The sequence below is a fragment of the Geotrypetes seraphini genome, chromosome 2 (genome assembly GCF_902459505.1).
Source record: "Geotrypetes seraphini chromosome 2, aGeoSer1.1, whole genome shotgun sequence".
Classification (NCBI taxonomy): Eukaryota; Metazoa; Chordata; class Amphibia; order Gymnophiona; family Dermophiidae; genus Geotrypetes; species Geotrypetes seraphini.
This window is the reverse complement of record NC_047085.1, coordinates 228,373,360-228,444,808: the sequence shown is the minus strand read 5'-3', so window position 1 is coordinate 228,444,808 and position 71,449 is coordinate 228,373,360. Positions and strand designations below refer to the sequence as shown.

General features: G+C 44.4%; 2 protein-coding genes across 4 annotated transcripts; one reads left to right on the top strand and one right to left on the bottom strand.

Moving 5' to 3' along the window:
- Positions 1-14,909: 14,909 nt before the first annotated feature.
- On the bottom strand, positions 14,910-42,765 carry CENPM (centromere protein M). 3 transcript variants are annotated; one of them, XM_033935117.1, is made up of 7 exons: positions 42,539-42,765; positions 32,216-32,295; positions 28,896-28,994; positions 25,551-25,630; positions 24,012-24,103; positions 15,828-16,004; positions 14,910-15,478 (listed from the first exon to the last, which is right to left on the bottom strand). In XM_033935117.1, exons 1-7 carry the CDS (start codon positions 42,593-42,595, stop codon positions 15,341-15,343), a joined length of 723 nt encoding a protein of 240 aa, XP_033791008.1. In that variant the 5' UTR covers positions 42,596-42,765; the 3' UTR covers positions 14,910-15,340. The 3 variants fall into 3 exon arrangements, with proteins under 3 accessions (XP_033791008.1, XP_033791009.1, XP_033791010.1); XM_033935119.1 differs by lacking the exon at positions 15,828-16,004 and adding an exon at positions 22,239-22,301 and having other exon boundaries at positions 15,348-15,478; positions 42,539-42,763; XM_033935118.1 differs by lacking the exon at positions 15,828-16,004 and having other exon boundaries at positions 42,539-42,762.
- Positions 42,766-43,011: 246 nt separating this feature from the next.
- NDUFA6 (NADH:ubiquinone oxidoreductase subunit A6) lies at positions 43,012-70,328 on the top strand. Its single transcript, XM_033935120.1, has 3 exons — positions 43,012-43,264; positions 60,995-61,110; positions 70,135-70,328. Exons 1-3 carry the CDS (start codon positions 43,111-43,113, stop codon positions 70,264-70,266), a joined length of 402 nt encoding a protein of 133 aa, XP_033791011.1. The 5' UTR covers positions 43,012-43,110; the 3' UTR covers positions 70,267-70,328.
- The last annotated feature ends 1,121 nt before the right edge of the window (positions 70,329-71,449 follow it).

Sequence of the window (71,449 nt, the reverse complement as noted above, 5' to 3'; positions counted from 1 at the left end):
TCACTAAATTGAAAATAAAATCATTTTTCCTACCTTTGCTATTTGGTGATTTCATGAGTCTCTGGTTGCACTTTCTTCTTCTGACTGTGCATCCAATCTTTCTTCCTTTCTTTCAGCCTCCTGTATGTTTCCTCTCCTCCAGACCTCATTCTCTCCCCCAACTTTTTCTTTCTGTCTCCCTGTTCCCCCTTCTTTCTGTCTCCGTGCCCTCCCCCAAGCCACTCGGTTTGCTGCCACCGCAATCGGGGAACAGCCCCCAAGCCACCGCCGTCCCAAGCTTTCCCTGCAGAAGTGTTGCGCTGACCAGCATTCCGCTCCCTGACATCAATTCTGATGTAGGAGAGGAAGTTCCGGGCCAACAAGGCATTTCTCCTCATTCCATCCAGCCTGAGCCCCATCTCTCCTTGATCCAGCATTTCCCTTCTGTGTCTGTCAGAATTACCATTCCACCTATTTTCCAGCATCACCCTTCTTTGTGTCCATCTCACCTATATCCCTATCTCACCACTTTTTCAGAATCTTCATTTGTCTCTGTCCTTATCTTTACGCCATGTTCACCATTTGCCCTTTCAATGTCTTTATCTCACCCCCCCCCCCACTTTTTCAGCATTACTTCTATGTCTCTATTTCACCTCCTCTTCATGTCCCCTCTGTATCTCTATCCTTATTGAGTAGGTCCTGCTTACCCTTTCTCTTCTTTGTGTCACTATCTCCATTTTCAGCTTTCCCCCCCTTTTCCTTTGTTACTGCACCCTGTAGCTAGAATCTTTCCACCCTCCCTCCACTCCGGCCCAGCCCAGTATGAAAGATTTCCTTTTGTTTCCCTCCCCTCTCTCTTTCTCTCTCTCTTCTCCTCCCTCACCCACGAGTCCTGCATCTGGCCCTCTCCCTTCTACCTGCACCTGGCAACACCCCCCTGCTCCGCGGCAACTCGTCAGCAGCAGTGATCAAGACAAGCTGCCGACATCGAGGCCTTCCCTCTACGAGTCCCGCCTTTGTGGAAAAAGGAAGTTGAAACAAGCGGGACTCGCAGAGGGTAGGCCCCGACGTCAGAAGCTGCTGCTGAGTTGCCGAAGAGAGCCGCGGAGCAGGGGATGTGGCCGGAAGCAGGTAGAAGGGAGAGGGAGATAGGAAGGCTGTAGAAGCTCCGGAGCATGACACCGACCCCGGCCAGGATGATTTCTTTTTCAGGCGTGCACCTTACAAGTCCAGCGTCGCGGGGGAAATAGCCATGCTGAGCAGTGAGCTCAGCACTACACAGATGAAAGCCTTGCTTGCTGATTGGTCCGGCGGGGCGGGGCCGCCGGACCAATCAGCAAGCAAGGCTTTCATCTGTGTATGTGCTGAGCTCACTCAGCATGGCTATTTCCCGCCGCGACGCCGGACTTAAGCTGCATGCCTGCGTGACACACTACCGGAGCCGCAGCAAAGGTGGAAAAGAGCCGCATGCGGCTCTGGAGCCGCAGGTTGCCGACCCCCGGTATAGACCAAACATTGAGGTGGGCTTATGAATACTTTTATGATTTAACTGCCCATAGATAACCAAAAATTGAGTATTTAAGGGAGCCGGACAAGCTAGGGTAAAATACTGAAAAAGGCACAGTATTGGAATATTAGGAAACTTATTAAACACTCATCATATACTTATACAATGGGGTACTGCTATTACTGAAAACCAGGAAGTAATCAGGTTACAGCCAATTCACTTCCATTTCGATGCAGACATGCCGAAAGTCTTCAAAAAAAATGCTGAGAAGCATCACAGTTGGAAATCAAAGACTGGGCGGGATGCCTGTTGTCTGAGGAAAGCCCACCATAATGCTCAGAATGAGGCCACAGGGGAAATGGCCATTGAGGCGGACATCAACGAGACCTCACAGTGTGAAAGGAGGGTGGACCTGAAAAGAAAGATGACGTGACACAACACATTACCACTGTGGGCTCTACACAGACGAGGGACTGCTGACTTAGCTCGAGAAATGCATAAACCGGCAACACTGCTACTGCCCTCCCTCTAGAGCAGGGGTGTCAAAGTCCCTCCTTGGGGGCTGCAATCCAGTCAGGTTTTCAGGATTTCCCCAATGAATATGTATGAGATCTATTTGCATGCACTGCTTTCATTGTATGCTAATAGATCTCATGCATATCATTGAGGAGATCCTGAAAACCTGACTGGATTGCGGCCCCCTGCTCTAGAGCTAAAGCATACCCACTTCCCCCTCCCTCCAAACTCTCACCACAACTATATTCACAGTTTGAACTGCATCCAGCCTTCCTACCTTATATAGTGCAAAACTGTACCTCTCCCGACATCAGAGCTGCACTTCTTCACAGGGCAGTGGGCCCTGCATGCTGCACAAGGCTGACAAAGCCTTCTGGGTCGGCTATGTGCGGCGTACTGGGAGCGCTGCACAGCGGAGCAAGATGGAGAGCAGGAAAAGAAGATGAGCCCATTGGCTCAAGCTGCTTCCAACCCCGCAGGATCCCTGAGACGGCATCCCCTCGGGATCTCCATGACCTGAAGGGGGAACCCGCAGGTCCCGCGGGATTCCCGTCATCCCTGTTCAAGTGCAGATCTCTACTAGAAACAGAAGAAAGCCAGGAAAGCAGACAAGTAACTGAAACCAGCATAAAAGAACATGAAATCGTCTAGAAAACAAAGGTTGATTAAATGTTTTATTTGGAAGGTATTAAAATGTTGCATGTTGTGTTGTGTGTTATTGCGTGCATTGCATATTGTGTTATTGCACGCAGCACATGTTGCGTGGTTGTTGCTGTGTGGTGTGGCACATGATGTGTTGCATGTTGCGTTGCCGTGGTGTTGCACGTGTGGTGTGCGTTGCGTTGTGTGATATAGGAGTTGCATGTTATTGCGTGTTGCATGTTGTACATATGTTGCTTTGCAGTATTGCAGTGCATGCTGAGCATGTTGCATTGCACCTTGTGTATTACTGCGTGATGTGCATGACACGTTGCATTGCACATTATTGTGTGTTGTGCGTGTTGCTGCATGTGTTGTGTTGCTGTGTGTGTTGCATATGTTTGCACGTTATTGCATGGCACATTGCGTGTTGCTGAGCATGTTGCGCTGCACATTACGTGTTCCATCCCTTATTGCATGCTGCGTCACATGTTGCGTTAGTTATTGCTAGTTGCGTTGCGCTCCGTCATATGTTGCGCTTGTTGCGTTATTGCGCATCCCATTGCATGTGTGGTACGTGCTGCTGTATCATTGTGAGTTACCGTGTCATGGGTGGAATGCGCTGTTAGCGTGTGGTGGGTGCTGTGACAGTCTGAGGCTGCCACAGGAAGTCTTGCCAGCAACAAAACATGGTGTTACATTGCACAGCGGCATGTTGTATCCTGTGCATTATACCAATGAGAGAAAGCATGAGATACTGTTACAGAAACCATGTATACTGTATATAGCTGGCTATGCTAGTATTCTATAGGAGAAAAATAGATGCCTGTTTTCCTTTATAGAACAGGCTCCCCAGGTGCACATTGCTGTAATATTTGAACATGGTATTTTGATAGAGATTTGAATACTGGTCAACTGGAATAAAAAGTTTGAAGATCCGATAAATTGCAGGCAGCACATGTTAAACTTTTATTTAAGATGTAATATTAAAGAACTTGGTGAAATGTGTAACATTTAGTATTGTGTACAATGAACACAGATAGCAAAGGTAGTCCACTGGTTATGGATGAATATTTAATACTCAAACTGGAGATGAAAATAAGGATTTTATGACCTAAGGAGCATGATAAGCTATTTATGGATGAGTCTTATTCAGATTTGTGCATGAAGCCCCTCAATTATCCAGTATTAGACACATCTATAGAAATCTAAGATTCAAATGGCTTTAGTACATGGTAACTGAGTCCTCTGTAACAGTGTAAATTGCACCACTTGTTCAGTTATAAACACTAGCTGTAAACCAGGGGTGTCCAATGTCGGTCCTCGAGGGCCGCAATCCAGTCGGGTTTTCAGGATTTCCCCATTGAATATGCATGAGATCTATTTGCATGCACTGCTTTCATTGTATGCTAGTAGATCTCATACATATTCATTGGGGAAATCCTGAAAACCCGACTGGATTGCGGCCCTCGAGGACCGACATTGGACACCCCTGCTGTAAACAAATACAATATGGAAATATTTGGGGAACAAATGGACCATCCTACAGTATATATAGTATTTTGTTTTAAGTATGCTATGTAATCAATGAAATCATGAAACACAAAAATGTCTCAAGCAGGCATAGAGGCTTTACACTTGCTGTTGGTAAAGCATAGAATTTTTTCCCTCACGTTAAGAGTCACATTATCTGAAATACTCAGATTAGAAAAGAATGCATTCTTACCCTTCATTCATTGAACAGCAGGGTATATGAACAAATATGATTCAAATAGTAACAAAAGGGGAGGAGGAGCCTAACTAAGATAGCGTCCTGACTGAGCTTGGCGGGATGCTATCAGTCTTTTTTACTACTTTCCGATGCACGTTTTTGGCGAGAAACAACCTAGAGGAGAAATGGAAGAGAAGTTCAAGGTGAGAGTCGTAAAGCTTTTTAGCCTCTCAAGGCAGTCAGTCTCTTTCCGGAAGAGCGGAGAACGCCAATGCAGCCACTCCTCTGGCTGTGAGCATTCAGCAAAGTACGTAAGAGAAGTGAAACAACAATGTGTGAGCATGTATACTGCTTGACTGCTCATGCAATTTTTAGTCTTCAGCGATTCACAGTTCCAGTGTCCCCTCCTGAAGAATCTCAAGTTGGGGAGGGGCGAGGGAAGCATGAGACAGCATTAGCATCTTTATCACAAGGTTTTAAGACCACAGCGGTTGTGGGATGGATCCCAGCAACTCCACCGCACAAAGATAAGATTTAAATCTGTTTGCAATGGATTGAGATGGTGAACAGCTGTGATGGTCTCGTGTACAACCTGCTCTGTGTTTATTCACTAAAGTTTGGTTGTTGGGTCTGAGGTTTTCACACACATTTGAATGTATTTGTAATTTTATAAAATTTCATTTGAAGATTATGGTGATAAGTGAGGTTGTAAGAAAGTGAAGATCACCTAATTGAAGAATAATTTTTCATTTTTTGCTTTGAGTGATCATATATTTGAAATGCAATAAAGGAAAAATTAAAAAAAAAAAAAATACAAACCCAGTAACAAAAGATTACCTTTGCTAATCTTCTTGTAAATCCAGACTCTGTTCCTGGACTAGTGGGTTATTTTCCCATACTCAACAGAGCTTGTAGGAAACATCACACAGTCTTGAGCCCCTACCCTCTTACCTCAGGACTGCCCCCAAGAATTCAGTTGGTGACAAAGCAGCCAGGAACATCGCTAGAGGACAAAGGCAAAAGAGGGATTTAGTGAAACTCCCCAACAAATACGTCTAATCTGCTAATAAGAAATTTAGAACAGAAACAATTTAAATATGCTAGAAAACATTAGGAATACAATCCAAAAGAACAAAGCAAACAACTCCAGGACAAATACAAGCAACGGAAAAATGGGGAAGGAACCGTACACATCAACCTGAGATAAAATTGAGTTTATTAAATACAGTCATCTCAGGTTGATGTGTACGGTTCCTTCAGGAAACATTAGGAACCTGAACAAAAAACAGTATTATAAGGAGACATAGCCTGCACTAGAGACCCCCCCTCCCCAAACTAAGTACTAAACCCATTCTGATGGCACTCTTATAAAGGTTGGTCAGAAAACAGAAATCCAGCTTACCAGTACTTGCAAAGGCAGACAATCAGCAAATCACAGGGAGGGTTCCAGGAATAGAGTGTGGATTTACAAGAAAGAAGATTAGCAAAGGTAAGAACCTAATCTTTCATTCCTGGACTAGTGGTACATAATAGAGCAGTTCCATAGACAGGGTGGGACCGATGAACCTGCTGTCAAAACAGAGGAACCAAAAGCAGCATCCTGCTTGTCGCCACAATGATCCTGTAAAACTAGGTAAACATATGCAAGTACGACACGTAGCAATCCTGCAAATCTCCAATGAAATCGCCTGAACTAAGAGGGGTGGGGCTCAAGTCTCTGTGTGATAAAGGTTTCTACAAGCTCTGGACAGTATGGGAAAATAATCCAGTAGTCCAGGAATAGAGTGGAATTGTACAAGAACATGTAAGCAACCTCAAAAAGTCATTTTATACTTTCAAATTAACTAGATTTTCTTCTAGATTTTGCTCTTTTTTTTTTCCAAAGTCTTTATTCATTTTTCATCTTACATCAAGTATACAATATTACATCATTTGAACTTATACACATCACTTGAATTTCTTTCAATTATTATCTTAAATATATGTAATTTATTCCCTCCCCAACCACCCTTCCCACAAATATTTAATCATAAATTTCATATAAATATTACATTCTTATCTAATGATTAAACCTTAAATAGAATTTTATACCACCCACCCCTTCCCCATATTATAAATGTACTTTCAGTGGAAAGTGGCATCTGGTTTAGCCTACATGACATTGTCTTTAGAATCACCATCAGAATTATTCACAGCATGGCACAACCTAGGGGGACAGATTGTTCCAGCCATAGGTAGTCGGCAACGCAGATGTTTGGGAAGGCTAAAGTGGAGTGGAGCAAATTTAAATCCTTGGAGTGGCAACATCTGTTGCGTGCTGGCCATGCAACATCTGTCTCCCTCCCCCAACCAAACATTACCCCTCTATCTTTCTCCCTTCTAAAGCCATCCAGGATTTCTTGGCCCCCCCATCCAATGTTGCCCCATTGTCAGTCTCTTTCTTCACCCTCATCCAACATTGCTTCCGTCTTGCCCCTCACCATCTAGTGTTACCCACATCTTTCCCCTCCTTCATTGTGTCACATTTGTCTCTTCCCTCACTATCCAGCATTGCTTATGCTCCCTTCACCTCTCTATCCATCTTCAGCCCTGTGTGTCTCCCTATCCCATCATCCCACATTTCTTTCCTCCTCTACCTCTTTTTCCTACCCACCTGGTCACTCACTCACTCACTCATGAGCTTCCCTACCTTGCCTCAACAAGAAAAAGTAATTGTGAGCTTCCCCACCCTACTGCCCATTCACTCCTTTGCTTACCTGCTTGCTCGACCCACTATCTCAACTCAGCGATGACTGCAAATAAAAGTACCATGTGCAGAGCTGTAAACACAGCTGTTGGCTTTGCCAGTCCCACCCCCTATGATATAACTTCCTATTTGGGGAGGACTGGTGGATGCAGCAGCGATGCACACAGCTCTATGGCCCCACAAGCTGTTTATTTATAGTCACTAAGTCAGTGAGTTGAAGCAGGTAAGCAAACTGAGCAAATGGGCAAGGAAGCTTTCAATCTCTTATTTTGATCCTGACTCTGACTTAGATGCAGTGATCTGGCAAGCAAATAAGTGTCAACAGCGAGGAGGAGAAGGGGAAGGTCGCGATTGGGTTGGGGAGGCTAAGCCTCCCCAAGCCTATTATAGGAGGCACCTATGGTTTCAGCTCATCTAGCAGTGGGAACTTCTACCTTAATTTTCAAATGTTCTCTCTAAAATAATTCAGTGATTTTTCACATTTCTTTAAAGAAGTCAGATTTACAAGAATCTTTTTTTTTTTTTTTAACAGTCCAAAAGAGTTTATTCTTTTATTTTTTTTATATCTTCCATCAAAAATGCTTTTTTTTTTTTTATTTTATAATCTTTATTCATTTTCTTTTGTTACAACAAGTGTTTCATATAAACTTATTAGAAACTTAAATATATACACTTGATAAACATACTTATTATCATCAAGTTTAACATTTTTTAGAAAATTAATTTTATACAAAATTTATAATATTATGCAGTAAATCTAAATTTATATAATTTCTTTTGAATGTAGTAATCCCCCCTCCCTCCCTCCCATTCAATCAATAATATTTATAAACAACTTTATTGTAAATTCATTCAACATTGATATAGTGTGTAAAAATCAAAAATAAAATCCCACCCCATTCCCCTCTAATCAATTTTTATCTTGGGAAAAGTTAATCATTCATTACAAAAATCTGTTAATGGTCTCCATATCTTTTGAAATTTATTAATATATCCTTTTTGTGTTGCTATGGTAAGCTCCATTTTATATATATGACAAACAGAATTCCACCAGAAAGTGTAATTTAACCTGTCATGTCTTTTCCAATTAAATGTTATTTGTTGTATTGCTATTCCAGTTAAAATAAACAAAAGTTTGTTATTACTTGATGTTATTTGACTTTTTGTTCTCATTGTTGTTCCAAATAATATAGTATCATATGTCAAGGCTACTGGGTTTTCCAACATCCTATTAATTTGAGGCCAAATTGATTTCCAGAATGTTAAGATGAATGGACAAAAGAATAAAAGATGGTCTAATGTCCCAATTTCAACATGACAGTGCCAGCATCTATTAGATTTAGAGCTATCAATTCTATGTAAACGTGTAGGGGTCCATAAAGCTCTATGTAAAAGAAAAAACCAAGTTTGTCTCATAGATGCTGACACCGTACATTATAACCTCCAAGACCAAAGTCGTGGCCATTGAGATGCACTAATTTGGTGCTTTATCTCAATGCTCCAAATGTCTCTAAGACCATTTTTTGGTTTTTTATTTATATATCCGGATATTAATTTATACCACTGTGCAGCTTCATGTCCTATTGAATTTATCTGGAAACACAAGAATTCTAAGCTGTGATAATTAGTGAGATTTTTCCATTCAGGGAACCCTACCTGAATGGATTGCTTCAATTGCAACCATCTAAAATATTGTGTTTTATTAAGATCAAATTTATGTTGCAATTGTGAAAACTCCAGCATTTTACCATTTTTTATTATGTCGTCTAAAATACGAATACCTGCTATCATCCAGTTTTTCCAGATTATTTTGAAACCGCCTATTTTGATCTTGGGGTTTAACCAAATCGTTTGAGTTGTTGATTTACTAATTGGAATAGGAGTTAGATTACTTATATATCTTAAAGTTTTCCATGTATCCATGAATATTTTATGTTCTTTGTATAGCCTTGGCATTCTGATACTAACTACATGACTAAGACGTAATGGAAACATAAGTCTCCATTCTAGCCAGAACCAATCTGGAATATTTACAGTGGGCTCTGGGAGGATCCAATACATACCTTGACGTAAAATATAGGCTTGATGATACCTATAGAAGTTGGGAAAATTTACCCCTCCCTCCGCAATTGGTCTTTGCAATGACACTAATGCAATTCTAGGGTTTTTTCCAAGCCAAATAAATTTTGTTAATATCTTATTTAATTTTTTATAAAAAGAATTTTGGAAGAAAACTGGTATCATTCCCATTTGGTAACAGACTACAGGCAAAATCATCATTTTAACAGTTTGTACTCTTCCCCACCAAGATAAGTGTAAAGGGTTCCATTGCTCACACATCTCTGTCACTTTTTGTAATAAATTTTTTTCATTAATTTTCATTGTATCTTCCAAATTTTTTGTAATCCAAATTCCAAGGTATTTAATAGCATCTTCCTTCCAAACAAAAGAGAATGAATTAAATAAACTTTTTGTACAATGTATATTTAATGGAAGTATTTCTGATTTATTCCAGTTTATTTTATATCCTGAAAATTTTCCGAATTTTTCTATTAGTTCAAGTAAATATGGAATGGTAGATTCTGGATTCCTTAAATATAATAATAAATCATCAGCATAAGCTGATATTTTGTATTCTTTATCTGAATGAGTTATACCTTGTATCTCCTTCACTTGTTGGATTGCTAATATTAAGGGTTCTAAAACTATATCAAACAGTAAAGGAGATAAAGGACAACCTTGTCTGACTCCTCTTTGTAGATTAAATTTTTCTGAAAACGTATTATTAATGTATAATCTAGCAGAAGGGGAGCTATATAATGTTTGTATCATTTGTGTGAATCCAGGACCTATACCAAACCATTCCATTGCTTGATACATAAATGTCCATTCTATTCTATCAAAAGCCTTTTCTGCATCTAAAGAAACTGCAAAAGTGGGCTCGTTCATTTTCTTTGTTAAGTATAACATATGGAATGCTAATCTAGTGTTATGAGATGAATGTCTTTGAGCAACAAATCCTGTTTGAGACATACTTATAATATGTGGGAGAGCTTTAGCCAATCTTAACGCAAGGATTTTTGCTAATAATTTTCCATCTACATTTATTAAAGAAATTGATCTATAGTTCGATACCAAAGTGGGATCTTTATTTGGCTTTGGCAAAACTATTGTTAATGATTCTGCCATAGTGCCATTTGTACAACCTTTATTAAGTTGATATTGAAAAAGATTTAATAAATAGGGTAATAAAGAGTTTTGAAATGTTTTATAAAATTCCACTGTATAACCATCACCATCTGGAGCGGATCCAACTCTAAGGGATTTCAAAGCTGTTTCTAATTCTTTTAGTGATATTGGTTCTTCCATACTTCGTTTTATATGTTCAGGAACTTTTGGACCCTCTAATAGTTTCAAGAATTCTAAACCTTCCTTTTCTTTATTTAAATAAGTCTCGGAAGAATAAAGAGATTTATAGAATTTTAGAAATTGTTTTAAGATTGGTTCAATTTGTGTAAGTGTTTCACCATTTTCATCTTTTATAGCAATTATTTTTGTTTTCTTTTTTTTCACTTTTAGATAATTTGCCAGTATTCTTCCCGACTTATTTGAGTTTCCATAATACAATGCCTGCTGAGAAAATAAATCTTTCCTTATCATTTTTGATGATATTTCATTGTATTTACCTTTGAGTTTTAACAATTCTTGTTGTATAGAATATTCCCATTTTCCTATTAATTTTAATTCTAAATTTTTAATTTCTTTTTCTAAATTAGAGTATTGTTTTCTATTTTGTTTGTTAAGATAAGCCGAATAAGAAATAATTTGTCCTCTTATTGATGCTTTAAATGCATCCCATAATATTTCTCTAGAGATCTCATCTTTATCATTTATTTGAAAAAAATCTTTCATTTTTATTTGAAAATTTTCACAGAATATTGGATCAGCAAGCAATGTATTATCAAATTTCCATATTGTTCTATTTGTATTTTGATCTGTGATTTTAATTTCAATCCATACCCCACCATGATCTGATAAAATAATTGGATCAATGGCAGCTTTTGTCACTTGATGTGCTAGATGTTTTGATATAAATATATAATCTATTCTTGAAAAGGAATTGTGAACATGAGAACAGAATGAAAATTCCCGTCCATTAAAATGAAGTATTCGCCAAATATCTATTAAATCACAAGTTTGTATTAAATTATCTAATCCCATTGATTTCATATATCTACTTGGGTTTTTGTCCAATAGAGGATCCATAACAGCATTAAAATCCCCAGCTACTATTAGATTTGAAGTAGCCAGTGGTAATATCATTTGTTGAAGAGTTTTAAAAAATTCATTTTGGTTCGAATTAGGGGCGTATATATTAAACAACGTCATGGTAGTATTTCCCATATTCATTTCCACAATTATCCATCTTCCATTAATATCTGCTGCCTTTAATTTGAATGTAGCAGTACATTTTTTATTTACCAGAATAGCAACACCTGCTTTTTTCTTTGTAGCTGGTGAGAAAAAACAATGTTTGACCCAACCTCCTTGTAGTTTACTAGATTCAATATTTGAGAGGTGGGTCTCTTGTATAAAGCATAAATCCGCATCTTGCCTTTTTAAAAATAATAGTGCTTTTTTCTTTTTTATCATATGATTTAGACCATTAACGTTTAGGGATATTATTTTAAGATCCATTTATGCATTTTTGATATATTTTCCTTAAACTTATATGAATTGTTTTCCTTAATTTTTTTTTCCCAGTATTTAAAATATTTTAGAATATCCCCTTTTTCTTCTTTATCCCATTCTCCATTATATTTCCCCCTTCCCTTCCCTCCCTTCCCTCCCCATTTTAATATGACCACTTGGATACGCATTTTGAGGTTAGGTGTATATAACTCCTACAAGCTATTACAATATATAACTATATTTACTACCATTATTATTTATTTTATCTTTTTAATTATATTTCCCCCTTTAGAGATGTTTTAATTTATTTTATTCTATTATAAATTCCCAATGTATAATTTATTTTTTTTGTTTATTATTATGTTTTGGTTTGTATTGTATAATAAAGTAAATGTTTTCTAACAGTATATTCTAAGTGGTATCAAGAAATGTTTTCATTTTTAAATATTATGTATGAATTATATTCTTTCCCTATTCTTTAAGGAAATTATTACATATGACAACAATGTAAACCACAAGTTCAGTTAGATATAAACTAATTCAAAATGATGAATAATTGTATTTAAAATATTATAACTTATATTTTTAAGACGTAGGTATATGTTTGAAGGCAGTCATAAAGGATGAGCAGATATCTCCCCAGTCCAACCTTCAGGAGATTATCTTTAATCTTTTCCTTTCAAAATAGTTATTAGTTGCACTTTTAGAATATCAGATCAAAGAGTAGGAAACCATCACATCCATAAGAGCAATCCCTCTCTTTACAAGCCTTCAGTGCAAGCCTCGGCTATAAAATCTTTGAGTGTTTGTCACTGTCATGGCCGTCGCCAAAATTTGCATCTCGGCCCTGCAAAAAGGCTCAACAAACAATAACATTCCGGTGGTATCATTCGAGATAACTCAGTGTCATATTTTATTAAAGGAAGATGTAGGTAGAATTTCTTATGAATTCAATAAAAGTATTTAATTGAAATTCTATTCTTTTTTTTTTTTTTGACTTAAGATGTGGAGGGATTTAATCAAAAGCAATTCAGGAAATTATTTTCAGTTCTCACAAACCTCTTGTCCCATTTCGTGTCCCAAGCTGTTCATGTCCATTGCTTTCTCAGACAATTTTCAATTTGCATCCATCTCCCTTCTTTGTCTTCCGCTTGTCTCAAGTTCGCTCACATCTCGTCTCCTAGCAGTATGACAAGACAGCATGCTGGATCCTTCCGATATGGACTCTTGTCATGCGCGCTTTGAAACGCAAAGTAACCGGAAGTTTATTCATTGAAAGGAAATTTTACTTTTATCCAATACGAATTCGTTTTACTCAATATCTTACATTTGTCAAAGCGATTGGTGTTTTGTTTTTTTTTTTTTTAATTTTGACGCTCTTAGCTTTTCTTATCCAATCAGCGACTCTCTTAATGTAAGGTCATGAGTAAATAAAAGTCCAATACTGCGCAATTCCACAGTCTCATCATCGGAGCGCTTCCTGGCTCAGAGTTTTACATGTAAGTTTTTGTATATATTTTTAAATATGTGCTGAAGATTTTTTTTTTTTTTCAGTCTCGTTGTTTAGAATGTTCCTGCAGTTCAAATCATAATTCCATGTTCTTCCAATTCTTTTCAGTTGGAGTTGAAAGTTCTGTTTCTGTATCGAACTTTATATTTGTATTTCATATTTAATCTTTATGTTTTATTAATTTAAATATAAATATAAACACAAATATATTATTCGATTATAAGTTCTTGTTTAAGAGGTCATTGGCTGTTCATATTGATCGAGGAAATCTTGAAGTTTTGTAGGATCTGAAAAGTTTTGAGTTTTGTTAGCAATGGTAATTTTCATTACTGCTGGATAAAGAAGGCCATATCTAGCCCCTAGAGCTCGTAGTTGGGGTCTCATGTCCAGGAATTGTTTTCTTCGTGATGCAGTTTCTTTTGCAAAGTCAGGGACAATGTGGATTCTTGCATCCTGACATTTGAGGTTTTTGTTTTCTTTTGCAAGTTGGCAGATTTCTACTGCTTGTTGGTGTCTCAAAAGTTTAAATATTAAAGTTCTTGGTCTTGATTGAAGGTTTTTATTTTGTGTTGGTATTCTGTGTGCTCTTTCAATTTCTAATGCAGCTTTGAATTTTAAAGGTAATATTTTAGGTAGAAATTGTTCCAAGAATGTTATAGGGTCATTTTTTTCTACCCCTTCCGGAATCCCGATGATCCTTAAATTATTTCTTCTTTCTCGATTTCGGCTGTCTTCCAAGTCTCTTTTAATTTCTTCAACTTCTTTCCATATTATTTTAGATTTTCTCATGTCTGTATTCAGTTGCTCTGTATTGTTTTCCAGGTCATTTATTCTGTTTTCAACTATATCCACTCTTTTGGTAAGAAGTGCAGCATCTTCAATTGCTTTTTTTAGTTTTTTGTTGCTGTCTAATACTATTTCTTTAATTTGTCTCAATTCTTCCATGACGTCGGGGCTTTCATCCGATGGCAACGGAACTTTTGAAGGTGTATTATTTGGCTCTGGTTTTGATCTTTTATTGCTGCTACCGATACCGGATCCACTAGCTTCTGAATCGCACTTGTTTTGTTTTTTAGATGTCATCTTCTGTTAATGTTTTCTGATTTCTTTTTTGTAGTAATTTCTGTAAAATAAGCTTGTTTGTACGGAGCTTCTCCTTCACCCAACCGTCAGCATTCGCGTCCAAGCCACGCCCCTCAGATTTACAAGAATCTAATCTTTAATCCAAATAGGCTCACCTTCTTCCAGATTATGTCCAAATCTAGGTTTACCAGATGAGGTCATGCACTATATTTTTATCCAACAGAATTCAGGAATGCTATCACAGAGGTATGCAAAAAGGAGCTGTAGTATTGGCCACTAAAATCCTGAAACCAATAGAAGTCCAAATCCTATTGATCACAGAAATTTCACTTGAATTCTTGGTATTCATCACTTTTCACTCATTCATCTGCAGACTGCACTTTATATTTAAATCATTTTTATTAAGGATTTCCAAACAATCAAAAATAACAGCATTATAGTGAAAATATACCAACCATCCAAACCCATGTATCTAGAACCAATCCCAAACCCCTCCCAATTCCCCAACCCACCCACCCACCCTGGGAGCAGCAGCAACAAATCAAAACAGAGTATGGCTGTCAGGATATAGGCCAAAGAATACAAAAATCTACATCAAGAATCCCAAAGTTGTTTTCTAATGTGTGGGGTCAGTGTGGTGCCAAATGGTGTCCAGCATTGGGTGAACAACTGTCCTGCACAAGTGGTCAAGTCTGCAGTGTGCAGACTGCGCTTTATAAATGAGCAGGAAGGTTTCTGGTTCTTCCACATCGTTTTCAACAGCTTACAAAAAAAAAAAAAAAAAAAAAAGATCATGGTTTGTAAAGATGGCTAGAGACACAAGGATTACTTCATTTAGTCATTAAGTTAAAATAAAGTACTTGTCCTTTTGAGCTGTATATTTGGTAATGAGAGTAGATTCCTTCTCATCTCACTCCCGATACCACAGGGAAATGCTCGATAATGATGCAGATGTCATTACATAGCCTCAGAAATGGGACCTGCCCTTCTCATCATGGAACTCAGGTAGAGAGCAGAAACTCCTGGCACGTGCCCAGCACAGACACACAACATCTGGAGCAGACGCTGTGCTGTGTGGCAGCAATCTCTTTCAGACTGCAAATAAAGAGACAGAAAAAAAACCCAAAAACTAAAAGGCAGGCAAATGGCTCTCTTAAAAACAAATTAATTGGAAAAACAAATAACTGAGTAAAGCCCCCCCAGTTTTCTTCAGCAGGTTATGGGTAAATTCTGAAGCATATTTATATGAAATCTCTGTTGAGATGTTCTCTCCCATATTTTCTCTATTTTCCCATTCTCAATTTCCTCTACTCCATTCCATCACTGTTCCCCCAGTTTTGGTCTCTTGCCCCTCACCACTAATTATTCATTTTCATCCACTCCTCCCTAAGTCTCATCCCTACTTCTGTACGTGTTGTTCCAGTTTTCCCTCCAGTCATCTCACCTCCTCAGATACTGCCTGCTGTACAGCACCATCCTCTTCCACCCATATGAGAAAGGAGCAAAACAATGCTTTCTGAGCATGAGGAGAATGACTATGGGTAGAGCAGATGATTTCAGAGGCATTTGACAAGTGACTGGGGAAGGGGGTTCCTTTAATTTTACAGAAAACAGCTAAATTCTGCAACAAAGAAGCAGATTATACAGCAGTTGCTGCAACATTATGGAAGATCATGAACCCCGTCTATCAGTTCTGATAAGAAATACAAGTGTTTTCATCCATCTTTAAAATAATTTTACAGTAATGAGGTTAATAAAAGCCTAATACTATCTCCACATGCAGCATATACGATATGATTAACTTTGTTGGAGTTATTGCCCGAACCCAATTGAATTTTGTGGGATTTAGTAAGTATAAAATATGGCTTGAAATAAGATGGTTTTCTGAAAGACTGAGCCAGCACTGCTTTCAGCCTGAACCCAGAAGTCAAAAGACAGCTAGGTTTGATACTATTGCTAAATGGAACTTTACTGCACCATAATAGAAGGCTTATCAGTGGCAAACAAACTGGAACAGGACAAAGGCCTAGATTCACTAAACTCACCATTGTTGGGCAATTCGTGCCAGGTGACCAATTCACTAAAGAGTCCTCATGCAAATTATGTGATTGGACCCACGGATCGCTGCAGAGCGATCCAGACGCATGTGCATGTACTCTTTGCCTGTAGATGTGATCCGGAAATGCACTTGCTCTCCGCACAATCTTGAGGTCAAAACTAAAGGGAGAGGGGTGGCTGCATTCGTTGGCCCCACAAGTAGACTTCAGGAACCCATTCTAAGGGTAGCATGTCCGAAGGAGGTTGCTGAACTACCTTACCTGAGGGAGACCGTGAGGAGAGCTGCTCCTCAGGAGAGGATTTGCTCGAAAACGAAGACTTTCCAAACGAGGAAGGTTTAATTAAGGCCGAGGCCGAGATAGACCTCGGGAGCCCTGTAGAAGACTTGACCGAATTTGGGGGTCGAAGTCAAATCTGGGGTTGGAGTATCCATACTGCCAAAAAAGCACAGTTACTTACCGTAACAGGTGTTATCCAGGGACAGCAGGCAGATATTCTTGACTGATGGGTGACGGCACCGACGGAGCCCCGGTACGGACAATTTTAGAGTGATTGCACTCTAAGAACTTAGAAAGTTCTAGCTAGGCCGCACCGCGCGTGCGCGAGTGCCTTCCCGCCCGACAGAGGCACGCGGTCCCCAGTTAAGATAAGCCAGCTAAGAAGCCAACCCGGGGAGGTGGGAGGGACGCAAGAATATCTGCCTGCTGTCCCTGGATAACACCTGTTACGGTAAGTAACTGTGCTTTATCCCAGGACAAGCAGGCAGCATATTCTTGACTGATGGGTGACCTCCAAGCTAACAAAAAGAGGGATGGAGGGAAGGTTGGCCATTAAGAAAACAAATTTTGTAAAACAGATTGGCCGAAGTGTCCATCTCGTCTGGAGAATGCATCCAGACAATAATGAGATGTAAAAGTATGAACTGAGGACCAAGTAGCAGCCTTGCAGATTTCCTCAATAGGAGTGGAACGGAGGAAAGCTACAGAAGCTGCCATCGCTCGGACTCTATGGGCCGTGACAGAACCTTCCAGTGTCAGTCCGGTCTGAGCATAACAGAATGAAATGCACGCTGCCAGCCAATTAGACAACGTACGTTTAGAAACAGGACGTCCCAATTTATTCGGATCAAAGGACAGAAAGAGTTGGGGAACTGATCTGTGGGGTTTCGTACGCTCTAGATAGTAAGCTAGCGCCCTCTTACAATCCAAAGTATGCAGAGCCTGTTCCCCAGAATGAGAATGAGGTTTCGGAAAGAAGACAGGCAGAATAATGGATTGGTTGAGATGGAATTCAGAGACAACCTTAGGGAGAAACTTTGGATGGGTACGCAGAACCACTTTGTCATGATGAAAGACCGTAAAAGGTGGATCTGCAACTAGTGCATGTAGCTCACTGACCCTCCTGGCAGAGGTAAGAGCAATAAGGAAAAGTACCTTCCAAGTGAGAAACTTGAAAGGAGTGGTAGCCAAAGGTTCAAATGGAGGCTTCATTAAGGCGGAAAGAACCACATTGAGATCCCAGATAACCGGAGGGGCTTTAAGAGGTGGTTTCACATTGAAAAGACCCCGCATGAATCTGGACACCAGGGGATGAGCTGAGAGAAGTTTTCCATGAACCGGCTCATGAAAAGCAGCAATGGCACTGAGGTGGACTCTGATGGAAGAAGACTTAAGACCAGAGTCAGACAAAGAAAGCAAATAATCCAACAATGTCTCCACTGCCAGGGAAGTGGGATCAAGATGATGAAGAAGACACCAGGAAGAAAATCGTGTCCACTTCTGATGGTAACATTGCAGGGTGGCTGGTTTCCTGGAGGCATCTAGAATGGAACGAACGGGCTGAGACAAAAGAGTATCCTGAGAAGTTAGCCCGAGAGATACCAAGCTGTCAGGTGCAGAGACTGGAGGTTGGGATGTAGAAGGGTCTCCTGATGCTGTGTAAGCAGAGAAGGAAACAGTGGAAGAAGAAAAGGTTCCCTGGAACTGAGTTGAAGTAGAAGGGAGAACCAATGTTGCCTGGGCCACCTCGGAGCAATCAGAATCATGGTGGCTCGTTCCCTCTTGAGCTTGAACAAGGTTCTCAACATGAGAGGCAGAGGAGGGAAAGCGTACAGGAACAGATTGGACCAGTCGAGGAGAAATGCATCTGCTGCCAGACGGTGAGGAGAGTAGAGTCTGGAGCAGAATAGGGGCAGCTGGTGATTGTGAGGAGCTGCAAAGAGGTCTATCTGAGGAGTGCCCCATTGAGCGAAGATGGACTGTAGAGTGAAAGGATCGAGTGTCCACTCGTGAGGCTGGAGAATTCTGCTGAGCTTGTCCGCTAAGGAATTCTTTTCTCCCTGAATGTAGATAGCTTTCAGGAATAGATGGTGATTTATGGCCCAAGTCCAGATCTTCTGGGCTTCCTGGCACAAGAGGCGAGAGCCCGTCCCACCCTGCTTGTTGATGTAGTACATCGCAACTTGATTGTCTGTGCACAGCAGGAGAACTTGAGGAAAGAGAAGATGTTGGAAGGCCTTGAGGGCATAAAACATCGCTCTGAGTTCCAGGAAATTGATGTGATGCTTCTTTTCCTGGGCTGTCCAAAGGCCTTGAGTTTGGAACTCGTTCAAATGAGCTCCCCAGGCATAAGGGGAGGCGTCGGTGGTGATGACTAGTTGATGAGGAGGTAAATGGAGCAGAAGACCTCTGGAGAGATTTGAGGATATCAACCACCATTGTAGAGACTGACGAAGAGATGATGTGACAGATATGTGACGTGAGCAAGGATCCGTCGCTTGGGACCACTGGGTAGCTAGGGTCCATTGAGGAGTGCGCAGGTGAAGACGTGCGAAGGGTGTGACATGAACTGTGGAGGCCATGTGACCCAAGAGTATCATCATTTGCTTGGCAGAGATAGAAAGTTGTAGAAGCACCTGCTGACAGAGATATTGAAGCGTTTGAAGACGGTTGGATGGCAGGAATGCTCTCATGAGTACTGTGTCCAAGACAGCTCCGATGAATTGAAGTCTCTGAGTGGGGATGAGATGAGATTTGGGTAGATTGATCTTGAACCCCAGAAGTTGAAGAAACATGATGGTTTGGTTGGTGGCCAGGAGAACAGTCTGAGATGAATTGGCCTTGATTAACCAGTCGTCCAGGTAAGGAAAGACCTGAAGGTGGTGAGATCATAGAAAGGCAGCCACCACAATCAGACATTTGGTGAACACTCTTGGAGAGGAGGCAAGACCGAAGGGAAGCACCTTGTATTGGTAATGACAACGATTGATCATGAAGCGTAGGTACTGTCTGGAGGCCAGATTGACCGGTATATGAGTGTATGCTTCTTTGAGATCGAGGGAACATAGCCAGTCGCCTTGATTGAGAAGAGGGTAAAGCGTGGACAGAGAAAGCATTTTGAATTTCTCTTTTACCAAGCATTTGTTGAGATCGCGAAGATCTAGAATGGGTCTTAGATCTCCTGTCTTTTTGGGGACTAGAAAATAACGGGAGTAGAATCCTTGCCCTCTCTGATCTAGAGGAACTTCCTCTATAGCGTTCAGAAGGAGGAGGGATTGAACCTCTTGAAGAAGGAGGGAAGACCGAGGAGTGTTCAAAGCAGACTCTCTTGGCAGACTTTGAGCAGGAGGTGTCTGAAAGTTGAGAGAGTAGCCGTGGCGGATGATGTTGAGGACCCACAGGTCCGAGGTGATGATCTCCCAACGGCTTATGAAATGTATAAGGCGTCCTCCTATGGGCTGTGGAAGATGAGTAGAAGGAGGAAGATTGGCTATGTCCAGGAGAACCAAGTCAAAAGGGTTGAGTAGGTTTTTGTGAAGGAGGAGGTTTCACCTGCTGCTGTTGCTGAGCCTGTCTAGCAGCTGGTCTTTGTTGTCTCTGACGTCTAGGCTGTTGTGTAGTCTGTGGCAGAGGACGGGCCACAAATCTTCGTTGGTAGGCCGAGTGCTGACGAAAAGGCCTGGTAGGTGGAGTTGCTTTCTTCGTTTTAAGAAGAGTGTCCCACCGAGTTTCATGAGCTGAGAGCTTTTGAGTAGTGGAATCCATGGAATCTCCAAACAGCTCATCCCCCAAACAAGGTGCGTTGGCTAGCCGGTCCTGATGATTGACATCAAGTTCGGAAACTTGAAGCCAGGCCAGCCTTCGCATGGCTACTGACATAGCTGTGGCTCTGGAGGTCAGTTCAAAAGTGTCATAAATTGATCTGACCATGAACTTACGAAGCTGCAAAAGGGAGGAACAAGTTTGGTGAAAAACAGATTTCTTCCGGTCAGGGAGATATTTCTCGAAAACAGCCAGATTTTGTATAAGCTGCTTTAGATAGAATGAGAAATGGAATGCGTAATTTCCTGACCGGTTGGCCAACATCGCATTCTGGTACAGCCTTTTTCCAAATTTGTCCATGGATTTACCCTCTCTGCCAGGAGGGACTGAAGCATACACACTAGCCCCCTTAGACTTTTTGAGTGAGAAAAGAAAATAAAGAAAAAAGGAAGGAAACAATATTTCCTTCACGAGTTTACGCGAGCGGGAAGAATTAAAAAGATTTTCTCACAACGGCCGTTGAGAGAAACACATCTTCTTAGCTCCACGGAAACTAAGAAACTGGGGACCGCGCGCCTCTGTCGGGCGGGAAGGCACTCGCGCACGCGCGGTGCGGCCTAGCTAGAACTTTCTAAGTTCTTAGAGTGCAATCACTCTAAAATTGTCCGTACCGGGGCTCCGTCGGTGCCGTCACCCATCAGTCATGGGATAATCTTCTCTATCTGAACTCGATAACGTTTAATGGCTCGAGGTTGAAGAATAGCACAGCGAGTACACAACTCCGGACGATGGTCAGGCCCTAAACACTGAACACACCACCTATGTGGGTCAGTGAGGGATATCGCACGCTGGCAATGGCTACACTTCTTAAAACCTGTGACCAGTCGGGACATAGAAGGGAAAATAGCTACGGCCAGGTCAAAGCCCGCAGGCTGAGGCTGTGGGTAAGGCCCCGCCGTGACACAAAAGAAAAAGAAAAGTTAAATTTAAATTTTTAAAAATAAGACGCAAAAAAGAAAACACAGCAACCCTGTAAGAAAAACAATACAGGAGCCATGGTGAGAGAAGGCACAAAAAGACTAAGTCTAGCGCAGAGTGTCGACTTCTCGGCTCTGCAGTAAACTGAACTGAGGAGACGTACCCTAAGTTGGGTGGGAAGGTGCTCGCGCTTGCGCGGTGCAGCAGTTGCAAACTTTCTAAAGTTCTACAAGCAAGTCTGCTTGTGAGGCTGTCCGCATCAGGGCTCCGTGGATGACGTCACCCACATATGAGAGTATACTGCCTGCTTGTCCTGGAATAATAGAACACTCCTTATACAGCCCCGCTTTAAACCCACGGGTTAAAACCACTGTGTTTTTTGCACAAGGAAGATGCGTTTTAAGACATTAGTTTGATGGTTTTATTTTTTATTTTGATACTGGGATTTCAGGGCTGCGATTTCAGGGCAGCAAAGAGCAGTACAGTCGGAAAGAACATGAGCGACTGGTCCTCAGCAGTTATTTCATTTTGGATTGGCAAGCCCAATCGGTGTTCCTTCTTCTTTTTAGTGAATCGCTGCCTTCCTACTTATTTATGCATGCCATTTCTCCTCATTTGCATGTGTGGATCAGATTGGGCAGGTTAGTGAATCAGGCCACGGTCAGAGAAGGCTCGCAAACTAGTCGGGACACAATCGGCAAGCTTAGTGAATCTAGGCCTAAGATTTACCTAAAACTTTCCAGACAAAAAGCACTATTATAAATCTAATTAGGTCCTACCTAGCCAAACTTAAGCCACTCAGACCGAGATAAGACAGAATTTAATCAGATGACATCATGCAACTAGAAAGAGAGAAAAAAAAGTTTTGAATTGAAACTGCTCTGCGATTAGAGAAAACGCCAGCCTCAGATTACAAATTACAGAACATGTAGACAAGCATGGCTTAATGGAACAGTCAGCATTGGTTCAGCCGAGAGAGGTCTTGCCTCACCAATTTGTTGCATTGTTTTTGAAGGTGTGAATAAACATGTGGATAAAGGTGAGTCAGTTGACTTAGCATGTCTAGATTTTCAGACAATTGGAAGAATCACAGAAACCTTAGTTATACATTTTGGTGGAATACATTATGTCATATATTTAAAATGGAACGAGCAATAGCAATACAAAGAGGGACTTATACTAAATTTATAAAATAATGGGGGCCATTGACAAAATATTGTAGTGAATAGTCATCACTTCTCTTCTTTTCTTTTTCTTCTTTTGGCACACCAAAAGGGGGAGGGTGTTGGGAACAATCTTACATAATATGTTACATGTTCTATAATATGTGTATATTCTGATTGAAAATATAGATGAAGGTTGGGAGGTAGGGGGGGTTAAATGTATCATTAGATTTTTATGTAGTAGATATCAAAGTGCTATTGTGTAATAACTTGTTGAATTATATTATTTTGTGCACTTGTTGTCAAATTTGAAAATGAATAAAGAATTATTAAAAAAAAAAAAGATTTTCAGACAATTTAACAAAGTTCCTCAAGAGAGGTTCCTGAGAAAATTAAAGAGTCATGGGATAGGAAGCAATGTTCTGTTGTGGATTAGGAATTGGTTACTGGACAGAAAACAGAGGGTAGGGTTAGTCATTTTTCTCAAGTGGAGGAGAGTGAATAGTATCCACAGGAATCTACTGGGACCAGTGCTATTTAATAACACTGTTAAAAAGCAGGGATCTTCAATACAGAAGTGGTGCGTCAAACCTTAGTAACAGTACGTGACAAGTTTCAACTTGTTTGGTGCAGTCGGTTGTGAGCTACGATTGAGAGAAGGTGCATTGTAAATCATGGATCACAAACGAAGTTTCATTTCAAACTGCAAAAAGGTGTTAAAGAAACACAAGAAATGTTAAAATTAGTTTATGGTGATGCTGCAGTGACCATGAAGATGGTTTACAAGTGGTTCAAGCGATTTCATAATGGTTGTAAATCAGTTGAAGATGAGGAGAGATCGGTACGTCCTTCAATATCAAAAACTCAAGAGAATGTTGAAAGAGTAAATGAAATGAATCGATCAAAAAAACAGGCAATTGACTATTAGGGAAATTTATGAGGATATGAACATCTGTTAGGGTCCTGTTCAAAACATTTTAATGCCAGATTTGAAAATGAAGTGAGTAAGTGCGACTTTAGAAATGGGCAAATGGTTTCATCCTCCATCATGACAACACTCCATGTCACACATTGCTTATTTCTGTCAAATAAAAACGTTACAGTATGTCCTCATTCCCTGAATCTAGTACTGTGCGACTTCTGGCTGTTCCATAAAGTCATAATGATCATAAAGAATAAACATTTTTGAATTGGTTAGACAGGCAAAATGGACATCGAGGCAGCCACGACACCACAACTAAAGGCACGATTCAGAACTGCTTCAGAAAGCGGCAAGAACGATAGGAAAAGTGTGTTCGAAGCGATGAGGAGTATTTTGAGGGGATTAATGGCAATGTGTCTTACTGTAATTATTATTTTTTAAACATTCTCCGTTTTAAATATTCTTACATTTAATTCAGAAAAGAGCAGGATGCTGAGGTAGGAGTCTGCTAGCTTCTTAACTGTGGGCATTTCAACAATGGTGTGCTTCATTTGTCCACCTGGAGTAAAAAGAGAAAAGAATGAGGCGAATACCTTAAATCAGATTCGACCTAGTCAAAGAAGGTGATATGGGCAGAAAAGAAAAGGATGCACCCTCCATCTAGTTTGCCCACTGTGTGTTGAATGTGGTTTTTTAAAAAATTATTTTTTAAATTTTTTATTCATTTTTCCATCTAACATCAAGAACACAATATTACATCATTTAAACCCTATAAACAACTCTTGTATTTCTTTTAACATCTTCTTAAAAACACATTTATACCCTCCCCACAAACATTTCAATCAAAAATTTCATATAAATATTATCAATTGATCAAACCTTAATATAACTTTATACCTTCTCCCCTCCCCCCTATGTGCAAGTGTACCTTCAATGAATAATGGTGTCTAATCTTTGCAATAACTTGTCAGTGGCCCCCAAATCTTTTAAAAATTATTATAACTCCCTTTTTCTATGGCAATTACTCTTTCCATTTTGTTAATGTGGCATAACGAATTCCACCGGAAGGTATAATTTAGTCTGCTGTAATTTTTCCAATTACTGGTAATATGTTGTATGGCAACTCCTGTCATGTTCAATTACTCCTGTCATGTTATTATTACTTGATGCAATTTGACTTTTTGTTTTCATTGGCATCCCGAACATTATTGTATCATATGATAATGCTACATGGTTTTCTTTGTCTTTTTTTTTTTTTTTTTAAGTTTTTTAAATTCATTTTTCACATAAGTATATCACTTAAATTTATACAATTTCATTACGTACACACTTGATATTCCTTCAAACATTACTATATAATATAATATACAATTAATTTGAGACCAGATTGATTTCCAAAATGCCATGATACAGGAACAATAGAATATTAAATGATCTAAAGTCCCTGCTTCCAGATTACAATGCCAACTTCTATTAGACTTAGAGCTATCCAACTTTTGTAATCTAACTGGGGTCCAAAATGCTCTGTGCAAAAGAAAAAAACAAGTTTGTCTCATAGATGCAGACACTGTAGATCTCATTCTCCAAGTCCAAATTCGTGGCCATCAAGATGTAGAAATATACTGCTTTATCTCAATGCTCCAAATATCTCTAAGACTATTTTTTGTTTTTTTATTCAAGAATTCAGAAATTAATTTAACCACCGGGAGGCCTGAAGTCCTAATAAATCTATCTGGAAGCATAGGACCTGCAAGCCATAATAATTGGCTAGAGTGTTGAATATGTTCTGCCATCTCTTTTGTTATCTCGTGTCTTTTCTGCCCTATGTCCCAAGATTGAAGATTTGAAAATCCATTCTAAAATCTAGAAATAGTAACTCCATAACCCATCACCAAGTTAGCACATAATGCTACTAAAAATAAGGGTTTCGAAATCTGTCTTATGAACACAGCTCCATGAAGTAAAGGAACAGTTGTAGAAGCAACATTTTGGGCTTGTTCACTTACCACCTGTAGCGAGAAAACACACCTTTCCCAGGAAGAAACTAGCATCCACATGTGACAGTGATGACACTACTGTAGTAAAGCTGTCAGAGAGAATACAAAAACATTTCCACGTGAGAAAGGAGAAAGCAAAGTTGTTTACCTGTAATGGGGGTTCTCCATAGACAGCAAGGGAATGCAGCCACACTTGTTGGTGAAGTCCTCAGACTGATCCTGTGTGTCAGTGCTCTCCCCTAGCAATGGTAAGCATTTGGGCTTACTGGGTATGTGCAGGGATTCCTGCCTTCTGTGGCCCCTCCCTTCTCCAGCTCAGTTTTGTCTCTAGCTGATAAAGATATAGTGGAAAGGCATATTTTGAGGTACATTTAGTACTTGCCCATCTGTTTGGGGTAAAGGTATTAAGACAGACTAAATCCATGGGTCTCTCAAGAGCCTATCTGGGTACTCCCAACCCCATCAGAGAGAGACAGGAAATGCTTCAGGGGGACAGCCAATCCCCCCCATAAAGTGCCCTTCACACAGATAAACAGAAGGATCCTTGAGAAGCCCATGGGCCTCAACCTCATCAACGAGACCAGTGCTTCAGCCTATCTTATGGGACTATTACTCATTCTCCTCTTTTCAAGTGTCTCCTGCTCAAAATCTGAATCAGAAGGGTACTAGGGGTCCCCAAGACTGTCTGGATCGTCCAGGAACCATCTGGAGCCTCAGATACCCAGTCCCCTCTGTACTGCTGACCCCAGAATAGGGTCCTGGCTGGAGATCCCCAAGAGCGCTTCTATTGACCAAGGGTCTAGCCCAGGGGAGGGCAACTCCGGTCCTCGGCCGGAATCCAGTCGAGTTTTCAGGATTTCCCCAATGACTATGCATTGATAATGCATGCAAATAGATCTCATGCATAATCATTGGGGAAATCCTGAAAACCCAACTGGATTCCAGCCCTCGAGAACCAGAGTTGCCCACCCCTGGTCTAGCTTCTGCCTGAAAGGCCTGTTTAACCAACTGGGTTATGCTCTGAAGCCAAAAAGAGCTAGGGTTTTCATTGTAATCCCCCCTCAAACAGATCCAAGATAAGTTGGAGAGAATTTCTAACCTCCCCAATGTTTCTGTGAAGCAAGAATTGACATCCCCTACAAGAAAAGAGACCAACCAACCGAATTTCAGTTATGATACTACAACTGAACTAAAATCCAGGTTTTGGCCAAAAATGCCTGCACATTTTCAAACGAAATCCAAATCTCACTCTAATCCCCAGCATCCCACCATAGGCCTTCCTCTGGCCTATCTTAGGTAGGCTTGGCGGTCTAGTAGTATCTGTGGGGGCAAGAACAAACCCCACTCATTTCAACTCTGTGCCGCAGCTCAGTCCTAGTAGCCATTCTGTGATTGGAACCAGGTGGGCAAGAGACTTGCTCTTGTCTGTGCTGGTTCTCACAAAATGACTGCCAGGAGCTCCCATAGCAGTCTGAGGCTGCCACAGAAGTCTTGCCAGCCATTGTGATAGAACAGAGGCACAGGGCAAGAACAAATGGGGTTCATTCCTGCCCTCTCCCAAATGCACCCTAGATCACCAGACATTCCTAAGTAGGTGTGGGGAGAAGTAATTGCAGGGGAGGGGAATGTTTTGTTTACAGTTTCAATTTCTACCTAAACCAAGCGGCCAATTTTGGTCACAGATTTGGATTTGGTAGAAACTGAAGATCCTAGATTCAGTCAAATTCCGCAGCAAGGGGGAGGAAGGGGGAACAGAATTGAACAGGGTCACTAATCTCACCAAAATATTGGGACCTGTAACCATTTTGTCTATCTAACCTGCCTGTGTAAAGGAGGTTCAGCTTTACTCCAGGCAGTCCCTACTGGGGATGTGATGGAGGCAAGAAGGCAGGCAATACTAGGTGACTTTTAGAGAATAGAAAGCAGATGGGGGAGAGAAAACCAGCACCAGCCCTAGTAAGAGGAAGTGGAGTTTTTCTTCAATGTCATTCAACTGGGCTGTTGCTGGATAATTCAGCATGGACAATTATGCTTAGCAAAAACTTAAAGAAACTTTAATAGAGAGTGCTATGAGACTACAAATATACTGATTGTACACTTCTTTGGTGTTGTATCTTTCCTAGATATAGCAGAATAAAAATCACTAATGTAATATCTGCTGAATAGGACTAAAAGGAACATTTTGAATGATTAAAGGCACTACAATGCGAGTCAGTAATCATCTTGGGATAAAATACAGTTGAAATAAAAATATTTGCTTCAGTATAGGATGAACAAATTATTCCTGATGGAATTTTTGCACAAAATGCTTGAAAATTCTGTGTACAATATTTCTTTTTTTAAAAAAATTATTTATTCATTTTTACATATTACAACAAGTGTATAAGAAAAATCATTCGAACTTATAAATATACACTTGATTAACTTTCATATATCATTAAAAATATAACTTTTCAGCCAATACCTATATTCTATAATATTTTGAATATTATGAACTATTCCTAGTATCTAAACAATTGATATCATTAGAAAACCATCCCAACTCCTCCCTCCCCTTACAAAAGTTCCATTCCCAATACATTAAAAACAGTTAAATATTTCACAATTCTGCAAAGTTTATTTGTAGTGTTATGCGTAGAATTCTATCCTGAGGCTGAAATTCCTTCCTGCCTTTTCCTTTCTTGGGTTACAGCCTCCACTGTTCCCTCTCTCACTCCAACTGCAGTTATGTCTCCCTCTAAATCCTGCCCCTCTCTCATTTGAACCCTGATTCCCCTCCTTGGTCCCCATAGTCTGGTAACTTTCTCCCTCAACTCCACTGACTAAGAATCTCTTCCTCCCTTCTCATCCCCTTTCTGGTCTTGGTCACTCTTCCTCTCTCTACCATCCTCTCACCCCCACTTGTGGGTCCCTTCACCCCACCCACCACCTCTCTCGCTTGCACCCTGAGTCCCTTCCCTACTCCTCATGGTCTGGCATCTCTATCTCCCCCTCTCTACAATCAGACATTTCTTCCTTCACACCCCATTCCCCAGTATTTGCAATCCAGGATCCATGTCCCTTCCTCTATCCTCCCCCCCCCACTAGTTGTGGTCCATCATCCATGTCCCCATCCCCTACCAGGGTCTGGCCTCTCTCTGACTGACCGAAGAGCAGACATATCTGGTCTCCCAGAACAGCAGGAACGGTGGGCTGGCCACAAGCAGCGAGATAGAAATAGAGACCCGTGAAGGGGAGGAGGGGACAGAGATAAGGGCATAATGGAAGGTTTGCAGAATTCAGCACAGATGGGGAATTCTGCACTGTGTAGTCATGCAGAATTCCGCTAGGAGTGACAAGTCATATTTTCTGTACCTGAGTTGACTTTGTAGGTTGATCAGAAATACAATCAGGTCAATACGGGGCCGAAGGTGGTCTTTCTCTGCAGGCAAAGGCAGGGACTTTGCCAAATGGCTGAAAATGGAGGGAAAAAAAAAAAAATTAGCCACTGTCGGAAAACAGGTTATTGGGCTAGATGGACCATTGGTCTGACCCAGTGTGGCTGCTATTATGTTTTTAATGACCTGGAAGGGGCTGTGCTTCTCCGACTGCTCAAAAGCATGCTGATCTCCAGTTCCTTTTTTAAAACTCTAATCAGTCCCTGGAGACCCTCTGGCAATCAGATTGTTGCCTTTGATCTAAGAGGTGGCACATCCAAAACCTCACTTAGGGCTAGATTCACTAAACTCACCAATCGTGTCCCGACCAGTTTGCGATCGTTTCTTGACCCCAACCTGATTCACTAGCCTTCTGGCTGATCAATCTCCCACCTGATCCGCCCATGCAAATGAGGGGAAATGGCATACATAAGTAGGAAGCCAACGATTCACTAAACAGAAGAAGAAACACCGATTGGGTTTGCTGATCCAAAATTAAGTGACTGTTGAGGACCAGTCACTTACTATCTTTGCTGACTCTCCTGCTCTCTGCCGCCCTGAAATCCCAGTTATTAAAATAAAAAATAAAACCATCAAAATAAAACTGTACATATGCATACTCCTTCCTTTTTATATATTGTACAAAAAGCACAACGCAACCCTGTGGTTTTAACCCATGGGTTAAAAACGTGTTCAGTTCCATAGTCTGGCTGCAAAGCCTATTCCATTCTGGCTGCACGGTTTCAAAATGTCCACTCATGGGGCCAGCGAGTAAACTTCAGCCAACCCTTCCCCTTTGTTTTGATATCGCTTATGTGGAGAGCAAGCTCATGCGTGGATTGCATCTACAGCCAACGAGGATGGTCTGCATGTGCGTCTCGATCGCTCTGCAGCGATCCGTGGGGTCGTGGTGGGGTGTGCATCCGATCAGATAATTTGCATGAGGACTCTGGTGAATCAGCTGCTTGGCTAGACTCTGCCAAGAATCGCCCAACAACGATCCAGATCGGTGAGTTTAGCGAATCTAGGCCTTAGTAACATTTAGTATTGTATGCAGTGAACACCGATAGCAAAATATAGCAGCTGACTGGGTTTTAAATATTCAGTAGTACTTAAATCTGAAATGGAAAGGATTTAGTTTATGATTTAAGAGGGAATGAAAAGCACTTTACTTGTAATGGATGAGCCTTTTATTCAAATTCATGCATGAAGCCCTCAGTTAAAAAACCCCAGACATACGTGTATACAATCTGTGATTCAAACATCTTTAGTTTATACAGAAGGAAAAATGAAGGCAGAGCCCTCTGGAGTTGAAACCCTAGAATGGATTCCTTCTGCATGGCTCGCGAGCATGGGTAGGAAAAATGCCCTACTGTCTAGAATCCAAATTGATCAAATGTAAGACTTTATCTCACAATTATGCCGTACTTCATTCTCTAGATTTTCCTAATCTTACTGTAAAGCATAACTGAGACACACTGTTTGAAGATCCCACCAATCAGAGGTTACAATGGGCAACATTTGTTGGAAGAGAGAATTCAGCCTCCCTTCCTCCAGGTGGTCATTTGGGATGGTTACTTAGACTGTGGCTATGCTCTCCTGGATTCAGTCAAAAGCTTGTCCTTTACTTTGACTGAGGAGCTGGCTGGGACTTTTGGGCTCTAGGTTGTCATGAACGGGACCATTTGAGTAGTAGGGTCTGTCTTGACCTGCTCAGGAACCTCCTCATAGAGGATGCAGCTGAAGGCTGCCAAGGAGAGGGACTGAATGGTATTAGTATGTTTCATGGAGGTCAGCAATCTCCTCAACAAGGAACATCCACTAACCACTTGAACTGCTGGTTTTAGGTCAGAAACAGCCATGAGCATTCCCACACCCAAAAGCAGGATGTGGACACAAATGTAAAATAGTATCATAGGTGCCCCTGACCAGATGTGTCCTATAACTCCAACTGCTTTTTGGCCAATTGACAACGTTCTGTGGCCTTCTCCTGAGGGAGAGAGTCCACAAGACTAAGCATACTGTGAGCCAAGAACTTAAGTAGAGCTGGTAGGTCTGGATAGATGCAACAAGCATAGAGGCCTGAAAGCTTTCTTCCAAATGACTCCAGAGTCTAAGTCTCCCTACCTAGGGCACTGAGGCAAGAATCCTGGAGCTTCTGGCCTACTTGAAAGTAGATTTGACCGCCAAAGGGTGATAAGGTAGTTGCATCCTCTTAAATTCAGGAGCCTTTTGGATCCAATATTGCATATCCACCTCTTTCAGTGCAACCTTAGCAAGAGGGGAGATTTCTAGTTCATCTTTCAGAATAGGGTGTAAGAGAGCTGCAACTCCCTCCCTGTGAGGATATTTGTATTCTAAGACTGATAACATCTCAGCTCTGAGTTCCTCCTGTCTCTAACTTCACTAGTTTTGTGAAGGAGATGGCTTCAGCCATCCCATTTGACGAGAATCAGGTGGAGATTTGCAGTTGCACCTCTCCTGTTGGGGGAAGAGTTCAGCAGGGATACCATAAGAATCTTCTTCTGATAAGTAATATGGATCCTCATCCAACTTCCATGAATGGTCCAGATCAGATTCCTCCAGGTACTGAGGATGGTCTGAGTTTAGGCCTGCTTCAGCCGAGTGGTACCAGGTCCACATTCCAGAGGGCACCAAGGTACAGCCCTACCCTCCAACTCCTGGAAAGTTTACATTTATTTCAAGGGCAGTGCTGCATGGGTTGATGTCAACAGCTGTCAAAGTTGCTGTTCCGAAATAAGACCAGGAAGTACTATGGCCAAGTAATTAGCCAAGACTTCGCAAAGAATTTTGCCTCAAAATCGGGCTTCAATAAGACAATAATTTGTGCTACATTTAAGTGTCTAGGGAGTCGCCCAGCCTCCACAGCTTCATTAAACACAGCAGCCAAAAGCTGGGCTCTCTTGGCACACAAGATCTTATAAAATTCATTGCGCAACCCATTGATAGAGGCACTATATTCCATATTTTGTTTTCTATTCTTTCCTGAATCCTTTCAAATATTATATTTGTTCTTTTGTCTGCAGTGCGTACAAATTGATTTCAATGGCCACAGAAGCAAACAGATCCACTATTTGGAAAGAACTCATGACAAGATGAGGCATACAAGTGATCCAACAGAAAAATATAAGTAGCAAACCACATGCAAGTCCTGCATGAAATATTAAATGGGAAAGAATTAACAAGGGAAGACTGCAAGTGTGTCAACCACAAAATCATACACTGAAAGAGACTTACATTTTCACATCAAATGTTTTGGATTCCTTCATCATGGCCTCTGCAAGCTGCTCCATGCAACTCTCATCTGTTCCTACAAACTAAAAGAGAAACCCCCCCCCCAAAAAAAAACATTTATGCAACATCTTTTTCCACAACAGCAGCTGCTTACCTATGCTAGAGAATGGTCTTTTAAACTGCAAAGCATCAACAAAAATCCTAAATTTCAGGTTCAGGTCTGAAAATATACCAATGTTCTCTTACATAACTAGATAGGTTTTTTTTATTGAAATATGGTATTTTTATTAACGTATTTTTTGCTCCATAACACACAAATTTTTCCCCCCCCAAAATTGATGGAAATAAGGGTGCGTCTTATGGAGTGAATTCCCAAACTAGCCCCCTCCTCACCCCCACCCTCCGGTTACCTTATTTTAATGCTGGTGCCCATATTACAAAAAACTTACACTGGCTGGCTCTGGAAGCAAGGGTCATTTTTAAGTTTGCTTGCCTTTGCTTCAAAACCATGAAAGATTCATCCCCAACTTATCTGTCTCACCAATTCGAATTCCCAGGCACAACTAATACACACAGTACCCTACTTGTTCGCTTTTCCATCCCTAAAGGGATATCTCGATAGAACACTATCATTCCAAGCAGGCAAATGGAACAAATGTTTAACCAACTTCATCTCAAACGCACTTTCGTACCTAACGTTTAGGAAGTCAATAAAAACTTATCTCTTTGACAAATTTCTCTGACCCCACTTCAACCAGATGTACCTCAATCTGATGTACTTCCAAAACACTTCCAGATAAACCTGACAAAACTTAACATGCCAATGTAATTTCGAAAGTTCTCTGTAATGTCACTGTCTGTATACAGTCTCTTCCCTTGTAAACCACTTAGAACTGTTTGTGGCATGGCGGTATATAAAAATAAAGTTATTATTATTTTCTGATGAAAATAAAACTGTTCCACATCATAGTCTGTTTGTATCCTGTCTGAGGGGAGAGTGGGCTTGTGTACCCATGCAGTTGCTAACTTATAAAGCAGTAAAGAAGTTGAAAACCTGCCACAGTTTCAGCTCCTGAAGACGCTGTAATAGGGAAACGTTGTGCTACGTCAGGGAAACGTGGTGCTACGTCGGGCTGGCTGCTTTGTAATGTTCTATAACAAATACTACAATTTCAAAAGCCATGAACATCTGGTAGGCAGCAGTTTCACCTTCCATAGTCTCAACTGTAGCAATAGCTATTGGCTAGGGATAGGTGGTGATGGGATAATCGCACGCCGGACACCAGCGTGCTGACAATTAGGCGCAAGAAAGAAGTGCGCCGTGGGAAAACTTAGTTTTAAAGAGCTCCAACGGGGGTGTGGGGGGGAAACGGGGGGAACCCCCCCACACTTTACTGCATAGTGTTCACGCTGCCATGGGGGGGTGCAACCCCCATTATAGAGAAAACAGAACTTTTCCCGAAAAAAAATCAGAAAAATGTAAAATTATGTCCTACCTGTTAATTTTCTTTCCTTTAGAAGCAGCAGATGAATCCAGAGACCAGTGGGATATAGCTCACATCGACCAGCAGGTGGAGATAGAGAACTGATTTCCAGTTGGCTTTATAGCCTGGTGATCCTCCTGTTGAATCAGTTATGCATATTGCCCCAGCATCCCCGTAAAGGAGCATGAGCCTCAAACCAACGGAAAAAACTTCATTCCAGTGAAAAATCTTGTAATTAGAAACGTAAGAACTAATAATAATAATAATCACCAACAATCTCCTAACCGAACTCAGAATTCCAAAGAACAAGCGAAAGAGATCGAGAGAGAGAGAGAGAGAGAGAGAGACCATCGGGGTGGGGCTCTGGATTCATCTGCTGCTTCTAAAGGAAAGAAAATTAACAGGTAGGACATAATTTTACATTCCTTTGCAAAGCAGCAGATGAATCCAGAGACCAGTGGGATGTAGCAAAGCAAATTCAAACTGGGTGGGAAGCCAAAGTCGCCTCTGCAATCACCGAAGCGCCAAAACTTGCCTCCGCACAGGCTGCCACGTCCAGCCGATAATGCTTAGAAAAGGTGTTTCCCGACGACCAAGTGGCCGCCCGGCAAATTTCCTCCAAAGACATACCCCCGGACTCTGCCCACGAAGTTGCCAATGCCCGAGTGGAATGGGCACGAAGATGTTCCGGAACAATCTTCCCTGCCAAGAGATAAGCCGACGCAATAGCCTCTTTTATCCAACGAGCTATCGAAGCTTTTGACGCCGCCATACCCTTGTTTGCACCTGCAAATACCACGAAGAGATGATCCGAGCGGCGAAAGTCATTAGTCACCCCTAAATAATGAAGAATCATACGGCGTACATCCAGTAACCGTAATAACGGGAAACGCGCCCCCCAATCCTCCTTCCGAAAGGCCGGGAGGAATAAATTCTGGTTCACATGAAACGAAGAAACCACTTTTGGAAGAAAGGACGGCACCGTCCGCACCGCCACCCCAGCATCCGAAATGCGCAAAAAAGGCTCCCTGCAAGACAGCGCCTGCAGCTCCGACACACGTCTTGCAGACGCCATAGCTACCAAAAATACAGTCTTTAATGTAATATCTTTTAGCGTCGCCGCTGACAGCGGCTCAAACGGCGCCGCCTGCATCCTAGTGAGTACCAGCTTCAAACTCCAAGCTGGACAGGTGCGCCGTACCGGCGGACGGATATGGTGAACCCCCTTAAGGAATCGCACCACATCCGGATGAGATGCTACTGACGAGCGCGACACCCGGCCTCTATAACATGCAATGGCCGCCACCTGAACCTTAATCGAGTTATAGGCTAACCCTTTAGAAACGCCTTCCTGTAGAAAAGACAGAATAGCCACTATAGACGCCTGGAAGGGCGCAATACTCTGCTTCCCGCACCAAGTCTCAAAAACTTTCCAAACTCTAGCATAAGAGGTAGACGTAGACATCTTCTTCGCTCTAAGAAGAGTTGCAATAACCTGATCCGAATAGCCCTTTTTAGTCAACCGCGACCGTTCAATAGCCAGGCCGTAAGACCAAAGTGGGCCGGATTGTCCATGGAGATTGGACCCTGGGTCAGCAAGTCCGGAGTCACCTGGAATTTCAACCGATCGCCCGACGCGAGTTGCATCAGATCCGCGTACCAAGACCGACGCGGCCAATCTGGAGCCACTAGGATCACTCTGCCCTGAAAGAGAGCGATGCGTTGTAAGACTCGACCGATCATCGGCCAAGGGGGGAATACATACAGAAGGGCATTCGGAGGCCACGGGAGAGCTAAAGCGTCCACCCCCTCCGAGCCCTTCTCTTTCCGTCTGCTGAAGAACCGAGGCCGCTTTGTGTTGCGGGATGAGGCCATGAGATCCATGTCTGGCAGCCCCCACCGAAGGACCAGCAGCTCGAACGCCCTTGGAGACAACTCCCATTCGCCGGGATCGAGACGATTCCTGCTGAGAAAGTCCGCTTGAATGTTTTCGCGACCCGCAATGTGTGCTGCTGAAAGAAGCGGAACATGCCTTTCCGCCCACTGAAACAGCAGCATCGCCTCTTCGGCTAGTCGAGGACTCCGAGTTCCCCCTTGACGATTGATATATGACACCGCCGTGACACTGTCCGAAAAGATCCTGATCGGCTGGCCCCGAATCATGGCCTGAAACTCTCGTAGCGCAAGCCTTATCGCTCTCAGTTCCAACAGATTGATGGAACAGTGTGCCTCTCCCGAGGACCACACTCCCTGCACGGAAGCTTGCCGGCACTGAGCCCCCCATCCTCGGAGACTGGCATCTGTCGTTATCACGACCCAATCCGGCGTCGCTAGCGGCATGCCCCGGAACAGATGGACCTCGGTCAGCCACCAGTGCATGCCGCGAGCCACCCGCGGACTCCAACGGAGCCGGCGACAATAGTCCAGAGAAGCCGGGGACCACCGAGAAAGAAGCGACATCTGCAGGGGCCTCATATGGAACCGAGCCCAGGGAACCACTTCCAGAGTCGCCACCATCGAGCCTAGAACCTGAACATAATCCCAAACCCGAGGATTGGGCGACCCAAGAAGCCCTCGAATTTGAGACTGTAATTTCTCTCCCCTTTCCCGGGGAAGAAACACCATTCCTAGGCCAGTTTCGAATCTGACCCCCAGGTGCACCAAAGACTGAGAAGGGGACAGAGAACTCTTGGGAAAGTTGACGATCCACCCTAGCGACTGAAGGAGCGAGATTACCCGTTGAGTGACCTCCACACTCTCTTGCCTGGACGACGCGCGGATTAACCAGTCGTCTAAGTACGGGTGAACCCGAATCCCTTCTTTGCGTAAAAAGGCAGCCACCACCACCATCACCTTCGAAAAGGTGCGGGGAGCCGTTGCCAGGCCAAAGGGCATAGCCCGAAATTGATAATGCTGGCCGAGGATCGCAAACCTCAGAAACTTCTGATGCGGAGGCCAGATTGGAATATGGAGGTACGCCTCTTTGAGATCGAGGGACGTGAGAAACTCTCCTGGCCGTACGGCCGCAATCACTGAGCGAACCGTTTCCATCCTGAAATGGCGAACACTGAGAAATTGGTTGACTGCTTTTAGATCCAACACTGGCCTGAAGGAACCCCCCTTTTTTGGAACAACAAAATAAAGGGAATAAATACCGCGGCCTACCTCCTCCGGCGGTACCGGTACTACCGCCCCTAGATCCAGGAGAATTTGAAGAGTTAAGCGGACCGACTCTCCCTTGGCCGCTCCATTGCACGGGGATACCAAGAAAGAATCGGCGACGGGAGCGGCGAATTCTAACTTGTACCCTTCTTGAATAATATCTAACACCCAACGATCCGACGTGATCTTGGCCCACTCCGCCCAAAACGCCGACAGGCGTCCCCCTAGTGGAAAAGCAGAGGGGGCCAAGACCCCGTCATTGCGGGGCGCGACTTGCCGGGGTACGAGCTGGCTGACCGGAAGCGGGTTTCGTCGTACGAAAGGAACCTCTCTGACGCCCCTTAGGTCTAGCCGAAGAAAAGGCACCATACGCGGAACCAAAGAACGGTTTCCCAGACCTATACCTCCTCACCTCCCTGAAACGAGGTCTGGATGACGAGGACTTCAAAGGGGGCCTAGGCCTATCTTCCGGTAACCGCTGGGTTTTGGTATCTCCAAAATCCTTTACCAATCTCTCTAACTCTTCCCCAAACAATAAACCCCCTTTAAAAGGGAGTTTCACAAGACGAAGCTTAGACGCCGCATCTGCCGCCCAATGTCGCAGCCATAAAGACCTGCGAGAGACCACAGACAGTGACATTTGTTTCGCCGAAGCGCGAATAATATCATACAAGGAATCCGCTAGATAAGCCAAACCCGATTCCAAATCAACCAGTTCCGAAGGAACAGCACCCCCGGACTCCATCAAATTATCCGCCATCCCTTGAGACCACTGCAGACAGGCTCTTGCCGCATACGAGCTGCAGACTGCGGCCTGCAAAGTTACTGCAGCAACCTCAAAAGATAACTTCAGCGAAGATTCAACCTTCCTATCTTGGGCATCCTTTAATGTAACCCCCCCCTCTACAGGCAAGGTCGTCCGTTTGGTAACCGCGGCTACCAGAGCATCCACCTTAGGCAATTTAAATTTCTCAAGTTTGTACGGGTCAACCGGATACAAAAGCCGCATGGCCTTAGCTACCCGTAACCCGGCATCCGGCGTATCCCATTGAGCCGAAATCAGCTCCTGCATGGCTTCATGCACCGGAAAGGCCTTCGGTGGTCTACGGGTACCTGCCATAAGAGGGTTACCTAAAACTTTCGAATCCACCTGAGAAATATTTAAACTCAGTAAAGCTTTTGAAATTAAGGAGGAAAGTTCTTCCCGATGGAAAAGACGGAGCGCGGAAGGGTCATCCACTTCCCTACACTGGGGATCCTCCTCTTCCCACTCCTCTACCTCACCTTCCTCCAACAACTCAGGAAGGGAAAAAGGGGAAACAACCATAGGCTCGTCCGCGGACGCAAGCCTGCGTTTTTTAAATATCGGCGATTTCACCGGAGAACCATCCCCCTTCGCCGTCTCCCCCGCATCCACTTTCAAAGGAACAGGTGGGGGCACAGCAGGCACCGGCAAGCTCACCGAGACCGGAGGAGCAGGCTGACTGCACTGCAGCATGAAAGCCTTATGCATTAACATCACAAACTCCGGGGTGAACGAGCCAAGTCCACCCGCTGAAGCTCCCCCCTGTTCGGCGCCGGAGAGCAGAGCCCCTGCGCCCTCCCGCACTTCCGACTCCCCCCCCTCCGCCGACCCCCCTTCGGCCGTGGCAATACCACGCCGTGAGGCCGAGCCGACCGCGAGGGGCGGGGACGCCGAGCGCGCTTCCCGGACGCGAGAACTGGCTCCCTCGCCTGCCTGCAAAACATAATCCTCAGCTGATGCGTCTAAGCACCCCGCTGAGCACAAGCCCGCCGGTGTTCGACGCTTCCCACAGCGTGAACACCGCTGACGAGCCTCTTCCGCCATCACCACGCCCCCCTCCCGACCGGACCGGCACTCGAGGCGGCCCCAACAAAGAAATACAAATGAAGTTCAGTACTCACCACGCTCTCAGCCCGCCCCCCTCAGTCAGGAAAAAGCTGGTAATTAATCCAAAGCTACCTAACCAGGGCACAGCTCAGCACAGGCAGAAGCGTTTCTCTTTTTTTTTTTTTTTTTTTAAACTGGAATGAAGAAACAAACGCTGAGAGCAGGCAAAACCCTCAATCACTCGGAGGGGAGGGTGGAGCAGGGACCTGGGAGGGCCCAGGTGTAACTCCTAAAGCCGGCACCAATCAGCCAGGCACCCCTATCCAAGCTGAAGAGCCAAAGGCTCAACAGAGGAGACTAGAAGATCACCAATCCACCAGGCACTCGTTAGATTCCAGGAGCTAAGATAGAGCTCCACCACCGCTGGGAGATAGAGCAAAACTGATTCAACAGGAGGATCACCAGGCTATAAAGCCAACTGGAAATCAGTTCTCTATCTCCACCTGCTGGTCGATGTGAGCTATATCCCACTGGTCTCTGGATTCATCTGCTGCTTTGCAAAGGAAAGTTCAGTTTTCTCTATAATGGAGGGTTCCAACCCCTCAAACCCCCCCCCCCACAGCAACGCGAACACTATACAGTAAAGTGAGGGGGGGTTTCCCCACTAACACCCCACTTTGGAGCTCTTTAAAACTAAGTTTTCCCGCGGCACGCTTCTTTCTTGCGCCGAATTGTCAGTGCTTGATTGTCGGTGAACTGGTGTCTCGCGCGCGACTGACTATGAACTGGGATAGGCACATAATATGTCTTTTTTCCCTAGAGCACATGTACCCTATTGAGAAAGAATGCATACTTTCACAAAATTTATTGAAAAAAAATTCCAGACTACTACTACTATTATTTATCATTTCTACAAAAATGATGTTAAAATTTTCTGGGTGCTACTCTTACCAACAGCACAATTAGTGGAAGTAGGACAGTGCTTCCCAAATTTCTGATGTGACTCCATTTTAGATTTGAAAATTCATATGACCCCAGATAAGTCAAGCCAATTACTCAAATAGAAGATTAGGTTTATGCCTTCAATAATCTTCTTTCTGTTAATCTCTGAAGGATTCCATACGTTAGGTGTTCATTCCCAACCTGCAGTCTGGCTGGGGGGGGGGGAGGCGAGGAGAGTGAAAATATTAGACGCCAGAAAGGGGAGCGGCCGAGAAAGTAGATCAGCAGGTAGGCTGGCTGTCAGCAAGATGCTGCTCTCTCAAGAGTGGCCTAAGGCCGCCACCGCCTCAGTTGGCCTCATTTATAGGGCCACCCCTGGAAGTGTCCCAGCAAGGCTACTATGCACCAAAAACCCCACCTCACTGAACAAACCATACACAAGTAACAAAAACTGCGACTTGTACACTACGGGGTTCATAATAAAAAAAAAAAAAAGTCTAAAAGATGTCCTAAATGGCTACTTGGACGATCAAAAAGCCTGATTGTCCAAGTACCCATAACCAAAGACGTATCTAAAACCAGCTTAGGCCTTTCCCCTGCCTCAAAACGCACAGAGAGAAAAGAGGCGTGTTTAGAGGAGGGGAAAGGGCGGGCAGTGGGTGGGAGGTGGGCCGACCTACACCTAGGTGTGCAGCAGGTATAACCAAAACCGTAGGCAGGTTGCCTAGTCAGCACTTATACCTTTTTGACTTAGACAAAGTCAAAACAGGTCGGGGGGGGAGGGCACGATAGCCGGGGCAAGAGAGCGATGCCATCACTCCTCTACCCGAATTGCCGCGACCTGCGGCAAGAGAAATGCCTTATCTCTCCTGCCGCGGGTTGCGGCAGTTCGGGTAGAAGAGTGATGGCATTGCGATAGGGGAGATGAGGCATCTCTCCTGCTGCGATACATCACCCCCCCACACACACACATCGGGGCAAGAGGGAGCCCAAGCCCTCTTGCCCCGGCGATAGTGCCCCCCCCCCCCCCGCCGAGTACGATCGGGCCAGGAGGGAGCCCAAACCCTCTTGGCCCCGGCGACTCCCCTCGACTGGATCTGGCCAGGAGAGAGGCCAAGCCCTCCTGGCCCTGGCGACCCCCCCCCGATTGGATCGGGCCAGGAGGGAGCCCAAGCCCTCCTGGCCCCGGCAACCCCTCCTGATTGGATCTGGCCAGGAGGGAGCCCAAGCCCTCCTGGCCCCGGTGACCCCCGACCCCCCACTACAATATGCCCTCGACACAACCCCCCTCCCCCCACCGACCGCCCCCCCTGAACCCCCGATTCCCCCCCCACCGACCCGCAACCCCCCGGCCCCCCCCACCCCCCCTTTCAACGTTGGCCAGACGGACGGGTGCCAAGCCCGCCTGTCCGGCAGGCCAGCCAGATCCAGAATGGGGCCGGATTGGCCCAGGCGGCTGAAACCCCGCCCACAGGTGGGACCTGAGGCGCATGGGCCAATCAGAATAGGCCCGGGAGCCTTAGGCTCCTCCTGTGGGCGGTGCCTTAAGCACATGGGTCGGCCGTGGAGGTCGCAGGTCGGCTGGGGTGGGGGGACGATCGGGGGTTTGGGGGGCAGTCGTTGGGGGAAGGTGGGTTGTGTCGAGGGTAGGAGGGCCTGGGATCCCTCCTGCCCGTATTGTAGTGGGGGGTCGCCGGGGCCAGGAGGGTTTGGGCTCCCTCCTGGCACGATCGTACTCGGCAGGGGGGGGCATGATCGCCGGGGCAAGAGGGCTTGGGCTCCCTCTTGCCCCAATATCGTCGAGGGTGCTGCGGGTGCCCGGGGCAGGGTTCCCTCCTGCCCCGATGTTGTATGTGTGTGTGTGGGGGGGGGATTCTGTAACCGGTGTTGTTTTTGACAGACACCAGTTACAGAATCCAGCTTTTAGGCGAAGGACTGGCTCCTCCTTCGCCTAAATGCCCTTGTGTTGGACGTTTTGGGGTTATGCGTTTTTTGGTTCATTATGGGGTATAAGTGTAGACGTCGTGAGGGTGTACTTGTAGATGTAGGCCATCATCAAAACAAGGACGTTTGTTTTGGTTATGGACACTTTCCCTGCTTCTGCTTTCAACGTTTTAAGGCCTTAGGCCAAAAAGGGACTTAGACGGTTTTTTTGATCATGCCCCTCCACCTTTTTGTAGTTTTACAACCACACTCAAAATGGTTTACATACAGGTACTTCAAGCATTTGGTTTACATACAGGTACTTCAAGCATTTTCCCTATCTGTCACGGGGCAGTGGAGGATTAAGTGACTTGCCTCAGGATCACAAGGACAGAAATAGGGCACAAACACTCTTTAAACTTCCAAGAGAGGAGTGATTCAAAGAAATGTCCCAAGTACAATGAAAAAATCACTCAAGTTTTCACAATAGCATATTATAAACTGCGTACAACTGTTAGTGAATTTTCTGCTCAGAGACATGGAGGTAATAACAGGGGGGGGGGGAACCCCCAACACTACTACCTCACCGTCCAATCATCGCATGTTCAAAAACTTGTTAGGATGTTTGAACTGTTTGGATTTTGTGCCACTAAGGCTACACTTTGGTTCTTATAATTTTATACTGTTTTATATTTTAAATCTGAACGGCAAACTTATCTTGTACCTTGGTATTACCTCCATTTCTCTGAGCAGAAAATTCACTAACAGTTGTACGCAGTTTATAATATGCTATTGTGAAAACTTGAGAGTGATTTTTTTTCATTGCATTCAGGATCACAAGGAGCAGCGCAAGGTTTGAACGCACAGCCTCGGGGTGCTGAGGCCATAGCTTCAATCACTAGACACGCTCTCCTCCCAAAGAGTTATTTCCCATCCATAAGTTGTCTTTTCTATTATACTCACCAGCACGGTAGCCATGTTCAGCACCGGCATCTTATCGAACGGCTTCAATACAGACATAGACGGCAACGCGTTCCAGAACGAACTCAACTACCCAGACAGGTGAACTCGAGCAACAACACAAGCTGACAGCGAACGGCTCCAATACACGCCCAAGCCACGTTCAAAAATGACCGCGCCGACCACTAACGTCACGCGTACGTCAAAAAGCAGAGCTCCTCCCACCAACGAGACCGTGTATTTAAATCAAGTGGGCTGGGCCTAGTCAGATCCACCTTCGTGTCCTGTGCGTAGGTGGGTAAAAATGGGCGAATGGCCTATCAAGCATCGCTTTGGCTCCACCCTATGAGAAAGCTGATTGGCTGAATGATCTCAGGAAGGAGGGCCGTGACTAGGAGGGAGGGCTGAAACGCATATCCCGGCAAAGGACCTCTGGTCCGGAGAAGTTGATCCAATCATGCCAAGAGCTGGTTGAGGGGGCGGGGCTATCAGAGCTGTATTGGCTTCTGATTGAAGAATCAAGTGACCTGTGGAGGGCGGGCAGGACAAGGTTGTGCGGGCCACCCTTATCCAAGATGGCAGCAGCAGCTGGAGGTCGGCAAGCTGCGGCGGCAGCGGCCCAGGCAGCTAGTGTTGCCGTGAAACCTATCTTTAGCAAGGACCTAGCAGAGGCGAAGCAGCGCGTGCGGGAACTGTACCGCGCCTTCTACCGTGAGGTGGCCAACTCCGGTGAGTGGAACCGGAGCGAAGGGTGCTGTAAAGAGCACCGGAGTAAAGCTGCTAAGTCACCCGGTTTTAGGAGTAATTTAGTTTTGCATATATACAGTACGATGAAAGCCATGCTGCTGGGAATAGCATCTTACAACCCAGCTGAAAGCAGGCATGCTATGAAAGTGCAGGTGGACTGTTAGCTGAGAGATGGATGACTTCCTTGTCATTAACAGCAGATGAATCCAGACTAGTGGGATTACATCCATCAATCAGCAGGTGGAGATAGAGAGCACTGGATTTATCCTCAGGTATATCTTGGATGCACAGCCTCCTTGCCAACCAGTATACTCTATCTCCAGCAGGCTGGATTTCTCACGGCTCCTGGATTTTGCAGTGGATTTCAAGCCAGGCTTGGCTGCAGCTACCAGCACCAGTTTCCTGGATCTGAAAAATTGCTGCTTTTGTTCTGGTTCCTGTTTTCAGCTCCTGAGGACGGAAGGCTGTGTGCAACTGTTGCTGCGGCTTCAGTAGAGCCTAGGGGTGTTGGCCAGACTGAGCCAACTTTAGGGCAAAACTTAGGCCCACCCAGGTCCCTTCCCCACCCTCCCAGCCGGTGGAGAGAAGAAGCTGATGTGGTCGGAGAGTCCTTTCCATAAGAAGAAAAGCCCAACCACAGGTGCTGGCACAGTTCCCTGTGCACTGCAGCACTAGCACTTCTCCCTTTGCCTTCCGGTAGTACAGGAGCACGTGAGTACTTGGCTTGAGCCTTCAGTAAAGAGAGAAAGGTTCTGGTGGCATGGGCCTTCAGTAGAGAGAGGAAGGTTCTGGTGGCCTTTTGGGGGGCGCAACACCTGGGCTCCCAGGTACCCCCCCTGAAGAACCTGGATACCTAAGTCCCATAAACTCACTTGTTCTGTGGGCGAGGGGCTACAGAGGTCACTATCTCTTTGGAGAGGTGCTAGTAGGAGGAGTTTGTTACTCCTTTGCCGAGGCTGCTTCAGCCATAGTCGCGCTCAGCCACTGGCTTGCAGCTAGGTCGGGCAGCAGCAGATGGTAGGAGGCCCTGAGGGTGGTCGGCCAAGGCCCTTCCCTCCCGCTGTCAGTCTTTCTCCTCTCAGAGATGGCTTTTCCCTCACTATTCGGCAGGCACCAGGAGGTTGGTCTTGGCCGGGGCGCCATTTCACTTGCGGCCTAGTTTACCTTGTTTAATCCCAGCTGCCTGACAGTTAGCTGGGGTTAGGCTGGTTGCTGGCTAGTTGCAGCTATTTCTCTCTAACTCAGAGTTTTTCTTTCCACTCCTTCTGGGTCATTCATGTGAAGGAGTGGGCTAAAAGTTGGATCAGCTGTCTCAGTGTCTGAGGTTATTGCTGTATCTCTTTGGGGCTCTGGAAAAGGCACTTGTCACTTCGGGGCCCAGGTACAGTTTTGGTGTTTTGCCTCTCCTTGGGCATTCTTCTTAACTTTGGTCAGCAGTTTGCCTCCTGTGGGAGCCCTATGGATTTGTGCTTCAGAAGGCTTCAGTTAGAGGAGGAGTCTTCCCTTGTCCTGTTTCCAGGCTTGATGCCCTAGACCAGGGGTAGGGAACTCCGGTCCTCAAGAGGGTTTTCAGGATTTCCCCAATGAATATGCATTGAAAGCAGTGCATGCAAATAGATCTCATGCATATTCATTGGGGAAATCCTGAAAACCCAACTGGAATATGGCTCTCGAGGACCGGAGTTCCCTACCCCTGCCCTAGGCCCTTGCGAGGAAAAGAAGGTGTGGTCTGTGGTGGTGCTCATGGGTTTTGACATCAGCTAAGAACCATTGCCAGGCATGATATTTCCATTCCACTGGAGGTTATTTGGGACCTGGCGGTCATGAAAGGAGGCTGCTTTGCACTCATTCTATTTGTGGAGGAGCAATGTAACTGTGGATTCCGCAGCATGGTGCTCTTAGGCAAGGATGGCTCCTGCTCACATGTGCTAGGGTGGTTAGCCTGGTGACATACTCTCTGGAATGTAGTATCTCCTTGGACGCATGCTGCAGGGCAGGATTTGGGGGCGAGGGATTTCCCGTTTGCTTGTTTATTTCTCTCCCTACATTTGGACTGCTTTGGTACATCCCACTAGTCTCTTGATTCATCTGCTGTTGATGACAAGGAAGGTAAAATTATGTCCTTACCTGATAATTTTCTTTCCTTTAGTCACAGCAGATGAATCCAGAGCCCACCTTGTTGCGGGGTTTTGTCACTCTCAGGCGCAGTTTCAGCATGCTTTCGGCTGAAATTGCATTCTCGATTTTGAAGCATCAAGGATGCGGGTAGCACATGTGAGGGAATGAAGTTGCATATGTCTTATGTTTCATATGTCTTGTGCCTTTTATGTGCTTTACTTTGTGTTTTAATTCAACTGCTTTGAGAAGACCTATACTGGTTGGCCAGGAGGCTGTGCATCCAAGATATACCAGAGGATAAATCAAGTGTTCTCTAAATCCACCTGTTGGTTGATGGATGTAATTCCACTAGTCTCTGGATTCATCTGCTGTGACTAAAGGAAAGAAAATTATCAGGTAAGGACGTAATTTTACCTTCTATATAAGCCAGAGGTGCCGAAATGGTCGATTGCAATCGACCAGTAGATCGCAAAGGCAACACGAGTTGATCGTGTTGCCTTTGCGATCTTTTTCTCCCTGCTGCTTCCCTAAACAAGGCCTGGCGCGTACAAGCGCCGGACTCACTTCACCTCCGACGTCAATTCTGATGTCGGAGAGGAAGTTCTGGGTCAGCCAATCGCTGCCTGGCTGGCCTGGAACATCCTCCCTGACATTAAAATTGACGCCGAAGGTGAAGTCTTGTGGGCCCGGCGCTTGTATGCGCCAGGCCTGGCTCGGGAGAGAGAAAGGCAGAAGAGAGAGAAAGAAAGAGGGGGGCAGGGGGAGAGAGAAAGAAAAAAAGAAATATTGGCTTTACAGAATAAGGAAGTGCAACCAGAGACTCATGAAATCACCAGACAAAAAGGTAGGAAAAATGATTTTATTTTCAATTTAGTGATCAAAATGTGTCCGTTTTGAGAATTTATATCTGCTGTCTATATTTTGCACTATGGCCCCCTTTTACTAAACCACAATAGCGGTTTTTAGCGCAGGGAGCCTATGAGCATCGAGCAGCGCAGGGCATTCAGCACAGCTTACTGCACTAAAAAACGCTATCGCGGTTTAGTAAAAGGGGAGGGGGTATAATTGTATATTTTTGTATAGTTGTTACTGAGGTGACATTGCATATTTTAAAGTCATCTGCCTTGACCTCTGAAAAAAAAACCAAATACAAATGATAATTAACATTTTCTCTGCATACAGTGTGCTTTGTGTTTTTTTAAATTTTATTGATGGTAGATCATTTTGACGTCATTTTTAAAAAGTAGCTCGCAAGCCAAAAAAGTGTGGGCACCCCTGATATAAGCCATTTTGCCTGTAACTATTGAGGATTGGAGGGTGGCTAACCTATGACAAGTTTTTTTAAAGAGACCTCTCTAGATGTGACTTTGGGTTCTATAGACCAGTGTCCCGCAAACTTTCTCGAGCTGCGGCACACTAAAGGTAGTAGCCATGGCTCGAGGCACCTGGAAGTGCGTGGATATTGCCATGACGACATCATGTGCATGCGTGATATCATCATGTCGATGTCTGCGTGCGTGTGAAGGCCCTCCAGGTGGGCTCTGAGATGCTAGTGGGGGGTGCCAGAATGGTAGAGGGCCAGAGAGAAGGATAGGTGCTGGCGCCCACTGATTGCCTACAGGACGTGCCTCTCTCCACGAGAGGCATGTCCTGTAGGCAGTCATCTGGCGCTTCTCCTCCCCAGTGTACAACGGCACACCTGAAAACTACAGTTTGAGATGCTGAAATAGACTAACCAAAAGCCTGATACTGGTGTTGGGTAAAATCATTGAAGGTGTTCTGAATGGCTTAATGGGGCAGAACCAACATAGTTTTAGCAGACGAAAGTGATGCCTTAGCTATTTCTTAAATTTTTATTTTGAAGGTGTAAATAAGCCCATTGGTCAGTCTGGTTGAGCTCAATCTTAAAAAGGCATTTGACATAGTCCCTCCTGTGAAATACAGGAAGTTTATAAAGTGTTGGCAAAGTCCTATTATGGATTAGTAACAGGCAATAGAGTAGCAGAAAATAATTAGCTTTCATAAAGGAGAAATGTAAATAATGGAGTGCCACAGGGTTCTTATCCAGTACCAGTGTTTCAGAACATTGGGCATAAATGGTCTGGGAAAAAGGTAACACTGGAGTAATCAGATTTATATATGACAAAAATATTCAGAGGCAGTATAACATGGTGAAGAAAATTCCATGAGGATTTTCTGAGACTTGGGATAGGGTATCTAATTGGCAGATTAAATTAATGTGCACCACTTTGCTCTTAGCACACATTAGAAAAAGATACAGTGCTGGCCTTTGTTACTACTCAACAAAAATACCTTGGTGTCTATCTAGAAAACACATTGCAATTATCAGCTCATTGCACAGCAGTTACTTAGAATGTTAATTATTTGTTACAATAAATAAATACATACATACACACACACTGTGGACAGGGGGGAAGAAAAAGGAAGGGAGGCCTACTGCTGGACAGGGGGAGCAGGAAAGAGGTGATGATGGACAGGGGGAGGTAAAACAAAGGGAGAAGGGCTGCTGCTGGATAAGGGGAGCAGTGAAGGGATGGTGGTGGACACAGGGGAGGTAAAAGGAAGGGAGAATGGACAGGGGGAGCACGCAAGGGGTGGTGGTGGACAGCCAAAACAAAGAAAGACAGAAATACAGAAAGCGGCTAAGGAGACAGAGAGAAAGAAAAAAAATAAAGACAGACACACACACATATTCTAGCACCCATTAATGTAACGGGCTATAAGACTAGTATATATATATATATATACACATACTGTATACCTTTTTGTAGGACTTAATACATTTTTTGACTAGTTTTCAAAGACCAGAGTTTTCTTCCTCTAGTTTTACCATTTTCCCTTCTCTGGAAAAGATTTGGTTCTTTATTAATACCTTTCAAATATTTAAACGTCTGTATCATAGTCCCTCCTCTCTTCTAGAGTATACATGTATGAGCCTCTGCAAGCAGTATCTCTGCTGGATCTTATGGTGAATGTATTCATCAAGCCATATCTTAATGTTCTTTTCAAAAATTAGTTAAGTCTTCTTTGTTTGATAAATTTATTACTTATTTGGGTATTTTTAAAATTGCAATTCATTTTTAACTTTTTATAATGATTTTATATTTATAGTATGAATGTATTTCACTGATTGTTCAGTTTCTTATAGTGTAAATTGCCTAGAATTCTTGGTAATGGTGGTATAAAAGAATAAATTTATTATTATTACTTCTGGTGGCAGTAGTTTCTGCGAGACAGATCTCGGGATTGCAAGCTCTTTCTTGCAGAGAGCCTTTCTTCAGGTTCACAGAGCCTGGAGTTATACATTGCCTTCCTTCCTTTCAAAGGTGGTGTCAGTCTTTCACATCAACCAAGAGATTTGTTTGCCTACTTTTTCATCCTATGGGTTCAGTCAAGCAGGATATGGTATTGCAGAGGCTAGATGTGTGAAGAGTTTTTCTTCTGTCCCTGGAAATGACCAATGATTCTCAGCTCTCCAACCATCTGTCCTGACCAGTCAGTCACGATGAGGCAGACCAGCTTCCAAGGCTTCTTTTGCCAGATGGATTTGCATGGCAATTTCATTAGCATACATTGCCAGAAATGTAGCCTCGTCCTGGGCAGTTCCTCCCGTAGAGATCTGTAGAGCAGCTACTTGGTCTGTTCTCCATACCTTTATAAAGTTCTACATAATGGACGTGGCAGATCGCGAGGACGCCACTTTTGGGTCATCAGTTTTAAGGGCAGGCTTCTGTGCCCCTCCATAGTCATCTGGCACTGCTTTGGTACACCACCTAAGGTATAGACTCTTGTGTTGATGTAACAGAATGAAAGATTAGGTTCTTACCTGGATAATCTTTCTGTTAATCATATGCAGGAGTCTGTACTGCCTGCCCTGCCAGCGTTGCACTTAGCCTGCTTTCTGTCTCTGGTATTGCTGATGTCTGACACTGGAGTTCTTCTCCTGTCAGTTGGATAACTCGCTAAGAAGAAATTTCTAAGAAAAGTAATGGGGGTGTGAGCCTCAGGGCTCCTTATATGTTAGTGCTAGTTGCACACAGCAGGTTGGTTCCTTGATACAGCTAAGTCTCAAGTTCATGTTAATTATTGTTCTTTTTTTCATAAGTTACAGAGCAGAACAGACATGTACTATGATATCTCCAGGAAAGTTCCCCGTGCCCCTTCTCTTTTCTTCTGTTTCAGTTGAGTTTGATTGCTTTTATATGAACTGAAGAAGGCACTATATTCCACTGGTGAAGGAGAAGCTGAAAGATGTGATTGACATCCTTCTGTAGCAGTTCACAATTATAGATGGATAACACCTAAGTTATAGACTCCTGCATATAATTAACAAGATTATCCAGATAAGAGCCTAATCTTTAATTTTCCTACTTTTGTTGTCTGGTGATTTTATTTTTCTAATCATCTTTTCCCAGTCTCTGGTTACACTTCCTTCTGTTTGTGCTCTTAACTATTTCCAGAGCCTTCTTATCCATTTGATGTTTTTCTTTCCTTCACTTTCTGCCCTACATCCATCTTTCAAACCAACCACCATTCCCAAGTCAATACTAAAACTTCAATTTTTCTTATAAATCTTGTTGACGTTTTGCATGACTACACTTTATCAAGGATCATTTCCCTCAACCATGCTGTCGCCATCCGACCATTCACTTAAACTGTATATACTCTCTCCTCGCCTTCCCTTTCCTCTTACTCCCTTCCCTGGCCTAACAGCTCTTTCTCTTTCCCTTCTTCCTCTAGTAGTCTGACATCTCTCCTTTACTTGCCCTCTTCTTGTGGTCTGATGTCTCTCTCCTGTCCTTCTCTTCCCCCGCCTCCTTACCATGGTCTGGCATTTCTGTCCTCCCCATCCCCAAGGTCCAGCATCTCACTAGTAACCCTCCCCACCAATGGGATCTGGTACTTGCTCACTCTTCTTGGCAGCCGCTCTTTCACTCTTCGGGCCGCCTGCAGCATGAGTGAAATAAATATGCTGTGTTTGTTGGTCTAGAACACATGTGTCAAACACAAGGCCCGCGGGCCAAATCCGGCCCGCCAGGCCTTGCAATGTGGCCCGCACCGCGCTGTCATCACTGCACGCCGCTGCGTTCCATCACAATGACGCGCGGTGACATAGGAGGCTTGTGATCTCGCCGGCCGTACTTGCTATCTATCTCCCCCCATCGACCGCTCCCCCCAAGAACCTCCGACCGCCCCCCCAGCCGACCCGCGACCCTCCTGGCCGACCCCCACGACACCCCCACCCCCCTTCCCCGTACCTTTCTGTAGTTGGCCGGACAGACGGGAGCCAAACCCGCCTGTCCGGCAGGCAGCCAACGACGGAATGAGGCCGGATTGGCCCATCCGTCTCAAAGCTCCGCCTACTGGTGGGGCCTAAGGCGCCTGGGCCAATCAGAATAGACCCGGGAGCCTTAGGTCCCACCAGTAGGCGGAGCTTTGAGACGGATGGGCCAATCCGGCCTCATTCCGTCGTTGGCTGCCTGCCGGACAGGCGGGTTTGGCTCCGGTCTGTCCGGCCAACTACAGAAAGGTACGGGGAAGGGGGGGGGGGGTGTCGTGGGGGTCGGCCAGGGGGGTCGGAGGGTCTTGGGGGGGGGCGGTCGATGGGGGGAGGGGGGTTTGCGTCGAGGGCAGGAGGGCCTGGGATCCCTCCTGCCCGTAATGTAGTGCGGGGTGGGAGTAGGGGGTCACCGTGGTCAGGAGGGTTTGGGCTCCCTCCTGGCCCGAACAACTAGCGGGGGGGGGGGGGGGGGTCGCCGGGGCCAGGAGGACTTGGGCTCCCTCCTGGCCCGATATTGTCGGGGAGTTGGGGAATCGGCGGGGCAAGAGGGCTTGGGCTCCTTTTTGCCCCGATCGTGTCGGGGAGTCGGGGGGGCAAGAGGGCTTGAGCTCCTTCTTGCCCCGATCGTGTCGGGGGTGCCGCGGTTGGCTGGGGCAACAGGGCTTGAGCTCCCTCTTGCCCCGATCGTGTTGGGAGTCGGGGAGTCGGCGGTCCTTCGGGGTGGGGGTGCAGGTGCGTGCGAGCGGTCCTGCTTGGGGTGAATCGGACGTCTGGAGGGGGGGAACTATGTAAAAAAAAATTTGTACAACGCGCTCACGCGTATACCGCGCAAGGGTATGCACGGTTTGTAAAAACACGTATAACGTGCATGTTATATGCGTGAAAATACGGTATTACGCATGCGCATAGATAACAAGTCAAGCGAGATTCAGGAGGCGTGACCTATAGTCCGGCATCCGATGTGGTTGTGCGGGTGGCAGAGCAGAGTAGAGAGTGAGTGTGCGGGCATAAAAAATACACAGCAGAAGCTGCCAGTTCCTGGCATAAAGTGTAGGCATAAAAATCGCAACAGAATCTACTATCTGTACCCAGCCAGGCATTTATTGACTGACTTTTTCATTCTAACGCAGATTTCCAATAAACTACATCTTTTACTGCCAATATTGATCCCAAAATGTCCAGGAAAAGAAAAGTTGACGGTGAAGGCAGACAATTTAATGACAAATGGGAAAATGAATACATGTTTGTGCTTAGTGAGGGCAAACCAGTGTGTATATTGTGTTATGAGACAGTGTCGGTGATGAAAGAGTACAATATACGTCGTCATTTTGACACCAAACATAATGTTAAGTATGGCAAATATACTTTGGAAGAAAAGCATAAAATTGTTAAAGAACTAAAAGGCAAACTACAATCACAGCAGCAAATGTTTACAAAGGCTACAGCGAAAAATGATGCTGCAGTGAAAGCAAGCTTTATAGTGGCTGAAGAAATTGCCCGTACTTCAAGGTGTTTTTCAGAGGGTGCCTTTTTGAAGCAATGCATGCTAAAAGTGTGTGAGAAAGTATGCCCAGACCAGATACAGAGTTTTCAAACTGTCAGTTTGTCAAGAAACACCATTGCAGACAGAGTTCAAGAACTCTCAGGAAATCTATCATCACAGCTGGCCGAACAGGCATGCAGTTATCTCGCTTTTTCACTTGCTATCGATGAAAGCACAGACAACACTGATACAGCGCAGCTGTCCATCTTTATACGTGCTACGAAGACCGACCTCTCTGTCACTGAGGAACTTTTGGATGTAGCTGCCATGCATGGGACGACGACTGGTAGAGATATAAGAACATAAGAACATAAGTGTTGCCTCTGCCGGGTCAGACCAGGGGTCCATCGTGCCCGGCAGTCCGCTCCCGCGGCGGCCCCCCAGGTCCACGACCTGAAAGTGTTCCCTACCTAACCTAAAATATCCATACCCTATTCGCTCAATGTACGGTAAACCTCTATCTGTACCCTGTTATCCCCTTTGCTTCCAGGAAGTCATCCAGTCCCTTTTTGAACCCCAGAATTGTACTCTGTCTTATTACCTCTCCGGGAAGCGCGTTCCAGGTGTCCACCACCCTCTGAGTGAAGAAGAACCGCCTTGCATTCGTTGTGAATCTGTCTCCTCTCAGTTTTTCTGAATGACCTCTTGTTTTAGTTGTCCCTGCTAGTCTAAAGAATCTGTCCCTCTCCACCTTCTCTATGCCTTTCATGATTTTATAAGTTTCTATCATGTCCCCTCTCAGTCTCCGCTTTTCCAGGGTAAAGAGCCCCAGCCTGTCTAACCGTTCGGCATATGAAAGGTTCTCCATACCCTTTATCATCCTCGTTGCCCTCCTCTGGACCCTTTCGAGTATTGCCATGTCCTTCTTGAGGTATGGTGACCAGTATTGGACGCAGTATTCCAGATGTGGGCGCACCATTGCTCGATACAGTGGCAGGATAACTTCTTTTGTTCTGGTAGTGATACCTTTTTTGATAATGCCCAACATTCTGTTCGCTTTTTTTGAGGCCGCTGCACATTGTGCCGCCGGCTTCATTGTGTTATCTACCAATACCCCCAGATCTTTTTCTTGGCTGCCTTCCCCGAGTACCCTCCCTCCCATCGTATAGCTGTACCTGGAGTTCCCCTTCCCTATGTGCAAGACCTTACATTTCTCCACATTGAAGCTCATCTGCCATTTTTTTGCCCACTCACTCAGTTTGTTCAGGTCGTTTTGCAATTCTTTGCATTCTTCAACAGTTCTGGCCCTGCTGGAGAGTTTTGTGTCATCCGCGAACTTGATAACTTCGCACTTTGACCCCGTTTCTAGATCATTAATAAATATATTGAACAGCAATGGTCCCAGCACTGACCCTTGCGGAACACCACTTGTGACCCCTATCCAGTCAGAGTAGTGCCCCTTTATTCCTACCCTTTGTTTCCTGCCCGCCAGCCAATTTTTGATCCATCTGTACACGTCCCCTTCCACCCCGTGACTCCACAGTTTCTTCAGTAAGCGTTCATGGGGCACCTTGTCAAAGGCTTTTTGGAAATCTAGATATATAATGTCTACTGGGTCACCTTGGTCCAATTGCTTACTTATCCCCTCAAAGAAATGCAGTAGATTTGTCTGGCATGATCGGCCTTTACAGAAACCATGCTGGCTCGATCTCATCAGATTATTTTTTTCTATATGCTCATTAATACCTTCCCTGATAATTGATTCGACCATCTTCCCCGGAACGGAGGTTAAGCTCACCGGTCTGTAGTTTCCCGGGTCGCCTCTCGATCCTTTTTTGAAGATCGGTGTAACATTCGCTATCTTCCAGTCCTCCGGGATTACCCCTGTTCTCAAGGACAGGTTGCAAATATGCTGCAGTAACTGTGCTGTTTCATCTCTGAGCTCTTTCAGTATTCTCGGGTGGATCCCGTCTGGGCCCGGAGCTTTGTCCGTTCTCAATCTATCTACCTGCCTAAGAACGTCTTCGAGGCTTACCTCCATGCATGATAATTTCCCCTCTTGATCTCCACTGAAGATTTTTTCCGGTTCTGGCACACTGGATGTGTCCTCTATTGTAAAGACCGACGAGAAGAACTTGTTTAGCCTACCAGCCACCTCTTTTTCCTCTTTCACCACTCCCTTCCGGTCACCCTCATCCAGGGGCCCCACCTCCTCCCTCGCTGGCTGTTTCCCTTTCACATATCGGAAAAATGGTTTGAAATTTCTTGCTTCCTTGGCTAGTCTCTCCTCATACTCTTTCTTGGCTTTCTTGACTACTCGGTGACATTCTTTTTGTTGTTTCCTGTGCTCTCTCCAGTTTCCTTCAGTTTTGTCCTTTTTCCACTTCTGAAATGATTTTTTCTTGTCTCCTATCACTTTCTTTACTTCACTGGTTATCCATGCAGGGTCCTTTGTCTGATTCTTCTTGGAACCTTTCCTAAATCTTGGTATATATAGGTTTTGCGCCTTGTTTACTGTGTCCTTGAATAGGGACCAGGCTTGCTCCACAGTCCGAGTTTCCTTGGAGCTGTTTCTGAGCTTCTTTCTCACCATCTGTCTCATGGCATCATAGTTCCCTTTCTTGAAGTTAAATGTTGTTGCCTTGGTTCTCTTTCCCATAGGTAGTCCTACTTGCACTTTGAACTGAATCATGTTGTGGTCACTGGTTCCTAGTGGTCCTATGATCTCTACATCCTTCGCGGGGCCTTTCAGCCCATTGAGGATCAGATCCAGAGTCGCTGATCCTCTCGTTGGTGCCTCGACTAGTTGTTCCATGAAGCAGTCCTGGATTGCTTCCAGGAACTCCATTTCCTTTGCACATTTTGAATTTCCAAGACACCAGTCTATCCCAGGGTAGTTGAAATCTCCCATAACTATGGTGTTTGGGTTCTTGCATTCCCTTCTCAGCTCGGCTACCATTTCTGTATCTTCAGCTTCAGTTTGCCCAGGTGGACGGTAGAACAATCCCATCTTTATCTCAGATCCGTTGCTTCCCGGTACTTTGATCCACAATGACTCCAGTTGGGCATTTGTCTCTGCTGTGTCCACAGTGGTTGAGTGAATGGTATCCCTTATGTATAGTGCTATTCCTCCCCCCTTCTGGTAAGTCCTGTCTTTTCGGTAGAGTTTGTATCCTGGCAGTACTATGTCCCATTTGTTTTCCTCATTCCACCATGTTTCCGTGATCCCTATGATGTCTAGTCTCTCATTTTTGGCCATGACTTCTAGTTCCCCCATTTTGTTCTTTAGGCTCCTTGCATTAGTATACATGCAGTTCAAGTCCTGGCATTTTCCCTTCCTTTCTCTTTTCCCTTGCATTTCCTGGTTCATTCTGTCCCCTTCCTGGCCTGCCAACTCCTGAGTATTGTCTCTTTTGTCCTCTCTTTGTGGTAGATTCCTATTGCCTTCCCCTTGTGGCTTGTTCCTAGTGTCCTCCTCTTGTTCTTTCTCATCATCCAGTCCTGTTTTGACTTCCCCTTCCAGTATGTTCATCCTTTCCCCCTCTCGCTTCATCTGACTCCCTTGTTTGTTCATATTCTGTTTGTTCATATTCTGTTGCTTGCCACTTGTGTCTTCCCCAAAATCTTTCCCCTCAGTACCCTCACTGGGTACTGTTTCCCGAACCGTCGATACCAGGTCGACTGTCGGCTTTCCCCTACTACTTAGTTTAAAGCTTGCTCTATCGCTCTTTTGACGTTATTTGCTAGTTGTCTAGTTCCCGCCTTGCTCAGGTGTAGACCATCATTCTTGAAAAGCTTGTTCTTTCCCCAGAACGTTGTCCAGTTCCTCACGAAGAGAAATCCCTCTTCTTCACACCATTTTCTCATCCATGCGTTAATTGATTGTAGCTCTGTCTGCCTCTTCGTTTCTGCCCTCGGTACTGGCAGGATCTCTGAGAAGGCTATCCTCTGGGTCCTCATCTTCAGTTTCCTTCCTAAGATCTTGAATTGTTCAGTCAGTGCATTCTTGCTGTAGTCCCTCCTGGTAACATCGTTCGTCCCGACGTGGACTATCACTGCTGTGTCTTCCGTCTCTGCTCCTTCCAGGATTCTCTCAATCTTGTCAACGATGTCCTTTGTTCTTGCTCCTGGGAGACAGGTCACTAGCCGATCCTCTCTCCCTCCTGCTATGTGACTGTCAACATGCCTCAGGATTGAGTCTCCCACCAGGATTGCAGATTTCCCTTCTTTCAGCCTCCGTGTCGGTCGCAGATCTGTGTCCTTGGTGTTTTTTGTTTCTTCCAGCAAGGTCCCTCCATGGGTATCCTCTACCTTGGTGTCAGATGTTTCTTGTCCTCTGCTCTGTGTGTCTTCCTCATGTCCTCTGCTCTGTGTGTCTTCCTCATTTCCGTGCTCATGTTCTTCCACTCTCCTGTAGGCATCTTCGATGAACCTCTCGAGCTCCCTGACTTGTTCCTTGATGCACCCCTCTCGCATGGGGTCTTCGGCTGTCTGGAAGGGGGCTTCGGAGATGTAGAGTCCCTCCAGCTCTTGGATCCTGATCTTCAGTCGGCTGACTTCGCTCTTCAAGCTCCCCAGTTCCTGGCATCGTCCGCACACATATGACTGCTGCCCGGAGGGGAGGTAGTCATACATGTGGCAGTCCGTGCAGTACACTGGGAAGCACATCCTTCGGGTTCCTTCCGCTTCCATATTTGTCCGCTCTCTAGGAGTCCTGTTGCTCTTTGCTAGTGTGTTCACTCCTGTGCCTGGCTCTTGCTTACCTTCTTCGTCTTTCGCTTCCTTTTACTTATGCGCTTGTGCTATTTGCCCCTTGCTTACCCTCTGTGGCTGCCTTCTCCTTTAGCTCGTGTTCTCTCTTGAGTCCGCCTTTTCTTGTCCTGCTGAGCTTGTTACTGCTGTCTCTGTGTATGTGTGTGCGCTACCTTCTTAGCCTGCTTCTACCTTCTTAGCCTGCTTCTACCTTGTCTTTTGCCCTTGCTACTGTTCTTCAGTGCCTTCCTTGCCTGTCGTTCCTTTGATGTGTGGTCCTTCCTGGTCCTACTCCTTCCTTCTTTTCTGTGTTTGCTTCCCTTTTACTTGTGTGTGTGCGTGTATGTGTTTACTTCCTTACCTTGCTGTCTTCCTTTCTTGAAGTCCTTGGTTGTAGTGACCTGGCCTGCCCTTCTAAAGGCCCTTCGCGCGCCGAACGGCTGGGCGCCGTTGGCTCCCCTCCTCTTAAGGGGGGTGTCCGACCTCTGGCTCCGCTGGTGACGCGGTGCGGGTGGGCGGAGCTTACTCTCGCCGCTGCCCGCCCTCGCCGCCGCTACCTTCTCTGCCTCAGCCCTCCTTCCTCCCGGCTACCTCTCTCCGCCACAAGCCTCCACGTGGCTGTGGAGAAATCTATAAATAATTTTAAATTACCCTGGGAAAAGTTGGTGGGGCTAACTACCGATGGCGCACCTTCAATGTGCGGAGAAAAGAAAGGCTTGGTTGGACTAATGAAGGAAAGAATGCAAAAAAGTCACTGCCACACACCCTTGATTACTTATCATTGCATTATCCACCAAGAGGCTATGTGTGGAAAAGTTCTGGACATGAATGACATAATGACCACAGTCATTAAAACTATTAACTTTATAAGGGCACGTGGCCTGAATCATCGCCAGTTCCAGCAGTTTTTACAGGAGGTGGGTGCAGAGCATGGAGACGTGCCATACCACACAGAAGTAAGATGGCTGAGCAAGAGCGCAGTCCTCAAAAGATTTTTTGAGCTCAGAGAACAAATTGCTCTTTTCATGGAAAGTAAAGGAAAGCCCTTGCCTGAACTGTCAGATCCCGCCTGGCTATGTGATTTTGTTATGATGTGTGACATATGCGAGCATCTCGCCCAACTGAATCTGAAGCTGCAGAGACGCAAACAAGTCATCACGAAGATGTCTGACATGATCACAGCATTCCAGCGTAAACTTCAACTATGGAAGTCCCAACTGGAACAGGACAATCTTGCCCACTTTCCCGTTTGTTTGAGTATCTCAACCACTATTTCTGGTACTTTTCCTTGCAGTCGGCTGGCTACCAAAGTTAGCCGTTTACTAAGTGAATTTGAGCGGCGCTTCTCTGACTTTAGAACACAGCACTCAGGCTTTGACATCTTTGCCAATCCTTTTACAGTTGATGTCAACAATGTGCCCCATCACCTTCAGATGGAGATAATCAAGCTTCAGTCTGACAGTGGCCTGAAATCAAGGTTTCAGGATGTTGAAATTGAGGACTTCTACCCTCTACTGCCCCCTGACTCAATGCCAGAGCTCCGACTTCATGCTGCCCATATTCTATCCATGTTCGGGAGCACCTATCTTTGTGAACAGATGTTTTCAATAATGAATCTGAACAAAAACAAGCACAGATCACGTATTACCGATGACAACCTCCATGCTGTTTTGCGGGTTGCTACAGCCCAAGAAATAAAACCAAACATTGACTCATTGATCCGGGGAAAATGGTGTCAGACATTTAGCCAGAAAACAAAACAATGAGCATTTTAGGTACATTCCAATATTACTGTTTTGCTTGATAGCATGTGAGTTGGTTATCAGCACTGTTAAGGAAAAGATTGTTCCACTCATTTTAAATTCACATTTCTGGTTAACATTGTCAGTTTATGACTGTTCAGTAAACCATTCGGCCCGCGATTTAGGCTGGATTTTAGATTTTGGCCCCTTCTCTGATTGAGTTCGACACCCCTGGTCTAGAAGCTTTCCTTCTGCTACTGCTTCCTGCCTTTGTGGGAACAATGAGCAGTAGCAGAGTGAAAACTTCCAGGCCACCGAAGGCAGCATGTTTAGTTCACATATACTACTGACGCCTCAAAGAGTGATAGAATGGCTTCCAGGAAGGAGAAGCTTGAAGCAACTACTGGATCCCACTGAGGGGGGATAGAACCCCAGACAGGTGCTTGGGCTGGCCAGAAGGTCTCCACAGGTCGCCATTGGCTTACTGGCCTTACATTGAAGACCACTGGGCTTTGGAAAATGTCCTTAATGTATTACATAGTGTGAGGATAGCTAAAGACGAGCATGCTTCTTTGGATTTGCTCATCCATTTGAACCCCCTGTGTCTTAAATAAAAGAAGCTCTGGAGACAATTAAGGTAAAAGGAAATAAAGGAGTGGGGGTTTTTTTTCTCTAGAAAGGTAAGGTGACATCACATAGTACAGTAGTGAAACATCTTAAAGTAGACCTCTTGAGGATCAGTACCAGTGACAATGCTACACTCTAATTAAAATGCTATCTCTTCTGTAAACTTGGAGAGCAGTGATATTGTGAAAGTACCTGCATTAAACTGCTTTGGGCAGGGGTGCCCAACGCGTCAATCGCGATCGACCAGTAGCTCAGGAAGGCAACTCGAGTCGATCGCACTCGTGTTGCCGTCCTGATCTACGGGCCGATCAGCCTTCCTCTCCAGTGTTCTCCCTAGGGCCTTTTAGCTGGGCGGTCCGCCCAGCTGTCATCTGCCGCTGCTGAACATTTAAAAAAAACCCAAAAAAACGGCTTGGAGATTTCAGCCCCTAGCGAACTTATGCTCCGGGCTCTAACGTGTACATGCAGGCTTCTCTTCTCTTCCCTCCGAAACCGGAAGTTATGTCCGGGGAGGGGGGGGGAGAAGGGAAGCCTGCATGCACATGTTGAGAGCCCTGAAGCAAGCGTTCGCTATGGGCTAATGCGGGAGACAGGTTAGTGAAGCATTTGTTCTTGTTCCTGCCGGGTCCTGCCTACTTTCTGTTTCCGCGAAGGCAGGACCCGGCAGCATTTCCCCCAATAGGTTGATCACGATCTTGGGCTGATCAGCCTTCCTCTTCCCGACAGCAGAATTGACGTTGGGGAGAGGAATGCTGGTTGGCCGAAGCAGGGAGAGCTTGGGGCCTGTTATTGGTGGCGTTTGGGTCCTGGTCCCCGATGGTAATGGCAGTGGCAGTGGCTTGGGGGAGGGCAGGGAGAAAGAAAGAAAAAGGGCAGGCAGGGAGACAGAAGGAAAGAAGAGAAACAGAAAAAAATGAAAAGGAGGCAGAGAGAAAGAAAGGGCAGGGAAGAGGAAGGAAAAGTTGGGGGGAAGGAATGAGGTCTGGAGGAGAAGAAGCATACAGGCTAAAAGAAGGGAAGAAAGATTGTATGCACAGTTAGAAGAAGAAAGTGCAACCAGAGACTCATGAAATCACCAGACAAGGTAGGGAAAATGATTTTATTTTAAATTTAGTGATCAAAATGTGTCTGAATTTATATCTGCTGTCTATATTTTACAATATGGTCCCCTTTTACTAAACAGCAATAGTGGTTTTTAGCGCAGGGAGCCTATGAGCGTCAAGAGCAGCGCTGGGCAATCAGCGCAGCTCCCTGCGCTAAAAACTGCTATCGTGGTTTAGTAAAAAGGGAGGGGGTATATTTGTCTATTTTTGTATGGTTGTTACTGAGGTGATAGTGCATAGAGTCATCTGCTTTGACCTCTTTGAAAAACCCTGGAATAGGAATGATGATTAACATTTTCTATGCATACAGTGTGCTTTGTGTTTTTTTTAAATTTTATTGTTGGTAGATCATTTTGACTTGGTCATTTAAAAAGTAGCTCGCAAGCCCAAAAAGTGTGGGCACCCCTGGCTTTGGGGATATACTAGAGAGGTAGTATATTGAATATACTACTCTTACCCATGAGGAGTGCAATGTGATCTATGCTCTGCCATTGGAGGGGAGAATTCTGTATTATCTGGTGCAAAGCAGTGACTCATTCCTTCCCTGGCTTTTCTCATTTTCTGATCTTTTCCTTTTGGGCACAGTTCATGTCTATCAGCTGGACATCACAGTAAAGCAGGGTCGTGATAAAGTGCGGGAGATGTTTATGAAGAATGCCCACATCACAGATCCAAGAGTGATCGACATGCTTGTCATTAAGGTAATGGCTTCCTCTAGCTCTGAATTTAGTTTATTAACTCATATGGTCAGTGTGATGAATGCTATAAACCTAGGCCATTCCCTTATTTCAGTTTTAGCAATGTTTGATTGTTGACAATACAGTTAAACATAGAAACATAGAAATAGACGGCAGATAAGGGCCACGGCCCATCTAGTCTGCCCACCCTAATGACCCTCCCCTATCTTTCTCTGTGAATAGATCCCACGTGTCTATCCCATTTGGCCTTAAAATCGGGCACGCTGCTGGCCTCAATCACCTGTAGTGGAAGACTGTTCCAGCGATCAACCACTCTTTCAGTGAAAAAGAACTTCCTGGTGTCTCCTCGCAGTTTCCCTCCCCTGAGTTTCCACGGATGCCCTCTTGTTGTCGTGGGACCCTTGAAAAAGAAGATATCTTCCTCCGCCTCGATGCGGCCCGTAAGATACTTGAACGTCTCGATCATGTCTCCCCTCTCTCTGCGCTCCTCGAGCGAGTATAGCTGCAATTTGTCAAGCCGTTCCTCATATGGAAGATCCTTGAGTCCCGAGACCATCCGGGTGGCCATTCTCTGCACCGACTCCAGTCTCAGCACATCCTTGCGATAATGTGGCCTCCAAAATTGCACACAGTATTCCAGGTGGGGCCTCACCATGGATCTATGCAATGGCATAATGACTTCCTCCTTACGGCTGACGAAACCCCTTCGTATGCAACCCATTATTTGTCTTGCCTTGGATGAAGCCTGCTCCACTTGATTGGCAGACTTCATGTCCTCACTAACGATTACCCCCAAGTCTCGTTCTGCTACCGTTTTTGCTAGGATCTCGCCATTAAGGGTATAAGACCTGCATGGATTTTGGCTGCCCAGGTGCATAATTTTGCATTTTTTGGCATTGAAGTTGAGTTGCCATGTCTTAGACCAGCGCTCCAGCAGGAGTAGGTCGTGCATCATGTTGTCGGGCATTGAATCTTCGTCTGTTGTGCATTTGCTCACTACATTACTTAGTTTGGCGTCATCGGCGAATAATGTTATTTTACCTCGAAGCCCTTCTGCCAAGTCCCTTATAAAGATGTTGAATAGGATTGGGCCCAAGACCGAGCCCTGTGGCACTCCACTGATCACCTCCGTCATTTCGGAGGGGGTGCCATTCACCACCACCCTTTGAAGCCTACCTACCAGTTGTGTGCAAATGTTAGACACCCGAACAAATTATGTATGAGGGTGAATCAAAAACTAAAGGCAATTGATAAATTATGTGATAACCGGTACAGAGCTAATGAAATGCAAAAAAAAAAAAATATATATATAATATAATATAATAAAACGGTAAGACGCGCATGCGCACTTCATATGCGTGCGTCCGTTTTCTGTGAGCTGTAGCGACCCATAGGAAGTGCGCATGCGCGGCTTACGGTCTGGCCTCACGCGAGGCAAGACAACTGCGTGCCCTTCTCTGCTCTCCACCTGCAGAGAGGCGGCTGCCGCCTGCTAGCACACCCTGCCCTCTCCAAGCCGGGACCGCAGCCAGCCAACGATCGCCTCCACAGCGCGGAACAAGTCGACGACTCCCCCCCCCCCTCCGCACCAACCGCTGCCGCTCCTGTTTGAAGCGGCCTGATGAGGTTCGCGGCCGGCTGTAGCGAACCTCGCAGGCCGCTCTCCACATGAAGCACGTTCCCTCTGACGCGATCGCGTCAGAAGGAACATGCTACCATATGGAGAGCGGTCTGCGAGGTTCAAAACAGCCGCCCATGAACCTAAGCAGGCCGCTAGGAACAGGAGCGGCAGCACTCCACCCCTCCTTTCAGCGGCCGGCAAACAACATGGAGGACTGCTTCCGGGAGGAATCGGCTTCCAGCCTCATATCTCAGGCCTGACCCGCAACTCAAAGGGGAGAGGATATGCTGGATGGAGGGAGCAAGACAGATACTGGTTAGAAGACTGAAAATAAAGGGGGAAGAGAGAGAAAGAGAAGATGCTGGAAGGGAGGAGTTAGCAAAAAACAAACAAACCAAAAAAAAAACCTCCCAAAAAAACAAACAACTGGAGAAATAGAAGCAGATAGAGATGCAGAAAAATAAATGGAGGAAAACTGAAAGATAAGGTCTGAGATGGATGTAGGAGAGGAAGTGAAGACAGGAATGAGAGAAGAGCCAGATAGACTGCAAACCTTGGTAAGAAAATTGAGAGAAGAGAGCAGAAACTGGGATAAACATGAATAAAATGGCCAGACAATAAAAGTAGAAAAAAATAATTTTATTTTGAATTTCATTAACAGAAAATGCAGTTTTACTGTAGATTTGCACTGCTTTCTTTTTATATTCCAAAGTGTATAGTGTTTTTTCTCTTTCTCTGGTGTTGAACTGCATATTGCTGGACAGGGGGAGCAGGAAGAGGTGCTGATGGACAGGGGGGGGGAATGAAGGGAGGCCTACTGCTGGACAGGGGGAGCAGGAAGAGGGGTGAGGTAAAATAAAGGGAGAAGGGCTGCTGTTGGATAAGGTGAGCAGTGATGGGGTGGGGGAGGACACAGGGGAGGTAAAAGGAAGGGAGAATGAACAGGGGGAGCAGACAAGGAGTGGTGGTGGACAGCCAAGGAAGGAAAAGAAAGAACGATAGAAATACAGAAAGCGGCTAAGGAGAGAGAAAAAGAAATAAAGACAGACACACACATACATATTCTAGCACCCGTTAATTTAACGGGCTATAAGACTAGTATGTATATATATATATATATATATATATATATATTTTCATACATTGTCTGTTGGATGGTTAGTCCGTGCTCGGCCTTTAGTCGTGTGGCAGCCATGAGGTCAAAAATATGTATGCTCCATTGCAAGATTACCGTACACCATTGAAGAACATGGCAGTAATGCACTTTCTTTGAGCAGAGGGAGTAAAATCTGTGGAAATTCACTGTCTGATATTGACTCAGTACAGACATAACACCACGAATCAACAAAAAGTTTATGCATGGGTAAAAAGGTTTAAAGCCCATCAACATCATGCATACAAGAGTACATCGACACAGTATAAACTCAAGGTTTAGTTTAGCCTACCGGGACAGATAGAGAAAATGCTTTTAGTACCTGTATGTAAACTGTTTTGAGTGTGGTTGTATAACTACAAAAAGGCAGTATACCAGTCCTAACCCCTTTCCCTGCCCTCATGACCTACGTTCCAAGTCTTTCAGTAGCACAATTATTAAAATATTCACATAGTAACATAGTAAATGATGAAAGATAAAGACCTGAACGGCCAATCCAGTCTGCCCATAAGTTATACCCATGAAAAATTACATGATTAAATTAATTTGTCTCTTCTTTGATATTTCTGGACCATAGACATAAAGTCTGGTATTGTCCTAGGTTCCAAATGCTGAAGTTGCCGTTCAAGCTCACGCCAGCCTAGGCAACCATTCTGTTTGCAGGATATCTGCCGTAAAGTCTGGCCAGTAACATCCTCATGTTCCAAGTTAGTGGCGTTCTCATTGATGGCCTCCTACACCAAATCACCACATATGGGACACAGATCATACAAGTCTGCCAAGGACTGGCCTTAGTTCTTTAATTTACATCCTTCATTTTCTAATTAGAGAGCCTCTATGTTTATCTTTTTTGAACTCCATCACCGTTTTCCTCTCCACCACTGCCCTCGGGAGGGCATTCCAGGCATCTACCACCATCTCCTTGAAGAAGAATTTCCTAACATTGCTCCTGGTCTTTCTCCCTGTAACCTCAAATTATGCTCTCTAGTTTTACCATTTTTTCTTTTCTGAGAAAGATTTGGTTCTATATTAATGCCTTTCAAGTATTTAAATGTCTGTATCATATCTCCCCTGTCCCTCCTCTCCTCCAGAGTATACATATTTTCAATTTAATTTCTGTCAGAGCTGAAAATCCAAGTTAGCAAAGATAAGATGATCCAAACAGTAATAAAGCTTTGATTGTTTTGTTGCTCAAGTTAGGATAACTACATAAAAAATAAAAATACTTGCCAGTAGTTTTCAAGGACCAATCACATCAAAGAATGATGCTTATCTGGGCAGTTTTATCCTTACACACACAGACACTCATAACATTGACAGACTTCCATACGTGACATACATGTAATCTATTCTGGTGTATACTTATGAAATAAATTTTTAAAATTAAAGTAAAATGCTGGAATCTCTATGGCACACCTGGAATCTCTTTGGAGCACACCACTATGCCATAGCACACAGTTTGAGAGACAATGACATAATGCCTGGTTTATGCTGCATTAACTGCTAATGCAGAGCTGCATCAAGGAGCTTTGCAGCATTTTTGCATTTTGTGTGCAGCTTTATGTGCCAGAGGGCATGTCATGAAATGTGTTTGTCAGTTAAAATGTTACACTTACCATGCTAACTGCTGAACAGAGTTAAGGGAGCACCTACTACTACCTAAAAGCATGGTTACTTACCATAATAGCAAGCAGATATTCTCACAGATGGGGTGACGTCATCCACAGAGCCCATTACAGGCAATCTTAAAAGTGTACTGTCACTTTAAGCTTCTAGCAAAGTTTTGAGACTGCCCACACTGTGCATGCGCAAGTGCCTTCCCGTCCAATGCTATTTCACGTGGTCATCAGTTCTATGCCCAAGTGAAGACGCCAACTAAGGGAGGTGGGAAGGCTGTGAGAATATCTGCCTGCTGTCCCCAGATAACACCTGTTACGATAAGTAACTGTGCTTTATCCCAGGACAAGCAAGCAGCCTCTAAACAAAGAAGAAAAGGTGAGTACTATTTAATAAACACAGACATACTATCTGATATGAGTATGTTCAGAGTACAGGAAGGAGAAGTAACTTGATGGACTAGTAATTGGTACATCAATGTCTGCAAAAAGAGTAAAAGGCAACACTAATTCAGTAAAGACAGCACTGATTGAATGTATTAAATGTAACTCAACCTGGTAAAAGAAGGTGAAGCCAAACATAAGAGAGCGAGATATTAGGAAGACACAGGCAGAATGCCTATTTGGCTTGAGGAATGTGGGATGTTTAGTGATGAAAAGAAACAGGAATGAGAAGTACTGCAGAGCTTAGGTTGTTATATGATAGAGAACAGACTTCCGAGAAGGAGACGCTTGAAGCAACTACTGGATCTCACTGAGGGGGGATGGAACCCAGACAGGTGCTTGGGCAAACCAGGTCTCCGCCGGTCGCCATTGGCTCACTGGCCTTGCATTGAAGATCACTGGGTTAATGGTTTTGGAAAATGTCCTTAATGTATTACATAGTGTGGGGGCAAAGAAGATATCAGCGGTGTTCTCCTAGGAAGCACTCTGAGAGCTCTGGTAGCTCTCTTGCAAGATGAATAAAAGAGGTTCTACTCAAGCCAGTCAATGAAAGTTAAAACAACTGAGGTGTAACTGGAAAAAAAGATCAGCAAAGATAAATGCAGTGGGAGAGCACCACCTAGTGGAGAAGGTTTGTTCAGAGGGTGGAACTCCTATATGCATCCATTATTGTAGAAACAAATGGATGCTTAGGGAGAGGCCCAGGACTGAAAAGAAATGAGTTAAAGAGTAATCCTAAAAAAAATCTGACTTCAGCATCTACGGAGATATGGAGTCAGATCAGTGGACAGAGAAGAGTTAGAACTAAAAGAGATCAGCATAGAACCGCTCTCTGGTTAAACAGGAAAAGTAGGAGGGCAAGAACGAAGAGAGTGACCAGAAATGTAGATGCTAGTGGTGAGGAATTGCACCAAACAATGAAGCAAAAACAATAAACTGTATGGCTTCCAGGTATGATTGGAAAGAGAAGTCTTTCTAGCTTTTGAAGGAAGAGATTGAAGGTTTATGAAACAGAATATCTCTGTTCTGAATAAACAGGAAAGAGAAAAAGAAAGATGTTTCTCATTTGTTTGAAATTTTTTTTTTTAAAGTTTTGTGCCATACTGGCAAGTAGAACGAAGAAACAAGTCCACCAGGACCACGAAAAAGGTGGAAGGATGGTGGACAAGTGTGAGGAACAACCATGTGACTAGAGGGTAAAACATAGTAGTTGAAGCCAGAATTTGGTTTTGTATCCATGGCAACAAGCACATAGATTCAATAACCTCCAGATTAACTTTCTGTCCATGGCAGAAATGCATACCAGAATATGTTCACGAAACTAGAAGAATAGCAGTCTCCACGAGCTATGAGGAAAATAAAGTAGAGAATTAAAGGAACGTAAAACGTTAGATCTGAAAGTGGTGCGTTAGAGGATTTTCCCAGTGGAATGGCAAGTCCATGAGCAGAATGGGATAAAATATCGAACTTGTAGCAATACAGCTATGAGAAAGAGGCAGGGCAAGATCGTGTATAGCCTGACATGAGCAGTCTCTTGATGTGATGGAAGAGATTGTAGATATCATTGTTTGGTGATATGAAAAAGGACACTGGACATACAAGTCCAGAAGAAAAACCTTGTGAAAGTATAAGGTGGAACTCGGCAGAGAATGACACGGTGACAGAATTCATCATCGTCCCCGTCTCCACAGATAACCACGGAAAACCATTCCTATTTCATTCTTTAAGGAGAGAGGGAAGAATCAGAGTGTGAATGGGCACAACCATTGACCCTCAAGCCTTGCATTAAAGAATGCTGGTGTAGAAGGACTAAGGTTGAGATACACTAAAGAATGACACGGGATAGTTTCCCATGGTTATCTGCGGGGATGAAAATGGTGGTGAATTCTGTCACTGTGTCATTCTCTCTGAAAGAGAACTGCAAAATACTACGAGCATGGGAAGTCCCACATTATGGAAGAGGCTCGTACACATACATTGATGAATGGTGCATGAGCAGTGTGTGAGAGAACACATGTTTATAACCTAGGACCTTTGTGATTGTAGAATCCATTGATGAGGTAAAGCATATATAGAATAGACAGCAGATGGTGAAGTAGGGAACTGGCTGTCAGAGAGTAATTTTGCAGAAAAATAGAGATTGCCAAATTTGGGGGTTGTTGGTTTTTTTTTTTGGGGGGTTAGCTTGAGTTTGGAATGGAATTATAGAAGAGTCGGTATAAAGGGAATTGTGGATATGGACTGAGAGAGTTCAGTATTAATCCTGGAAGCTCTGTTAATAATAGTATTGCTGAGGGAGCGATCGTAGTTGAGGAGATGGTAAGCATTTCAAGAAAAAAACTTTGTAGAGTATAACCGGAAGTGGTTGGTGTTACCAGAACTGAACTGGTAGTTTTTTGAATGAAAAAAGTAGGCGAAAGAGCATTATGAGATATGAGAAAAAATGAACTGCGCTTGCATATATGTGAATGGCTGTAAGAGGTCTAGAGTACAAAAACAGACCAGATGGGAAGCGGTATACTGCCATTAGAGGTAGTATGTCATCCTGATTAGGATGTATAAGTGGTCTCTTCCTCCTCTATAGCCACTCCAGATCCTTCAGAACACGGAAGAAGTTTGAGTAGAACTCTTGGTTTCCAATTTCAAGGCAATGATTCTTGTCCTGGTTAGGGAATTTTTTTTTTTTTTTGCAGCACCTGCTATACAGCAGGTAGATGGCAAGGCTCAGAGTTCTTGAAGGAAGTGGACAAAGAAGCTCTGTAAGAGTAGCTTTGAGAACATTGTTGAAGCAAATCAGGAGAAATCCCATGCATCACAAAGAGATTATGATATAGATGATGTTGTGGTTATAGTGGACCGTGACCTCCATAGGTCTAACAAGGAGGCAGAAAAAGCAAAACAATAGATTTGCATTGTAGAGGCATGTCTAAAGGATGCACTCATGAGTGGCACTGGAAGTGCGCAAAGGACCTGTTTGATCCTGTTAAGAACCTGATTAAAGTTGAGGAGAACCTGGGTGATCCTGTTGAGCTATTTGCAGTCTTCTCTACATGGTCTCCAAAAAGTACTGCACCTGGAGATGGAAGAGGCAGGTGATTGTACATATTGATATCAGAGCTGTGGAGCTAGGAGATAAGCCAGATGGAAGTCTGAAGAATCTGGTAGTGGAGTTATGCAACAGAAGAGGAGATCCAACTTTAAAAAAGGCTCTACACACCCATATAAGCAAAGAGTGGATCCCATTTGAAGTGCTCCCATTGATGGAGCAAAACTTCGGTAAAACTGGAGTGTACATGAATTTATTTAGGTACGCAAAATCTATCTACCCCCAAAAGTGGTGATTTTAGTGGCTAGGGTTAACTCCCAAAATGCCCCAAAACCACTTTTAAAGACCCCCCAAAATCACTGTGAAAGGCTATCAGCCCTGTACTCACTGTGCCATGCTGTGTGCTGGGAAGATGCAGAAAGAAGCTGAATCAGCTTACAGGGAGATACTTTGCCTCAACAAGCCTTGTAAACTGGACTGGTGGTCTTCTTACTGCCCCTCTGGCTCAACTCCATTGACCGAGGACCTCTGCCACCCACGAAACACACCACACATGCAACCTGGCAGAGGAACAGTCTGCTCCGATCCCAGGCACACCTCCACAGAGCCACACAGCCTGTGCGCAAACCCAATAGGGGATGAAATTGGGGTGATTTCTGATTCCTGATCTGAAGGTACAGGTTGTCCAGGAGCTGCACTGCAAGGCAGCCAACCCCCTAGAAATACTTTATCCACAAAGTGTGATCACCAGAAGCCAGAGCTGTCCCCGCTGGGAATCTCTGCAGTACGAAGATGCAAAACGCATAAAAATACTGATGAGAAGAAAAGTCTAGCTCCTACTGTCTCGCTTGTAGGAAAGCAACTAATTCATTGTGAAGTGCTGAGGTAAAAAATTATGTAAATTAAACTTCTTACAAGCAGTCTTGCGACATGGGATAACCAGGAATAAAGCGGGATTGTAAATATTTATTAATTTTTGAATCTGTCTATTTGTCACATGCAGTGAAGGTTGCACAGGCCTAATTCTAATTTTACACTAAGTAGTTGATGGGTTTCTATCTGCCTAGGCTGATGATTTTTTCTCTTGCTGTGAGTGAACAACTTCTGTGCAATGTGCTCTCATTCTCCCCTTTTTCTTTCCTTCCAGGGGAAGATGGATTTGGAGGAAACCATTAAAGTGTGGAAACAGCGGACACATATCATGCGATACTTCCATGAGACAGAGACCCAACAACCTAAGGAATTTCTTTCCAAGTTTTACCGTGGCCATGATCCATAGCAACCTTGGTGCTTTTTGTTTCTATGTATGCTTGTTGTTATAAATAAACTTTTTGTCCTGGACAGCTGCCTGAGTTACTGCTTAACACATAAGGAAGGGATTAACAAAGCAGGCACCAGGTAGCTATGACAACTAAACAGATTTCGCTAGCATGAAAATTCAAGGTGCCACATGTATCTTGTTTTTATTTTTGCTATCGCTGCCAACACAGATGTTTTCTCCTCTGCCTCACATGACTTTCAGCTTTCGTCTTAGTCTCATAAGACAACTTGCGCAGAGCTGTGATGCAGACAGGAGAAAGCACTTGTTTTGATGGTGCCTGCAAACCATAAAATGTGGATCAAGGTTGGTAGAGCTCGTTAATGGAAGTCTTGGGGCTGGCTGTCTAACTTGCTAGGGGAGGCTGATTGGGCAAGGAGGGAAATTTGGTGGGCAAAACAGAGGGTCTGGGTGGGTGGGGCAGGACTGTTGGCTGTGTGTCTCTGCCAGGGGCCTGCAGCAGTGCATTAAGGGCAGGGGTGTCAAAGTCAGTCCACGAGGGCCGCAATCCAGTCGGGTTTTCAGGATTTCCCCAATGAATATGTATAAACAAAATACCCAAATAAGAGCTATATTTCACACTACTCCTTATGCTTATAAGTAATTCATTTATTTTAATAATATAGCACCATCAAAACATTTAAAACATAACATTATTTCATACTAAGCATACACACAATTGTTCTCCTATATAGTGAAGCCCTCCCAATCTATCCGACACAGAAAAAGTTAAAATTCATGAAAGTTCATCCCTTCAATAAAACACTATATTCAGTGCCTAATCTTATCTGTATCAGTTCTCAATTGTTTATCTTCTGCACGCCATTGTTTACTGGATTTGGCTCCACTTTCATTCAATTAAATTTAATCTTTGAAAGCATTTTAGCTTGACCCAGTTCTGTGTTTCACCGTGGTCGGCAAACTGCGGCTCGCAAGCTGCCTGCGGCTCTTTAACCACATGAGTGCGGTTCTGCCAGTAGCCAAAATTTTCCTGCACAAAGGGCCCCAACACAGCAGCTGTTCTTACAAGCTACCAGTGGCTGCCCCAAAGTTTTCCCTCTGCCGCAACTTCCCGTTTCTGACAGGGCAGATCGCTGCAGAGGGAAAGCTTCGGGGCAGCCACCGGCAGTTTGTAAGAGCGGTT

Bases quoted from the DNA above. Each gene is read 5' to 3' on its own strand.
- NDUFA6 (XM_033935120.1), top strand. From the start codon at position 43,111: ATGGCAGCAGCAGCTGGAGGTCGGCAAGCTGCGGCGGCAGCGGCCCAG. The intron at 43,265-60,994 runs GTGAGTGGAACC...TTTTGGGCACAG, and splicing joins CCGTGAGGTGGCCAACTCCG to TTCATGTCTATCAGCTGGAC. The intron at 61,111-70,134 runs GTAATGGCTTCC...CTTTCCTTCCAG, and splicing joins TCGACATGCTTGTCATTAAG to GGGAAGATGGATTTGGAGGA.
- CENPM (XM_033935117.1), bottom strand. From the start codon at position 42,595: ATGTCTGTATTGAAGCCGTTCGATAAGATGCCGGTGCTGAACATGGCT. The intron at 32,296-42,538 runs GTGAGTATAATA...TTTCTCTTTTAG, and splicing joins TGAACATGGCTACCGTGCTG to TTTGTAGGAACAGATGAGAG. The intron at 25,631-28,895 runs GTACAGAAAATA...TCTCTCTGACAG, and splicing joins AACCTACAAAGTCAACTCAG to CTTTACTACAGTAGTGTCAT.